Source organism: Eupeodes corollae, chromosome 1, assembly GCF_945859685.1.
Source record: "Eupeodes corollae chromosome 1, idEupCoro1.1, whole genome shotgun sequence".
Lineage (NCBI taxonomy): Eukaryota > Metazoa > Arthropoda > Insecta > Diptera > Syrphidae > Eupeodes > Eupeodes corollae.
Genome location: NC_079147.1, coordinates 112,504,044 through 112,576,132, shown reverse-complemented (window position 1 = coordinate 112,576,132; position 72,089 = coordinate 112,504,044). Strand labels below are relative to the sequence as shown.

The 72,089-nt window shown below is 33.5% G+C and overlaps 4 protein-coding genes across 7 annotated transcripts; all 4 read right to left on the bottom strand.

Annotated features, from left to right (window-relative positions):
* Positions 1-64: 64 nt before the first annotated feature.
* On the bottom strand, positions 65-6,983 carry LOC129941444 (retinol dehydrogenase 14). 2 transcript variants are annotated; one of them, XM_056050071.1, is made up of 3 exons: positions 6,831-6,983; positions 1,033-1,174; positions 65-959 (listed from the first exon to the last, which is right to left on the bottom strand). In XM_056050071.1, the coding sequence occupies exons 2-3, from the start codon at positions 1,169-1,171 to the stop codon at positions 229-231; spliced, it is 870 nt and encodes a 289-aa protein (XP_055906046.1). In that variant the 5' UTR covers positions 1,172-1,174; positions 6,831-6,983; the 3' UTR covers positions 65-228. The 2 variants fall into 2 exon arrangements, with proteins under 2 accessions (XP_055906046.1, XP_055906047.1); XM_056050072.1 differs by lacking the exon at positions 6,831-6,983 and adding an exon at positions 6,532-6,710.
* A 7,551-nt stretch (positions 6,984-14,534) lies between these two features.
* Positions 14,535-17,699, bottom strand: LOC129940199 (uncharacterized). Its single transcript, XM_056048461.1, has 5 exons — positions 17,238-17,699; positions 17,037-17,177; positions 16,849-16,979; positions 16,602-16,794; positions 14,535-16,542 (listed from the first exon to the last, which is right to left on the bottom strand). Exons 1-5 carry the CDS (start codon positions 17,408-17,410, stop codon positions 14,601-14,603), a joined length of 2,580 nt encoding a protein of 859 aa, XP_055904436.1. The 5' UTR covers positions 17,411-17,699; the 3' UTR covers positions 14,535-14,600.
* Positions 17,700-21,614: 3,915 nt separating this feature from the next.
* LOC129942435 (glutamate receptor ionotropic, kainate 2-like) lies at positions 21,615-35,054 on the bottom strand. 2 transcript variants are annotated; one of them, XM_056051360.1, is made up of 15 exons: positions 34,761-35,053; positions 29,908-30,071; positions 29,621-29,843; positions 29,371-29,561; positions 29,101-29,296; positions 28,892-29,049; positions 28,612-28,833; positions 28,336-28,542; positions 23,795-23,879; positions 23,452-23,728; positions 23,196-23,397; positions 22,908-23,130; positions 22,725-22,840; positions 22,073-22,222; positions 21,615-21,988 (listed from the first exon to the last, which is right to left on the bottom strand). In XM_056051360.1, the coding sequence occupies exons 1-15, from the start codon at positions 34,864-34,866 to the stop codon at positions 21,749-21,751; spliced, it is 2,760 nt and encodes a 919-aa protein (XP_055907335.1). In that variant the 5' UTR covers positions 34,867-35,053; the 3' UTR covers positions 21,615-21,748. The 2 variants fall into 2 exon arrangements, with proteins under 2 accessions (XP_055907335.1, XP_055907336.1); XM_056051361.1 differs by lacking the exon at positions 21,615-21,988 and adding an exon at positions 22,505-22,659 and having other exon boundaries at positions 22,094-22,222; positions 34,761-35,054.
* Positions 35,055-38,061: 3,007 nt separating this feature from the next.
* Positions 38,062-61,844, bottom strand: LOC129939880 (glutamate receptor ionotropic, kainate 2). 2 transcript variants are annotated; one of them, XM_056048061.1, is made up of 15 exons: positions 61,612-61,844; positions 48,362-48,525; positions 48,056-48,278; positions 47,762-47,952; positions 47,425-47,620; positions 47,186-47,343; positions 45,712-45,933; positions 45,421-45,627; positions 40,384-40,468; positions 40,040-40,316; positions 39,773-39,974; positions 39,416-39,638; positions 39,240-39,355; positions 39,001-39,150; positions 38,062-38,421 (listed from the first exon to the last, which is right to left on the bottom strand). In XM_056048061.1, exons 1-15 carry the CDS (start codon positions 61,706-61,708, stop codon positions 38,161-38,163), a joined length of 2,772 nt encoding a protein of 923 aa, XP_055904036.1. In that variant the 5' UTR covers positions 61,709-61,844; the 3' UTR covers positions 38,062-38,160. The 2 variants fall into 2 exon arrangements, with proteins under 2 accessions (XP_055904036.1, XP_055904035.1); XM_056048060.1 differs by lacking the exon at positions 39,001-39,150 and adding an exon at positions 38,572-38,721.
* Between the last annotated feature and the right edge of the window lie 10,245 nt (positions 61,845-72,089).

The window sequence follows — 72,089 nt, the reverse complement described above, 5'->3', positions numbered from 1 at the left end:
TTTTGGGAAAAGTTTTTAAAGATGCTAGAAAAATAAAATGCTTACAATTTAAAAAAAACAAGACTTAACCTTTTCAACTATACATAATAGATTTTTATTTAAAAAATATAAAACACATGCTTATTCAACTTTCCCTTAAAGCATTTAACATCAATTTCAAATATTACATACTAATCGTAGATAATTAACCTTCTTAACGCACTAACACGGAATGGGAATTCAATGTCCTTAGATCTTAGGATCGCTAGCAGTGAGTTTTACAATTTTAGCTGATTCCTCCCAGATTTTCTTTGCTTTGTCCATATCCATTGCAGCTGCATTTAGTTCGTATTGCTTACAATCCATAAAGTATTTTCCCGATACATTGGCAACTTCATCCGATGATGCAAGGTAAATTGTAGTCAAAGCGCCCTGTTCGGGTGTCTTGAAAAACAATTTAGTTATTCCCATCATTGGATAATTCAATGGGAAGGGCACGTTTCTCCAAATTCCAGAATCAATCATGCCGGGATGCAAGAAATTAACAGTCACATTGGTGCCTTCCAGACGTTTGGCCAATTCCCTGGCAAAGTATATGTTAGCATATTTGGAAACATAGTACAAGTACGCAGCTGGGAATGTTCCAATTGGATTTAATTTGTCCACATTCACCGAAGCTAGTTTGTATAACTCCGAAGCTACAATGACAATTCGACTTGGAGAACTTCTCTTTAGGAGATCAATAAGCAAATGTGTCAACAGGAATGGACCGTAGTGATTTGTAGCCATTGTTAGTTCGATGCCGTCTTCACTTGTTGCACCTCGGAATGCCAGAGCCATACCGGCATTATGAATTAGAACATCGATTTTCTTCTCAGTCTTCAAAATATCGGCTGCAAATTCACGAACTGACTTTTGAGAGCCAAGATCCAGCTTCTTAAGGATCAAGTTTTTGTTTCCTGTTTCCTTTTCAATTTCCTCTAAAGAAGAAGAATAAAATATTTTGTATAAGTAATCATAAATAACAAAGGGTTAATTGTTTATAACAAATACCTTTGGCTGCTTTAGCAGTTTCCTGATTTCTGCATGCCATGATTACTCTTGCACCTTTTTTCGCCAATTCCCGTGCAGTTTCCTTACCGATGCCACTATTGGCTCCAGTAATTAGGACAGTTTTACCTTGCATCTCCATATTCTATAAAACAAAAATGGGAAGTTATATTTATTATTATTTTTATACTTTTTTCTTTTTCTAATAAAGTATACAAAGTGTTATTGTTTAAAACAATTTTAATTATTGAAAAGAAAAATACATCTACATATATGTATGCACGTACAAATAGTTCATTGATTTGTATATTAAATAGTTTATGGAATTATTTTGTAAGTATTTTAATTAGCATCATTAATTCGATCGACCCGACGCACAAAGAGGTGCAAATAATTGATGCGATAAATGTAAATAAAAAAAGCAGTAAGTATTAAAAAAGCTACGCAAATAATTGATTCTAGAAATTATTAAAATTAAATACGGTTGCTCATTAAAATATAACTTCCTGCTAAATTGTTAAGCGCGTGTATTTCGTCTTGTGAAAAAAGGGGTTAACAGGGTTAACATCTAGCTTACAAGATTGAGAAACTAATTTGTATGCCAATCGCACAAGATCAATAAAACAATGCTCTTTTTTAGAATTAAAAATTAAAGCAGTGAAGATTTTGTATACAAAAATGATAGCTATTATTTGCATAATTTTGAATTATAACTGATGTTCAAATGGTAGACATATGCATTTAAGAGGACACAAGCGTCCACAGGTTTTTTTTTTCCAAAAACGCAATTCTGTATGGTATTACAACTGGAGAAGTTGTTGAGGAAAGGGGGGGAGAGATGTTTCCAGTAAGGCATTTCTCCTTACATCCAGACGGCAGCGGAAGAGGTCTTTATCTACCACCCGCATCAAGACATCGGGAGAGAAGTATGACAAGACCAAAGATTTGTGCTTGGAGCTCTTGGACAAAGCATATGACCAGTACCAGCTACGATATTGAAATTGTCTTGGGCAAACAGCCTGCACGATTTTGCAGTGGGGCAAAACACCAGTAAGCATTTTTCACACCCCAACATACACGAAGGAACTTGGAGTCCTCCAGATTAATCTACTGTCAACTAGATTGACCAAAGTCCGATCGAAGCAATCAAAGAAACCGACTTTGGTATACTGGGTTTTAAGCAGCCCCCAAAAAGAAACCCCTGGTTGGATAAGGAATGTCAGCAGACAAATGTAGCCAAAAACAGCTTCCCAAAACAGCGCTTCATAGAAAGGCAAGAGCTGTTAACGAGCTCTATGAGCAGAAGAAGAGACATGCGGTCGAAGATTTTGAGGGGTTCAAAAGCAGTTATTGGAGTTCGAAAGTTTTATGAGCAGGTGCATGAAATTCACAAATACATTTAGCTCGAACTGAAACTGAAACTGCAAAGATGAAAGTAGAAACATTTTAATGGAACCACTGTCAATGCTGAGGATATGAAAAGACCACTACAGCAGACTGTTTAACGTTGACGATGAACTGAGTTCCGATGTCAGGCAAGATGATCCATTCAATATAAACCACAAAAGCTAACAATCCGTTCTTCCCGACTTAAATGAAGTTAAGATTTCCATATCGAAGCTGAAGTCTACCAAAGCCGCTAGAGCAGATGGCTTGAAAGCCGAGCTCTTTAAAGCAGCTGGAGATAACTTGGTTAGAAGCATACACCAAATTAAATGTAAGGAATACTGTAGTACCATTTTACACAAATAACAAAAACAATATCCGCAGTATGAATACTACCGGTAAATGTTAAAGTAGAATCTTACTACGGATGGGTTTTTGACATTTATACGAGTCTCGAAAGGATCTCATGTGATGTACGATTGATATTGCATTTGTATCTCGATGGCTGTCTTCGTTGAGTAGTTCTGCATTTGGAATCATGTGTTTTTCATTGGGGAAAAAATCAATCTGTTACTGTTGATATTATTTAGTATTGTTAATGAACATCGACTAACTGGGCTTATTTTGCAAGAGAAAACAATAGAAAAGATAATTAAGTTTTCCTATGTTTCCATCAAAGGTTTATCTCAGTTTGGATTAAATAAATCTTTTTGGTGTTTCCACCACACAAGAAGATTTAAAAATGATTAATAATGGTGTTTTGATGTTTCTTATGAAGTGCAAGTGAGATAGTTTGATTTGTGTTAAACAATGAAGAGCTGAATAGCTCAGCACCATATAATGTGCAATTTAATCTATTCAAATCAAGCTAATTTCAATTCGATTCAGGTATATATATAAACAATTGAGGCGATTTTCAAGCTCGCTTCAACACCACATGTTAATGTAGTATTCTACGAACAAACCCCTTTCTTGAAGTTTTTATTTTATGTCAAAGCTGCAATTGTTAAATACAATTTGTATATAGAATCTCAATTTCCAGATGTTTTCTCACAATTTCTTCTTCAAAATTGTATATTTTATTAGTTTAAGTTAGTTTTTTTTTTAACTTATAAGTTTTGAGTTTCACAAAACCTTCTTCTTTTTGTGTTTTTTTTTAATTCTAAAAGATTTTCTTTCAGTTGTACCAATTTTTAAATGCAAAAATCTGGCTACTGCCGATGGGTTTTCTTGGTAATTTTCTATTATACTATTTATAGAATGATAAAAAACAAGGGTATTGATTGTCCGATTCCGAAAAAGGAGGCCCTCTAAGTTGCACCAGCTAAAGAGGAATCAGTCAACTTGAAATCGCTTACAATATCTTCCCTGCCGTAATATGTGAACGTCTAAAACCCATTGTCAACAACCTGATAGGTCCTTATCAGTGTGGTTTTAGACCAGGAAAGTGCATAGTCGATCAAATATTCCTATTAAGCCAGATCCTGGAAAAACCTAAGACACCAACCATGTCTTCATCGATATCAAGCCCGCATTATGACAGCATCTACAGGTACGATCTGTATAGAGCATCCCTGCCAGAATAAAGATGAAATCGAGCTCCAAGCTTATTTTTCAGAGGTTGATTCTTTTTTTCGACTCAATTTACTGATTTATGGATGTTTTCATCTTAATTGACATTGATAATAGGATTTTATATGTTCCGCCTTAGAAGCATAAATCTATGTTTTAATATTTTTTTCTTTTTAAGAATTTTGTAGAATTTTTCGGAACAGAATGAGAATGTTTTAAAGTAGGTATACTTTTTTTATTTGAAACCGAAATCAGGAGAAATTACAACGTACATTTTTAAACAAAACTTAATATTTTTCCAAGAAGCAGCTACATACATAGCATATAGTTCAACTTCCATAACTCAAAATTCCTTAAGTCAAATTTCTCTGTAAATGAAATTTCAATTTTTAACTTTGCGTTTTTCACTTTATTTTTGAAAACCTAGCACTTCATAGCTCGAAGTTATGTAACTCGAATTTCTGTCTTTTTAAAATTTTTAAAATTGCGTTTGATGGTAAAATATCTGTTTAACTTCAACTTTTCCTTTGAAGCGAAAAAATCCCTTTCGTTTACAATTTTTGAAATCATTATAATTAGGCTTACACACTTATTTCAACACATAGTTTTGCACTTAATAGGAAAATCCGTTTTTTAAATTTGTTATTTTATTTTATTATTTTGTAAGTTTGTTTTTGGAAGAGGCATGACTAGTTTTTCTTAAAAAGTTGTGCGTAACCTTCTTTTAAAGGTAAACATTTCCAAGTAATTAAAATGTTGATATTTCGAGAAGAAAATTTTTGAACAAAAGCATAATGTTATTGGTGAAATAGAGTGTGGTGCTAAAAACAAAAAATTTGGCAAAAAGAGCTTATGCATCCTTACAGCCAATGGCCCAAGGGGTAGTACAGATTCTAAAATGTTTTTCAGGAAAAGAATCATGTGCAAAGTTTTGGCATTTCTAGAAGAAGAGATTTTTTGTTTGGCAGAGGTAAGAGTCAATGGAATTAACGACGAATTTGATGTTTCTGACAATGAGTTCAGATAAATGCAAGAGAAATGTTTACAAGCACATAATACACAAGACGTGCGATGTAGCCTTCAAGCATACATAAACTTGGATTGCGATAAAATTGTTTGTCACATCCAGCCTGATGCAGGAATTTTGATTTTGGTATCAGAAGCAACTGAAGTGGAAACAGTTAGTGACAGTAAAGTAGATAGTGATGGAGGATTAACTGTGCAACCTAGACAAGCTAACGTTAAAGAGCTTTTAAAACAACACGTGATTCTCCTCTTATTTAAGATAACACTCCGGGTGGTTTTTTTTTTGCTGCAATTACCCACATTGAATTTTTAACAAATCTATATGCAATGTTTCTTCCTAAGGGTTTAATATATATCGGGAAATAAGAAACTAAAAAAAAGATTGTCCCTATCCATGTGACTTGAAGTGTTATCTATGAACATATAATACAATTAAACAAAACATATTTTGTTTTATTTCCTTAAATCGAGGTTTCTGTAACTCGAATTTATTTTCTTTTATTTTAAAAGTTCGACTTATGGAAGCCCCACTGTTTTAACATCATAGTTACTGTGAAGTGATGTCTTAATGTCCTAATAAAATAAAACGAAAATTTGCTTCGTTAAACTTATTCAAAAGGAAAAAAACTTAAAATTCATTAAAATTTTAAACTACATAATTTGAATCTGCATAATTATGTATACTGAAACCTGAAAGTTTAGTATTAATTCAATGAATATGACCTTCAAATTTTGAATAGTGACATTGATGTAGGTTTTCAAAAACGTAAATTTTATTCACTAGAAACTCGGTGAAGGATTTTTCCACACCATAAAGATACATTATGTATACATTTAATATATGTGCACTTCAACTAGCTCTGGATTTTTCATTTCTATTTTTATATTTGTTCGAGTTAATTGAAGACTCGAAAAAAACGCAATTAAAAAATGTTCCTTCATTCTGATTTTTAATGTGCGAAATTTGTACACTTCAAGCAACTTAAAAGCTACCATATTACTGACTTTCATTTAATGAGCCTTAAGAATTTGACTACATTTCTACACTTGAAATTATAATTTGCAAAAATTATTACTTAGGTTTCTTAGTAAAGTTAGTGAATTAAAATTCTCATCATAACTTCTGCCTTCACTATTCAATAGCAACACACCAAACAAAATTTATTTATGACAGTTAAACTTTATAGAATGAGGAAGTCTTAATTATATTCCAACTTATATAAGTAAAAAATAAAATTCATTTAGAATTCAAGCTCAAAGCTATTTTCAAACCACATTTTAGAAGCAGACCGGTCTGAAATTGTATTTCTTTTATATTTACATAATTATTGTTTTTTTTTTATTTTGAAGATATAACCACAAATATTAGCAATCGATTACGTAAAAAACCCTCATAAATTCAAAATTTTAAAATTTCAAGATCATATCTATCTTTAAATAAGAATTTTAGGTTAAGGTAAATTATTCATAACGAATAATCTTTCTTATTTAAAACAAAATAAGAATGTTCTTGCTTACTTGAATGCACTTTTGTATATTATTTACAGTTACACCACTTTCACTATTCGGAAACAGGTACTAGCCGAAATTTCTAAAATCCCGTTTGATGAAACTACACGTCACTATAAATTTGTGTTAATAGCACAATAACCTGCACTCAGTTACATATTTAATGCTATTACTACTCACACAAAATGTTCATACTTTACAATAATATGAAAAATAATGGAAACAAAAATACATACTCCTAATGAGTTGAATAAATTGCGGAACTTGCAATATAACGAAATAGTAGATTGCTTATTCGTTCCACTCACCTGTTTGATGTTAATATACAACTGACTCAACGTAATCAATTTTCTTTAAAGCTTAAAATTCTTCTTGGATAACCTTCGTCGCGAGAGATTTACTTCGAACTAAAAAAGTATCTACAACACTGTCTTATGTTGAGTTGGATTTCCTCAGGGCTATTGGGTTTCTTGAAGAGTCAACAAGTAAACAGTGAGTTGATATCTCTACTTCTTCGTGAAAACAAGCTTGCCAGAGTTATAATAAATTGTTAATTTTGTTCAGTTCCTAATAGTTGTTAATTTTTTTTTTTTGCGAAACTTTTATTGAATATTGTCTTCGCTTTTGTATTCAATTTTAAATTAGAGATTAATTTTGAAGAATTGTTGGAACTCAACTTATTTGTCTTAATTTAATTCAAAATCAGCACTTTAGTTATTTATTTTTTGTCTCTTTTTATCAGAAGAAGATGGCAGCCCTAGAAATGATAAAATTGTGTGTATCTTCAAAAGGGAAACCGATTAGCTTTAGGGAAATCACAGTCAGTGGAAAATTAATAAAGACTCTGAGAGTAGCTTCACATAAAAACAGACACATAATGTACACGTTCATATGTATATGAGAAAAATTGTATTACAAAATAATTGCTGTTATCAAAATGCTGTCTGAGTAGGTATAACTATATACTTAATGTAAAATCAAGTTCGATGTTGAAGTCTTTTGTTTTGTTTATTCAGCGAATTTTGTTTTTAAACAAATGCGTGTATAGAGCAAGTCACAAATTATTTAGTCGTCATATACTCATATAATAATAATTAGAGCTTAAAAAATTTTATTTCATGACCGAAGTGACGACAATAAATGATATTTTAAAAATATGAACATACGAATATATTATGTCTTTATATTTGATATAAGCTGCTATTTTGTAGGATCTCGTTAAACTTATGGGATGATAGTTTTGATTAGAGTGGAACCTATTTAAAATTTAACATTTATTTCCCTTTGATAGCAACAAAAAAAAATAAGGAAGCTTAAGCGAGCTTTTTGATTTGGTGTTCTACTAGATTTATTCATTTTTTTACTGAGTTTGAGAGGTAGTAAGTTATTTAAAAAGATTCACGCCACTAAAAATGATTTTGAGAAATATAGGAATATTAGTTTACTTTCGTGCGCTGTCTTAAATAAGTGTAGCCATTTTAAATAGTAAATAATTTTATGAAAAAAATGCATTGAATAAATTATAGTGAAAAAGTATAGTCCATAGCAATAAACCGATTTTGTAAAATTAAATATCTTGTTTATTTGTGGACGGAATCAATTTAAAAAAAATCATCAGTACACACAAACATCTAACAAATATAATCATTAAATAGTTTTGTTTTTCAAAAAAAAGACTTAATGCCGTTTTTCCAATTTTCAAAAAACATTAAAAAGACTATTATGCGACCCATACTAGCAACTTTCCATCCATACGCGTCTGTCGGCTTTTTTAAAACTCAAACAAAATGTCAATAACAAAATTTTGTGCGAGATAGCAACAAATTAAAGTCAATATTTTTCTTTGTTCTCATGATATTTAAGTCAACAATTGTTTATCAGTTTTTTTCTGCAGCTTCGTTTCTAGCTAGCTGTCTCCAGTTCCGCACGCCAAGTTGATTGATTGATTGCGCCATCTGAGATTGGGGTTGGATTCGAAAATCTTCAGAGCGTTGATGTCGTCCATTGGCTGTACATGACCTAGCCATTTAAGCCGTTGGAATTGTATTCTTTAAGCCAGGTCATTGTCACTGTGAAGCCCTTACAGTTAGTCGTTCTTTTCTATCCTCCACTCTCCATCTATGCAGACGCGACCAAAAATCACAAAAAAAAACAAATTTTCTGTTGAAGCATCCGACAGATAAATAGATAGATATATATATATATAGATAGATAGATAGATAGATAGATAGATAGATAGATAGATAGATAGATAATTTCTGAATAAATGTTATAATTTCTGAATAAATGTTAAAGACATGACTTGGACTGTCATCTGCCTGAGAGCATTATTATATACACATGAATTTAATCGAAATTAAAACAAAATTTGAGAGGATTTTCAATATGTAGTTACAAATATTTTTAAAGGACTTTTATATTAGTCCAATCAAAACAAAAATTTATTAAGTAAACGGATTCTTATGCCTGTTATTGGTTTGAATCAAAAATGATCATCAATGAATCGGGCTCTGTATTTGGCGCATCCTGTTCGCACAATTCAGATAGTGATAGAGATAATCTCTTCAACTTGCAAAAAGCTTTTTTTCAAAGTGAACACGCCTTATCTCCGTCAGCATTGAACAAGCGCCTACGCCTACTGTAATACATCCTCTCTCTCATGCTGTTTGCAGATTGTGCTAATATCGATAACCTCGTTACGATGGGGCCTAAAGTTTAGTCTGATCAGGGGTCGAATCGACTAAGGTGATATTTGTATATCATTTTTTTGAAAGTCAAATTGACTATTATTTTCATTCCGTCTGTGTAAGATGATTCAACTCAATTCAATTCCTGTAAAAAATTTCAGATTCTAATTGTCAAAATTCATTGTTGATTCTTTTAAAATATTTAAATAAAATTTTCAAATTGGCTGATTTTGAATAAAATTCTTACTCTTCTTGCTTTTTTCGAATGTATTTTTTTTTAAAGAAACAAAGTCAACTAAGCAAATTTTCCAGTCGTTTGTGTAAGCTACCGGTAGCTCTATTCGGAATAAACATATCGATACATATTGTATCGATTTAGCCTTATTTAGTTTGCTTTTGCGATGTTTTTCTAATTTTAAATTAAAAGTGAACTCCGTTCCTAAATAAATATAAGACTTAACTACGTCTTAAATTTTGTCGCCATATTTTCATTGCGCGTCTCTTGCCGTTCTGTCAAATCCATTCTCAAAAATCAGCACTTCTGATTTTCCGGATTAACTCCTAGATTCCACACTTGGCAATATTCTTCCAGTTTATTGATCATCAGTCGGTGACTCCGCAAGAATGACAATGTCATCGGCATACATGATCACTTTGATCGGTTGTTAGCAAACTCCACTCCACAATTAAGATACTCAACCAAATCATCTAGAAAAAGTGCAAATAACAAGGGGCTTAGATTACAGCCTTGTCTCACTCCTTGGTTCACTTCAAACCTCTCTGATTTTTCTTTTCCATTATAAAAGCATGCTATTATGTTTTGGTACAGTTTTTCAATAATGTTGACAAAATTAGTTGACACTACTAGGTAAAATAGCTTGTATAGTAAAGCGTTTCTAATGATAGAATCAAAAGCTACTTTGAAATCGACAAAAAAGGTGTATAGTTTTTATTTTGGTCGAGTTTCCACTGCGCAAGTGAACGAAGCACAAAGATATTATCCACTGTGGAATATCCTCTACGAAAACCACTTTGAAATTCGCTAAGCTTGTTTGAGGTTTGACAATAAAGTTTTTATATTTTGTATTCCATGATTTTACTTCTTTTATTTCGTGTATGATATTATTAGACTGATCATTTGACTGAGGAGAACAAACTTCTTTTACTTCAACTTTTTGATCAACCTGTTCTTTGGATTCAAGACGGAAAATCAATTTTTTTCATTCGATTTCATTTTCATTCTTTCCATTTCTTTTTCTAATACACCTAGCTTCAGCTGGAGAAAAAGAATTTACTGCACTTCTTCTATATCTGACTTGGTAGCTAGATGTTGTTGCTTAGAGTCAAACAAATCTTCAAGATCTTTTCGTGACATGTTCATTAAGGGTCCAGAAGTGTTTTTTCCCTTTTTTATGTCGTTTATTCCCATGTTTTCAGGTGAAATTGCAGAAATTGGGCGTTTGTTATTGTTTTTATTCATGAAATATTTGTTGTTGCAATATGTATGTATATGGGTATATAGTGTGATATTTGAAGCTTTTTGTTTGTGATCTTTTTCTACTTTCTTTTAACTTGAACACAAAGTTCGCACCGGTTTTTCTTTTAGTGTCGTTTACTTTCCGAATTTTATGTTCGATTTTTTAGTTTAACAAAATTATGTTTCTATGCAGACCAAACAAAATTTCAAACACTTTACTTTGCGACAGGGTTTAAGGTCAAGCTTCACCGTGATTATAGATGTTCGAGAGAGGACTTTACTACTCAATTGCCTTCCAAAGAAGAAGCGATTGGCACACGTTATTCTTCGTTTGATTGTCTGGTCATTAACTACCTCAAAGTTATATCTTTTCATAGTGACATTTGTTTAAAGACGTCGTCGTTGTATGGTGTCGTTTTTTTGATGACAGCATAAACTTGGTCTTGTCCCCATTGATCACTAAACATATCTTCTCCGCTTCTGTCGCAATGCTCGGAAACGCTTCATTCACATGACGATTTGATCTTATAACTATGCCAATATAATCGGCGTTTCAAAGTAATTTGATGGACCTCTTTGATATTGTTCATCTAGTGTTGACGGTTGAATTTGCATCCATTCTTTCAAGAACGATGTTGAAAATTAACATCGTTAAAACATTTTTTGACATCAAATGCATCGGTGAATTCGTTTCCGACCCTAAAAAGCAGCGTGCATTCTCCATTGTCATTCTGCATAAACAGATAAGTTTGGCAGGGATGCCAAAACTACATAATGCTCTGTAAAGCTATTTCCTGTAGGTGTCCTGTCATACGAGGTTTTAAAATCCATAAAAACATAGTGCGTACCGATTTGAAGTTGCTGTTTTTTTTTTAACAAGATCTGCCGTAATATGAATATTTGATCAATAGTGGACTTTCCTGGTCACACTGATATGGTACTATCAGTTTGTTGATAAACCGCTTCAGATGTTCACGAAAGGACCTTATATGCGATTTTAAGGAAAATGATGCCTCTGCCTCCTTTCTTGTATATTTGGCAAACTATGCTGAGATTCCACTAATCGGTTATGCTTTCTTCCGACCATATTTTGTAGATGAGTTAGTACATGCAAGTTATCGCCTGCTGCTTTGAATAATTCGACAGCGATCCGTCAGCTTCTGCAGCTTTGTTGGATTTCAGTTTCGATAAAGCTGTCTTCACTTGGTCGAGTTCGATATGATTGCATATGATCACATAAGTTTAATTTCTGAATCTGTTTTTGTTAACTGGTTTTGTCGAATACCAATTCTAGTTTTGTAACTTTTTATTTGTTTAGAAAAAACACCGATTGGATTTTTTAAGAACCTTATCTTACGTTACCAACAAAAATTTAAATAGAACGAAATAATTTTGAAGTCAATTCCTTAATCTACTTTGGAAATAATTGAATCGAACATCGGTTTTTAGATTCCAATTTTGTATAAAAAAAGAAAAGATTTTTGAAAATATAATCAAGTTGAAAACATTTTTAGGGCTTTTATTTCTTGTAAAAAAAACCGTTCAATTAATTTTTCTCAAAACCAAAAACGTTATTTTTCTGTTTTTTTTTTTGTATATTTAATAAAAGGCGTTAGCGTTATCGGTTCAAGAGATATTTGAGGTCGAACAAATCTTTTTAAAATTACTATCTTAAGAGAAAACACAAACATAACTTTTTTAAATGGGGTTTCTTCATCTAACGGTTCTTTTTCTTAGTATAGAGGGTAATCCATTATTGGTTTCAAAAGTAAATGACAATAAAACACAAATACAGTATTTTTCTTTTGTTATATGTTTCCATTTTATTATAAAGTTTGAACGTTGAAATTATGTGTGAAATACTACATCATTTAAATGACCACCACACGAATTGTTGAGCATCGATTCTTTTGAGGTAATTTTGAATGTACAAAAGTTAAAGGTTAATTTGCATAAACACTGTTAAATCGCATGATCTTGGTGGCCAGTTGATATTACCACGACGAGACATTACGCGGCCAGAAAATGTCTCTTCCAATAAAGCTATATTTGCTCGAGTTATGTGGCATGTTGCATTTTCTTGTTGAAACCACATATACTTCAAGTTGTATTCTTCAATAACAGGCAAACAAAAGTCGGTTATCATATGACAATGAGTCTTTGAACGGTAACAGTCGTTCCATCGTCGTTTTCGAAGAAGTAAGGCCCAACCCCACCTCCCTACCAAAGAGATGTAATGACCTCTCTTTAATTACTTGAGGATTCTTAAAATCCCTAAAACGACAATATGTGGATGTAAGTGTAGATCGAAGTGCAAAATGCGCCATAATGTGCCATAAGACAGTCCTAATTTCTGAGAACGTCGAGGAATCGACACATTCACACATTCCGTAAAACTGTTGCCAATTTCTTCCGTAGTTGGACAGTAAACCAAAATCACCTTTTAAAGCACGAAATGTGGCTGTGACAGAATCACCATTTATGTTGTAGTTTTTAACAATTTTTATTGGTTGTGCGATAGTTAAGCTACCCATTTTCGTAAGTCTTAGACTTATAACTTAAAAAAAAATTGGTTTAACAACTTAGTTTGACAGATGTCGGATTCGAGCCCTATACTTTTGAAGCCGCAAAATGTTTATATGGTAAACGAAAAAAGGGGTACCGAACATACACGCATACTTAAAAACTTAAAAAGTTTTGCTTTTAAGGATAATAAAATAGTATTTGACTTTATTTTAAATTTTAACAAAAGAAACATTTTTTTTATTAATTTTAATTCTTTGAATCTTTATAAGTATGAAGATGAAATGTTAACAGTCGAACTGTTTGTTCCGAACACCAATTATTTTAATAAATATGATTTAAAATCATGAAAATAATATTTTTATTTTTAAAATCATTAAATGAAAATAAAAATAAAAATGAACCAGCAGTAGCTCTTTGTAGCTCATATTATATGGAATCTCGATTTATTCGAGAAAATATGCGTCAAGACAAAGTGCAATGGTCATCTTCTGATGAGCCCAACCATTGCACCGGGGCGAAACGCATATTTGAACACTATGCTGGTTCATTTTTATTTTTATTTTCATTTAATGATTTTAAAAATAAAAATATTATTTTCATGATTTTAAATCATATTTATTAAAATAATTGGTGTTCGGAACAAACAGTTCGACTGTTAACATTTCATCTTCTTAAATCCCTTAGCAAGGAAATAAAAACAGCTACAATTTATCTTCTATGAAGACTTGTAGCAACCATATAATTCGCAGTAGCTCTTTGTAGCTCATATTATATGGAATCTCGATTTATTCGAGAAAATATGCGTCAAGACAAAGTGCAATGGTCATCTTCTGATGAGCCCAACCATTGCACCGGGGCGAAACGCATATTTGAACACTATGCTGGTTCATTTTTATTTTTATTTTCATTTAATGATTTTAAAAATAAAAATATTATTTTCATGATTTTAAATCATATTTATTATTTATAAGTATGGATAAGGGAAAAAAACAAATGGTCACTTTTACATTGCATGGATATTAAAATTTCAACAGGTCCTTCCATGGCAACAGGTGTTTAAAGCATCATCGTTTAAACTTGTCTTATTTTGATGTGGATTTCATGTTAAAATTGTGAATCGATTTTAGGATTTAAAACCAAGTTCCAAAGAAATTCTAGGAAGAAAAAAAACACGTATTCTAAATTTTAAAAATTATTATAATTCATTAAAAACATTGTCTGTTAAATTAGTTAATTTGTGTATTTATTTTTTAACATTTTTTTTTATTTTCTACACTTTGTCCTAGAATGAAATCAACAAATCAAAAATAAACCTTATAAAAAAGTAAAACTGAAGAACTTCGATTTCTCACTTCTTTTTTGTGTTCAATTCATTACAGTTCATTCATTTAATTAATTAGTGTACTGAAGAAATCACTTAAATGAGTTTTTACGGCACCCAAAATTTTCGAAACTCTACTCTTGACATTTTCAGCTGCTGCACGTCCATCAGCTCCCAGAATAGACTCTTCCAAGATTGTCTCGCTCATATGTTCGTTATTGTACGTCAACGGTTCAATATGTTCACCTTGACCGATCAGATTGTCCTGCAATGTTTTGTACATGTACTTTCCACCACCGATTGACCTTTTTGTCCTTTCAGTTTGTTCCCAGTTAGGTAGAGAGGATTTTTCTGCATTCAAATACGAGTAAGTCCTATATTCACCATTTTCAGTTGGCTCGTAGAAAAACTGTCTGGCATTTTCGTTTCTCAAAATTGGATACGGAGTCATGGGGAATTCAGGTTTGAAGGGCAATTTTGAGTTTGTTGGCTTTTCGAATGAATTCTTGTTGTAAGTTTGGATGTTCTCTTTTTGTATTTGCTCAAAGGATTGATTTTCTAACTGATTTCGACTGATGTATTTGGTTGCACCCTCAATAGCTGATACATCAGAAACTTCTGGTCTAGCAACGGCTTGGTATTCGAAAGGTTTAGGTTGGTACCTTCGATGATCGATGGCTTCGTAGAATTCCGATGGCAGTTCCTTATTTGAAAGTTTGGTCATTCGTTCATCTACGATTTCTTCACGGCTTTCCTTTGTGCTGATTTCTTCTCCATTTACATCGGTTATATAATCGAAATGGACATCACCTTGGGGCATCGCCATTTGTGCAACAGTGGTTTTGAAAATACTGGCCTCATCGCGTTCTTGTTGTGGTTTTGAAACTACATGCTGGCGGCGCAAAGAAAGCTTTCCAGTGTTTTTGGCTAACATGGTAGTTAAGAAGTCAGCTGCACGACGGGAACGTTTGAGACCCCAATCTACTTTAGTGAGAAGCGGGTTTGGGATAAGTGGATTTAAGACAAGGGTCTTAAGCCAGTTGTGGGCATTTTCTCTCTTCTTAAGATTTCTTTCTTGGGCTACAACTTGAGGGCTAACCTTTGGTGGTGCAGGATTTGCTCCTGGAGTTTCTTGCAAGATAAATCTCCTGTGGCGTTTGACCAAATTTCCATTACTCAAAGCGGATTCTTTTTTCAAGGTGTTTGAAGTGTCGCGACGACGACGATTCTTCATTTGGTCAGTGAAAGAGGTCTCTAGGATGAGTTTCTTCAAAAGCCTATCGGAGGAAGTTTGCCTTCTATGACGTCCTTCCCATTGAGTGTCATGGTTTGTGAGTAGCTCGGTGAATTGACAATCTTCATGGTTTGCGAGAGGAAGTACCCAGAAACCAACAGACATTGGTGGCATGTTCATGGCAAGTGGCTTGTTGGGGTGCTTTATTCTAACGAATGGATCAAGGGTCGAGTTGAGGGTCAAGATTTCGTTATTCAAATACATAACTCCCTTTTTCGACGTTAAAACAAACTGCCACACTTCGGAACCTGTGAATTTAGCCGAAGGCTTCGCAGAAATCTTGACTACATAGTCCTCGGTGTTAACACCCATAAGAGCTAATCCTCCTGATATGCCATTAGCACAGTGGGAGTAGACTTTCGATGAGTATGTGTATCTCTTTACAGGTTTAGCAGCAAACACTCGATTACCCATGATTTTCTTGAACAGAGCACTCACAAAGAAGCTATAACTTGGGGTACTGACGTCTTCTTCGGTAAGGGGCTTAAAAACTGCGGAGAATCCAGAACTTGCCGCATCACCTAATGTTTGAGCCCATCGGATTGCCTCGGAGACTTCAATGTTGCTGTAGCCGTTGGAGATTTGATGATTGATGGGTCCCTTGGGTGGCAAACTTAGCCAGACTGGGACTTTTTTCTCCATCATGGCTTTGAGTGAAAGATCCTTGTCGTAGATATAGCCATTTACATTTTCTTCAACGTGATATCCAGCTGGTCTATAGTTAAGATACAATTTATGAAAAAGAAGTGCTTAAAATACTCTTCAAGAACTTACTGATTCCATCCGAAGGCTGCATTTACATCGCTTGACATATCAATATAGCGTTTAGTTTCCTCAGCACTGCTTCCAGCGGTAATATCGGCACCAATCACTTTCCATTCCTTGATATATGGTCGGAATGTATCAACCATTGTGTCAAGCGTTTGCAGATCAGCAACATAATCCGAAGCCCTCGAAGCACCAAAGTCTAAACAATGGACAAGCTACAACCACTGCATTTATAATGTTATTCTTTACTTACCTAAACCCAATTGCCAAACGCAGTTATCAATTCCAATAATGTTTGAGATGTTCAGAACCCTCAATGCATCGATAGGGTCCCAGGACTGAGGAGTATATTGAACAGGAATAACCATTGTCCAGTTCATAGCCCTTTATAAAGGAAAGCTATTGATCTTGTGAACAGTACCTTAGAGAGAAAAAACTTACCGAGTCCATCTGTTGAATCCACTCCAGATAGTTTGAGTTGGGTTCTTAAGAGTGCTCTTAATGTCAGTTGGGAAGAAATAATCACCAGTAAGCTTGACATACGATGGACCCAGAAGAGCTGCCATATCTGTTAAAGTTTTCCTAGAAGCAAAGTTGTGTTAATTTTGGCATCTTTTAAAAAGCCTTTTAAATAAGTTTTACTTATTCTCTCCATCCAAAGTTCCGTACAACAGCTCAGGTGCAATGGAGAAACTAACAAATTGTTCACTGACATCATGAACTGGCTTATTGACATTAACGTTGACTAGGATATCAGCTGACGCCACTGTCCAAGAAACGAGGCACACAAACGCCACAACAAACTGATTCCTCATTGTTGTTTTTAATAAATAATTAAATAAATATAAATAAATTAAAAGAAGAGTTATTGCACTTGCTGCAAACTCTAAAGAACTGATGATGGGTACTCAGGTTGCAACCACTTAATATATGATCTGAAAAATGCAACAATCGACAGTCTTGTCAGTAAAAAAGCCATGAATTCCATATCTTTTTTAAATGCGGAAGATCACTCGAATACTCGAATAAGGTAAAGTAATGAAAGTTAATGAATTTACCTAAGTAAGCACTTTTTATTCTGTTTTCAATGGCAAGACAAATGTTTTAATAACAAAATAAAAAACTATTGCTTATATGAGTTATGTTATTGGCATCTTATAAACAAATATACTATTTGTACTTTAAGTGACACTCAAATGAGTATCAAGTTCAAGGTTTCAGGTATGTAGGTACATATATTTAAATGGACATCAGGTTAGATATGTCCAAGCGACTATGCATTTTTCCATATTCCAAATATTTTACGAGTATGATAGGACAGTAAAATGTTTGTAAAATGTAATGGGTCCGATTTGTCGAATTGAAAAATTTGACATTTCTCGGCGTTTCAAGGTCCATAGAGTCAAAGTAAAAGATGTTTAGAAGATGTATGTGCGTGCGTGTGCACGTACGTTCGTACGTCCGTACGTTCGCGACGTTTTTTCATTGTCCATAGCTTAAGACCAGACTTCAAATAAAGTTTTTTATAAAAAGATAATAAAAGGACAGAAAGGGCTCTCAAGAAAATTGCTTCAGAATTTTTTTAACCATAGCAGTTTAAAAAGAATTTTGAAAATTTTGGTTGACCCTAAATATCTCACGAACCAATGAGGCTAGAGACTTAAATTAAATTTTGTATTTTATATTGTAACTTGATACCGAACCTGTATATTTTTTTTAAAAAATCCAAAAAAACTGAACGAATAAAAAATGATTTTATCTCCAAAACAATTTTGTACAACGAAAAATAAGGTTTTTAACATCTTTAAACAATTTTGAGAAAAATCAAATTGACAGTTTTTTGTATAAAAAATATAAACCTATAAAACATTATACAAAGTTGGTAAATATTGAATTTGGACTCAAAAATCTTTTCAAAAACTTGAGATTATGGCTTTAAAGTAATCTTATCTTATAAGAAATATTGTTTTCAACTTTCGGATAAATTTTGAGATAAATTGATTTTATAGTTTTCTTACAAATATCTTTTCAAAATTTTAACCTATTGGCTTTAATTTTCTTTTATATTTCAAAAAATATTGTTGTCAACATTCAGTAAAATTTTGAAAAGAATCGAATTGAAAGTTTTTTTACGAAAAACCGAAAAAATATTAACAAAAGTTGGTAAAAATTTGATTTTCGACTCAAATATCTTTTCAAAAATTTGAGATAATAGCTTCTAACTAATTTTTAATTATAAGAAATATTGTTTTCAACATTCGATAAAATTTTGAAAAAATCGAATGGACAGTTTTTTTTACAAAAAATAAAACTCTAAGAAAACAATACTAAAACTTGGTTAAAATTTACTTTCGACTCAAATAGCTTTTCAAAAATTAAAAATATTAGCTTCAACCTTATTTTATTTCACAGAAAATATTGTTTTCGATATTCAGTAATTTTCATATAAAAATCCAACAGTCCGTTTTTTCATAAAAAATAAAATCTACAAAAAATTTGGTAAAAATTGATACGAGTACATATACACAAACTTTTAAGCAAGACAAATCGACAGACTGGATGAGAAGTTATCAGTGTGGGCCGCATCCTAGCCTCTTTTTTTAATTTATTTTCCAAACAACTTCGTTTCTTGGATGAGAACCGGGATGATGAGTGTCTTATAGATGGTGATTTTGATGCCTTCTAAGTCAAAAAAAGAGGCGATTTGCAAGAGTTATTCTTCGTTTGATTTCTGGCTGGTGTCGTTGTCTGTGTTAATAGCGGTGCCTAGGTAGACAAAGCCCTTAACTACCTTAAAGTTAAAGCTGACCATGGTGACGTTTTGTCCAACACGTCGTCAATGTCCTTTTTTGATGACAGCATATACTTAGTCTGGCCCTCATTGACCACTATACCCATCAAACCCATCTTCTTCGCTTCGGTCGCAATGCTCAAAAACGCTCCACAGACATCACGCTTTGATCTGCCAACTATGCCAATATCATTTTCCTATCCAAATAATTGGATGGACCTTTTGAAGATTGTGCCTCTAGTGTTGACGGTTGAGTTTTGCACAATTTTTTGCCGATGTTGAAGAAGTGGCATGACAGTGCATATCGCCTTGTCTAAAACCTTTTTTGGCATCAAATGCATCGTTAAGATCTTTTCCGACCTTAATAGAGCAGCATGCATTCTCCATCGTCATTGTGCACAAACGGATAAGTTTGACAGGGATGCCAAAACTAGACATTGCTCTGTAGAGCTCTCCCCTATAGATGTTTTCATACGCGGCGTTAAAATCGATAAAGAGATGGTGGGTATCGATTTGAAGTTCCTGGGTTTTTTCCAAGATCTGCCGTAATGGGAATATTTGGTCGATAGTGGACTTTCCTGGTCTGAAGTCACACTGATAAGGGCCTATCAGGTTGTTGACGTACGGCTTCAGACGTTAATTGATCAGGAGATTTCCATGTCCCCTTGTGGATATTGAGATGTGTGAACTGCGTACTAGCTACCAGAACGTCTCGCGCCACAGAAAAATCATGCACGCATATTAGGCTTATGTCGGTGAATTTAACCTTGATGCGGAGTGTCATGATGAGCTTGTTCACAATGTTGAAACTGTTTGCCTGAGTCTAGTTCCAACAACAAATCCACACCCAAATAGACGCTGTCTGTGTTCTCGGAAGCAGTCGCAGTAGAATATATCGCAGTTTTTTAGTTTGCGTTTGCAAACTTGGATGGCGGTAATATCTGCCTTGCAGCATTTTAGGGCTTCCGCTAGTTGTTCGATCCGAAGCTCGTTGTTCTTATTTCGTGGGTTGTCAACAGTGAATCCGTCCGTATCCGAGGCTTGTTGGTGCTTCGCAACTAAGGTATTTTTACGTGACCATAAAGTCACCCAACGACACAACCCCAACCTGGATGGCCAGATCCTTAGTATAACTCCAGGGACGGGAAGCCGGATAAACCACTCCTTACAGGCCTGCGCTCCGAATATGTCGAAGAAGCCCTATAAGGTGTTCACTTAGTAGTTCAACCTTACTGGAACGCCACCATTGATTCCATCTCGAGAATTCATCCGCTGCCGTCTGGTTATGGAGAGGTGCCTAAGTGGAAACAGGATCGGGAAAACTAGGGTTCAAATCATCGGGCATGCTTTCTTACGACCATATCTTACAGATAAGTTTTTGCATGTTCCTAAAAAAATTATCTGCAGCTGCTTTAAAGAGCTCGTCATTTAAGCCATGTGCTCCACCTGCTTTGTTAGACTCCAGCTTAGATATGGCAATCTTCACTTCGTCCAAGTCAGGAAGATGGGATTGTTGGCTATCGTCGCGTCGTCTATATTGAATGGATCTTTCTGCCGGACAGCAGGATTCGGTTCGCCGTCGCCGTTATAAAGTCTGCAAAAGTGGTCTTCCCATATCCTCAGCATTGACTGCGGTTCTACTATGATATTTCCACTTTCGTCGTTGCAGCCTTCAGTTCGAGGTTTATATATACTTGTGAATTTCATTTAACATGCTCATAAAACTTTGGAAGTTAATTTCTGCTTTAAGCTTCTCAACATCATGCTCCTTCTTTTTCCTTTTTAGAATTCGGTGTTCCTCTATCCTCTTCTTCTTATAGACCTGGTAAGACGCTTTCGTCCTTCTATTTAGCTTCGTTTGTTTGACTGCTTGAAACTCAGAACGTCAGATTCGGCTTTTCTGATTGCATCTTGGAACTGTTGACACTGGTTCTAGATTCATTGTTTTGGCAGAAGCAAATTTTTATGATTATTTTCAAAATCCAAAATAATTCGGTCAGAATTTTTAAAACTTGAGAAACTCAATTTCGGAAGAAATCAGTGGGAAAATATTAGAATCGTGGATCAATTCTACAGCGTAGATTTTGTTTTAAATATACATTAACAAACTCATAAAGTCAAAACAAGTACACTCTAGAAACCAAAAATCAAGGTATCATTTGAATAAGCTAGTGTTTTACTACTATTTTGGATAAACGAATATTTATTCTAAAGAAAATACAAAATGTGGATAATATCAAAATTTAATAATATAACAAAGAATTATATAGAGTTTCAAATTGTTTTTTTTTTTCATTCAACTCATTCATGCAATTGTTTTAGAATATTTTAACAATAAATATATTCGTTCTATGTGTCACTTTTATTTGTGACTCTTTTCATATTCACTGTGATAATTATGTACTCTACTGTCGTCCCAGTTTTCCATTGGTATAGAATCAATACTCTCCGAGGATCTCTTGGACTTAAAACCAGAACTACCATAGGAACACTCACTTGAGCTTGAACTCCTTGATATTTTTGGATATTTAACTGCCTTAGTATTTCCTGAACATTGCATCACAAATTTAAATTCATCACGAAATACGATTTTGAATGGTACCTAATGAAAATATTTGAGAAATTTGTAATCTTTAGAAATGAAGGCTTTTATATAAAACTTTTTAAATAAATATTGTACATATACCTTATTCTCTTGGGCTGTGAAGTAAATACTCAAAATCCATTCGCACACTCCTATAAGACTTGCAAGGATGCATCCAACAAACAGAACGAAAAATACACCACCCAGATTTGGCATTCCCAACTCACTGGCCTGACTGTTACCATCATCTTGCTATAAAAGTATTTCATTAAAATACAACATCAGAATTCAAAATAATTAAAAAGGGAACAAAATATAAATGTAGGTTGTTTTTACAGGGATGTTGTGGTAAACTGGCGGTGGCAAGGCAACCCAAGCTGGGAAATGAAATAAATATCAAAGCATTTCAGAAAATTCTTTCAATATAGAGCTTTACGGAATAAAACTATGGTTTCATTTGCGCTTGTAAAAATAAATGAAGTTAACACTAATTGAGAAACTTGCAGGAGATGAAGTAAAAGGTGTTGGTACTACCTTTTGTTGTTAGCATATTATTTTCCCTTGAACTTTTAAGTACCATATCTTGAAAATACACAAATAAAACGAAGATTATAAGATGAACAATTTAAACAAGACAAGACACCATTTTTAATTTGTTGAACCCTAAAAAAGTATATTTCGTTGTTGGCCTGCAGACATTTTTGAATTCTTTCTATTCAACATTTAAAAAAATATTAAAATTCATTCATTTTACCGAACATGCTCCTCCTCCACGCTTTTCTTTCCACCATTTAGTTTTCATCTTTGCCAGAACACCCTGTTCTTGAAGTTCTAAAATGGCCAGGCTAAGGACATCTCTATAAGGACTATCTAGAAGGAGAAAAACATTTTAATTGAATGATAATATTCAAATGGGAAAAACAATTCTATGGTTTACTTTTTCGCATAGCAATCCCATAGCCTTTTTCATCCAACAGCGATCCGACTTGTCCCAGAGTGCACTTCCGTTCAACAACATACTCAATTGAAGTAGATTCCATAAAAAAAGCATAATTTTCTTTTTCAACACGTTCGACACCTTCATTATTCGTCGTTGTCATATATTGTGGATTGTCTTTCATGAATTCATAGATTTTTTGATAAGTTGGATAATTCGCTTCCTATAAGTTCGAGAAGATAAAATTAAATTCATAAGAATTTCTTTGGTTGAAATTTGTGTGTGTACTTGAAAGAAGGTAAAAGTACTTCCACCACGCTTGGCACCATATTTGACATTTCCCTTTCCAGCTGCAAGATCCTCAACATTTTCAATAGGGGAACTGACAGATTCGACGGTTAGAAAAGCAGCTAAATTAGCAGTATAAGAAGATACAAGGATAATTGTGAAGAACCACCAGACTGATCCAACTACTCTCGTCGATAATCCTCTATAAGAAAAATATTCAAATTAACTATTTCAAAACACTGATACGAAATCTTACTTTGGGGCTATTTCTGATCCTTGTTGAAATAGAGCGCCAACTGTAAACCAAAGTGAGTTGGCGAAACTAAATTGATTTGTTAGTACGGTTGGGTCTTCGATACAAGGATACGGATTATCCCATTCGGCTGCAGATAAACGCCCCAGAACAAACAGGCTCACCGAAACCCCGAAGTAAGCCAATCCCAGTAATAACCAGACTTCTCCTGAGAACGGTAACATGAACGAAAACAGTTTCGGCGGCTCCGTGACGGGCTTTTTGTATAAAATTGCAATTCCTGGTAAGGACATAAATAAAACCATTTTATCATCTTCTAGCTATTATAAGCAATTCTTCCTCTCACCTAGATTCATAAAGGGAATGGTAAAATCAACACCACTTTCCCTATCCGATGTCATTGTTAAATCAGTTATGCCAAGGTCAGCTCTCTAAAAAAGAAGAATTGTCAAATATCAAAAGTAAATCGTGTCCCAAAACAAAATGTTAATATTAAGGTGTTTGAAATCAACAACTTGACTGCAAGCTTAAGGTAAGTTACTTTTGCGGTCAATTTCTGTTAAGTAACCTGTATTCCTTGTAAGTAGTTGGGTTTTTAGTCAAGACTTTCTTAGATGACAAATTCTATATTTTAGTTTGCTTCTTGTTTCTTTTTCAATGCAATGTGACAGTTTATGTTTTGGCACATGGGCCGAAAACTATAACTTGTCCTTTTATTTATTTCGAACTTAAAAGTTCCTAAGTCGTTTTTCCGGATTAAAAATTGAAATTTAAAAAAAAGTATTTGTAAGAAGTATTTTTACTAAATTTTTTATCATCCTTCAAAAGAATTAGACATTTTAAGACTTATTATGTTAATATGATTAAGATCGTTTGAATCGTTAAAGAAGAAGTTATAGCGTTTTTCACCTAGAGCGGGCATTCCTCCTCTTCCTTATCTATACAGCTTCTACAAAAGTCATTTGAGAACCGCGTGGTGTGCTTAACTATTTGACAGTTCCCGGTCTTATACCGATTATCAGGCTTATATGCGATCTGCTAACAGATAGCAAGCACCTTGAACGCTTTGAGTCTAATGTAGACCAAATGTTTTTCATGACCCTAAATGTGGTGATGTTATTCCATTTGATGTTTGACTTCTTAATAGCGTCTTGCATTAGCAATAGTTTACTTGTAGCGATTGTTATGTGAGCATAGTATAGAATGGATTGTACACTACCGTTTTCGGCGAGTTCCTCTGCCCTACAATTTCCTGGAATGTCTCTATGGCCTGGGACCCATCAAAGGTAATTGCTTACTATTGTGCTATCTTCATTAGAGGTGACAGAGCCGATAGATTTAATAGCGGCCTGACTATCTCAGAAAATACGGATATCAAATGTTGATATCACTTTTTCTTTAAGTCAGGACAATATTTCTTTTATTGCCAAAAGTTCCGCTTGGAATACGCTTCAATTATTGGGGAGAGGAATGAGAGATTTAGTTCCAGTTGTTCAAAGTGCACGACTCCACCAACCCCTTCATTTGTTTTTGATTCATCTGCGTAAAAGTGATTGACTTGTCTTCCAAAAATGCCCTATCCTATTGCTTTTCTGAGACCACTTTAGCAAAGTCATCCGCATAGGCAATCACTGTGAATACCTCCACATCCAGACAAGTTTGGATTTCATTAACCATCAGGTTCCAGAGGAGAGGGGATAGAACACCATCTTGCAGTGTCTCTATACTAAAGCATCTTATAGCCAAGTTCTGAATTAATTATTCTTCTAGCCAGCATTAAATGAATTAACTTCCCAAGCGAAGCATTAACGTTCAGAGTTGTTAGTGAAAAAATATGATTGCAGTTGTGTTCAAGTTGTAAAAAGCGCTTTCAGTGTCATGGACATTTTTGTATATGAAACTTTTATTACCGAGGATAATTTCGCAAGAATTGAGAATAAAATGTTAGATTTTACGTTTAAGTGGATTCCAGCAACGAGGAATCCCTCACGAGGAAGAGCAAGTTGAGGATGTTTCCTGGACTTAAGAAAAAATTAAATGCAAGCTGCGTCTTTAAAACATGCAATGATATTTCGATTCTTGAATTAAAAAATTACAACATCCCTCTTACGATACTACCGATTCATTTGAACTGAGCTGGGAAGACGACTTCGAAAAATTATCATATATATTCAATAGTATAAATGCCTCAAACGTGATGTTAATTGGAGATTTGAATACGAGAGTTGCTATGCATGCAGGAGTGATGAATGTTTTAAGAGGTTGACGCAGACAATCAAAAGATCCTTGTTCCAACCTAAGAGAAAACAAACTATTAGAGTTTTTGTAATTCGTTTAGTCTGCGCATACTAAATGGTACAAATGTCGGCGACTTGTCAGAAAACATTTGTGGGTGCCCAAGAGACATCAGTTGTTCATAATCGACAATAATAGAAGATTGCGAACCGTTGGTGAAAAATGTTGAGATAAGTGAAGTATCATATTCAGACCAACTTCCTGTTGTGACAATACAAATTCAAACTAAGCATGATGAAGAAACAACCTTTATGCGGCTCCTGCTCAAACTCAAATTGATAGAGGCTAAGGCCCGGAGTATCGACTTGCGACTCCAATCACTTGAAATTGAGGACTTTTTCCTCTTAGAATAGATTGTAAAAGCCTCATACCCACAAAAAGGACTCAGCCAAAAGAAAGGAAATGGAAGAAAAGAACCCTGGTTTGACGAAGAATTTTTAAAAGCTCGTAAAACATCATTTGTGTGGTTGAGGATTTTCCGTAATTCTTCCCAAGGATTGTTTAAGGGTTTTTATTTAGAGGGAAATAAGAAGTTTAAAAAGCTTTGTAAGACTAAAAGAAAGTTATACGCAGAAAAGCAATCAGTCCGATTAACATATTGCAAAAACTCCGCTGATTTTTTGAAACTGGCTAGAGAGCTGAATGGAAAACGCTTTACTATCCACACAAAACTGTTTAAAAAACCACAAAACCATTTTAAGGACCTATTAAATCCTTAAATAACGCCGACCAACTGGCAATTCGCAGCACCTGGATTTGTAGTCGACTCTCTGGACTGTGCATTTACATTCAGCAAGTTGGAAGAAACGCTGGAGAGGCTTAAAGATGGAAAAGTAGCCGGTTCGAATGGTATTCCAGTGGAATTATTTAAGTATGGGACTGTCATGCTTAAAGATCACCTTTTAAAACTTTTGAATACAGTTTTGGAGGAAGAACTGTCTCCCGGTGAATTTCGAGATGCTTTTATATTTCCAATCAACAAAAAAAGGATCGTTATTTGACGCAGCTAACAACAGAGGGATTTCCTTTTTAAAGATATACAAGATATTTACAACGATGATGCATAAGCCTCTTGTTAGTTGGATTGAGAACGGGAACTTGCTTAGGGAGTTCCAGGCTGGATTTAGACCAGAATATTCAGCAATAGATAACATTTGTACATTCAAGAGCTTGGCAGAGGATTTCTTGAAACAAAAGAAAAAGCTTTATGTATTTTGTATCGATTTTAAAGCAACTTTTGATACAATCGATCGAGGTGCACTATTCTATAAGCTGTATAGTCTTGGGATATCGTTGCAGTTTGGTCGCGTTCTTGAGATCCTATATAGAGGAACAAGGGCGGCTCTATGCCTCTACGGACAGGTGAAGAACTCTCAGACTGATTTAAAACCTCATCGGGAGTGAGACAAGGTTGTACATTAAGCCCAACTTTGTTTGCACTATTAATAGACGACCTTTAAGACTACCTACCGGGAGGACTTGATTTCGCAGATATTCGGAAAAAGCACTTCTGTTCGCAGACGATATATTCATGTTTGCGCATCAACCGGGAACTCTGCAGCTTATGATGAAAAGGCTTTACTAGTTTTGTGAGCTATGGAATCTAATAGTAAATATCGATAAATCAAAGGTTATCAAAGGTTAAAAGTGGTAATGGACGTAATGCATGAAATAAAAAATGGAAATTTAGCCGCGAAAATATTGAATGTTTGCGAGATTACAAATAACTTGGCATTACTGTTACAAATAATTTAAATATGGAAAAACAATCACATGGAAACAATGCTTCATGAATAAGTGAATAGCACATATTAGCAAGTTTAAAGTATTTGAAGCAGTAGCTGAGAGAATACTTTTATATGGATCGCAGGTATGGGGATGAAAAAGGACAATTCAGTTGAAAAACTCCTAATGCACTTTATAAAAAGAATATTTCATTTGCTGAAAAATACGCCAAACCACGTTATAATGCTGGGAATGCTCCTTTGTTCATAAAAAGCATTGAAGTTACAGGCAGTCTTCATGCTTAACGTTTTTAAAATGAATGATTCAAGGGAAAAAGTGGCCATAAAAGCAATACAAGATCAAAACAGTTGGTATCGAAAGTAGCAAGATCTTGCGGAGGAATGTCAAATTAATTTTAATTTATCCATCGAGGATTTAACAACTGCCAAAAACATCTTCTATGATGTCATTTCAAGCGTATAATTCCTTGTACAGAAGAACTTACATCTGATTAAATCAAAACCTTGCGAAAAACAACTCTTTTAAGAATTCCAATAATGTCCGTGTGATTTCAATGATGGTCAGACTACGTACTGAACTAATAGATTTAAATTTCATTCTACACAGTCCTGATTTACCCCTAGAGCATAATATGTGCAACCTTTCAGAAAGAGAGGATACTGTCCGCTTCTTGGGAAAATGCAGTAAACGTAGGCGAAAGAAGTCATGTATCAATACTTGTCCTTTAATGGATATCGAATCAATCTTTCTAAGGTTTTAAGAATGAATGATGATAGACCTATAGATCGAAGGTTTTTAAGATTGACTTGCGACATTTTCTTGCTTTGGGTATATAAGTAGACTTACACCTTCTATAATTTCTAAAATCATTCCATTCCATTTTCCTGTCACTGGATCGAGTGAGCCATATTTACTGTCTTCCTGTATTTTAAATACAAAGTTAAAACCAAGTTTACTTCCAAGTTCTGCAATTAGATCAATTCCAAATCCTTCAAATCGATCATTTCCTTCTAATTTGGCAGGTGTTTCTTTAAGCATACCATATGGATCAGTCTAAGAAAAATACAAACAAAATGGTAAATATGTATTGAGGTTCCAATAGTTATCTATTAAAAAACTTACTAAAGCTGTAATAACAACAAAAGTCTTATTCACCAAGGAACGATTATCAACTTCGAAGGAATTTTGGATTGGCTTGCGATTTATCGAAAATCCTTGAGATGAAGACCATGTGCCTATTTTGGAAAGTCCCGAAGAAGTCAACTCAATTGTGTCAAGCTGAAAATCGGTGCGTAGCCCTTGATTGTCGAATTTCAATTCGCCAGTTATGCCTGATATTGAGAGCTATGCCAATAACTTTTATATGAGATATTTCAAACTAAAAATGATTCTAAATAATTACCGACTTCATGTAGTTTATCAAAGTGAAACCCTTTTCCCAGCTCTCGTTGTCATTGCAATTTAATTGAACTGGTCGAAAATTGACATACTTAGTTGTTTCAGCCAGTAACTGGACTCCATCATAGGCCAATGCCATGTTCACACTCATCGGGCAGGAAACTGTGCCAACACCATTTTAATGGGAATAATATTATTTAATTGTTTGCTCACCATTTTGAAAAGAAGCCTCCTCGTTCCCATCCAAGGATTTCAGTATTTCCATTACGCGCTGGTTCTCTGGTGAAACTAACCGAAAACCCGTTATATTAACATCACCATATTGGTATGGCTCGAGGTCGATAGTTTGCAAGTCTAGGTTTCCTATTACATAGCGATATTCGTCGTTCATAATTCCAACTTGAAGAAGCTGAAACATTTGGTTTGAAATTTAAGATTTATCTCATTTATTTCGTACATGTTTTTAAATCAACAGTAAAGTACCTGACTTAAAAGTTCCGGAAGAGTTTCGATGGATCCTACAACCACTATTGAAAAGTCATCAGACTTTTTCACCCTTCGCAGCACATTGCGGTAGTCACCGTTGATGTCGAGTTCATACCGACGAAGTGTAACAACTGGACCATTCGTTCCGTACAGCTTAAGTAATTCATTTACAATTGAAAGATATTCACCTGAATGAAAAAACTACCTTTGAGTTCAATAGTTTTAAAAACGTCTTTTTTTTGCATACCAGTTTCATAGAGAATAGTAAACCCTCGCCACCCGAGCGTTATGACCAAATCTCGTAAAGCCACAGCCAATTGCGTCGGGTGGGGGTGTAGATTGATGGTTGGCAATTGCACGGAAAAATCCCAACGAGTATCCATAAATGGTAGTTCCTTGGCATCACAAATGCTTATAGCATGTGCGGCGGGTAAGGTGGTAGATGGTCCAAAGACTGCGATTACACTTGACTGTGGATAGATGTGGAATGCTTGTTAAATTCGATTTCGATACCTTTTCTAGTTAATCACATACTCGGAGCATTTTACAAAGCTTCTTTGATGTTTCAAAAGCATTTCCAGGAGTTATAGCAGTTGTAACGGCGGATAATTGGCTGATTTCATTGCTTTCATTGGCGTCATCAATTGCTTTTTGAAATATCTTTTCCATGCCGGAATTTGTGGATTCATAAAGCAGTCCTGAATTAGTGGATGATTTATGTTTAGAGAAAAGAAGTTAAGAACTGTCAAACACCAAGAAAGGCAACTTCAAATAATACAAAATAAGCATTGTTTGTGTGAAACGTGCAATGTACGGAAAATATAGGGTCTTACAGTATTTTTTAAGAGAAAGTATTAAATGTTTATATTATTGTTAAGAGGAAGGTTTTTTAGTACTTTATTCACCTAGCTTCTTAAATAAAACTTATTGCTCATTTTAGTATTTATTTCTTATTTGCTTTTTTTTAAATAATGTTCTAGTCAGTTGAAATAAGAAGAAATCAATAATGACATCGGAAAAGATGTCTTTGTTCCCTCTACAAAGTAGATATTCAATTTTCAAGATGGCATTTTTTTGTCGATGTTGAGTGGTGTGCGAGACAGTATGTGAACAATGGATATGAATGATATCAGCCAAATAGTGAAACCAAATTCGCAAGTACATAAACCTCGAACCGAAGACTGCAAAGACGAAAGTGGAAATATCATTGTAGAACCGCAGTCAATGCTGAGGATAGATAGGGAAAGACCCCTTTTGCAGACTGTATAACGGTGACGACAAACCGAATTCCGCTGACATGTAGGATGATCTATTCCATAAAGATGATGATAGCCAACAATTCCATCTTCCTAACTTACACGAAGTGAAGATTGCCATACCCAAGCTGGAGTCTCACAAAATCGCTGAAGGATTCCGAGTTCTTTAAAGCTGCTGGATAATTTGGAAGAAAACATTCCCCATGAATGGAACCCCAGTATGGTTTGCTGAAAAAAAGAGACCCTTTACACTGCACCAACATCTGTCTACTTAAAATCTCTAATCAAATCTTCTCTGCCGTAAAGCCCACCGTCAACAACGTCTTTATCAGTTTGGTTTTGGACCGGAAAAGTTGAAATTCGATCAAGTATTCATATTACGGCAGATTCTGGAAAAATTCAAGAACATTAAATCGACACATAATCAGAAGAATTCAGTGTGATGTCAATTGGGCTTTTGCAAGTATTAAGGCAGAGGAGGCGGCAAAAATGGGTATAGCCGTAAAGGAGGACTATGACAAATGCGGATGAAAGCACCTTGGGTCGTTTCGAAAGAATAGTTCTTCGTTTGATCTACGGTCCCGTATGCATAGATGGAAAAGTTTCTTGGGTGAGGCCCTAGTTCACATAGAACTTTAGCACCCTAAGTAAATAAGTCAAATAGCAGAACGGTTGTACGGTTGCAAGTGTATTTATGTGAACTTGGACATTAAAATAAAAAACAAGTTAGGTGGCGCAACAGTTCGTGGAGGACTGAAACTTCGACATAAACCGTAGGAAATTTCCAATTTGGGAACACGGATGTTTCTTTATGAATGAAAAATAATAAATGATAAATTATACTAAACTTATAGAGTTAATTTAAGCTTCAGGCAAAATAATAAATTCGAATAGGTTTTCAGTACATCCGATACCTTTTTCGAGAGATAAACTCTATTATATACTTTGGTTTAAGAAAAGATGTCCAAGTTTGTGATGACGATATTGATTTGGAGGTATACACGGATTCTAGGTAAGTGCAGCAGATGAGTATCAAGTAGGAAAAGCAATATTTTGTATAAAACGAATTGCACTGGACTTGACAATATTCATTATCCTCATAATTTATTTAAATGCTCCTATCTCTTCTTCTTCCCCACATCACTAACATCTTTAACACAATTATAGTGACCTCTACGTCTACATATTCCACTTCTTGGAAGATGTCCAAAATTATCTCTATCTCAAAACAAGAAAAGAAAAAGGATTCCGGTATGGACATAGTTGCGTTTCAGCTTCGTTTTATGTGTTAGATGACATAAGACAGGCCTTAGAGAAATATGTACTGCTGGGATAACCTTACTTATCGTATATAACAATTAAAAACCTTATTTCTTCATATTTGAACAAGCGCTTCCAAATCGTATCTTGTAATGGCAAACTGTCTTCGTTCCTTCCTGTTCATACTGGTGTTCCTCAAGGATCAATACTTGAGCCTTTACTGTTTTCGTTGTTTATTAATGATCTGCCTTCTGTAAATACCGCATATCAACGATTATGTTACACAAATCAAAAACTTAGGATTAAACTATAACGATAGACTGTCTGTTGTTAGATCAGTTCTACCCACTCATACTAAAATAAAGATGTTAAGTCACTCGGTTTGCATATGGGTGCGAGCTGTTTGCAGACCTTAAATGTCATTCGGTTCAGAAGTTAAAGGTATCATTTAAAGCAACTGATCGATTTGTTTTTAACCTGCGTGGATTTGATCATGTTTAGTTCCAGACATGTCAACTTCCTATCTGTAACCACGAAGATTTTTTAAAGAATCGGTGTTGTATTTTAGTTTCCAATTTGATTGTTAAAATGACCCTAAGTTATCTATCTAATAGCTTAATTATTATTGTTTCTCAAGTCGCTTTATCTTAATGCGCCCGTCTACCCAAAAGTGTTTAATATCGCGCAGGCAAATGCTGTCAGACTGTGAAATAATCATCCCAGTAAAATGAGCAATGGCGGATCCATGGGGGGAGGGGGTTGGTCGTAGGGGTCATGACCCCCCCTTGAAGATAATTTGTTTTGTTTTTTTAGAATGAATTCCCTTTCATTCAAAACTAATCGTATTGCTGTAATGGACATGACCTCCATTATATTTTGAATTATTAATTTTTTGTATATGAAGACAACATTTATGTTTTACTTCCTTAAACTTTGTTGCTAAAAGTACTACTTTTAACTAAAGACCGGACCAAGAACATAATATGAATCGGATATTCAGCCTTACTACAAAAACACAGCACAAATTCATCAACTTTTAACCAGTGGACGATCCACGGGATGTCATATGAGCCATACAGCTTACAAAGTCAAGTTGTATAAGTAAAGATTTCATCTAAAGTTTTGTTAGTAATTTAACGACATTCACCAAAAATCGGTTTGCAGTCAAAAACAACTCAAATTTTTGTTTTCACTCAACGTAGAATTTAAAAAAAAACTTCAGTCATATGCTTTAAATTATTTTCATAAAATTTGCTTCTAAGAAAAAGAGCAAATATTAAGGTTCTTAAGAACATGAAAAAAACAAGTTTAATTTTAAAATCTTTAAATATAGGAACTATTTTAAAACAGACTTTTTGGAAGACATTAGCATGTTCTAGCAACCCAGTCGTGCATTTTATTTATTTCAAAATTAATTTTCTGTTGAATACAAAAGATCTTAAAAAGTTAATTAAAATTAATTGAAGTGAATTTGCTTTGGATGCTCTAGAATTAAGATTTAAACACGAATTTCAATAATATAAATGTCACAAAAACAGCAAAATGGCTAATGGAAAAAGATAATAAAAGTCTCATAGTTATTGATATAAAAGCTTTGAATCTCTTGAGATTTTAAGTGAAAAGAGATTCTTAAACGTGTAGCTTGTGAGTGCCAGACAAACGTTTCATCCCAACCAATTTATTTGTTTACCCTAATTTGTTTAAATTTAATTTTTTAGATGCACCTATATCTTCAAATTCAAAAACCAAGCATTTTGCTCTCTACAATTTTTAAGTTTTGTTGACTATTTTAAGGTCAAAATACGAATAAGTAAATTGAGTCCTAAAAAACTACGTCATAAAAAGCCCGACAGTTCTTCATATCAGATCGTCTTTCTTGAATTTTTGTAGCGTTCTTCGCAGTAATAGAAATATAAACAAGAAAAATATATTTTATTTTTTGAAGAAAAATCTAAGTTTCAAAATAATTTCTTACATTTCTGTGAAATGAACCAAAAACAATCTGAACTATTGTATTTTAGCTCTTAAATATGGCATATTTAGAAAACTGTTGGAATCTTGGAATGCTTTCATATGTAGGGAGTCATCCAAATTAAATAGTTGGACCATACCTTGCTGGACAAGAGTGTTCTAAAATAATTTGATAACTAAAGTTGCCACTCTAGCAATTGCAATCTGTCTGGATCCGCCCTTGCATGAGGTCTAAAATCGAAAACAGAAAGTTCCAAGATTTTTGGTTTTGAATATTTCTCGGACTTGAACTGAAATACACTTTTAATATAATTATTGATATTTCTTTTTGAGACAATTTAAAATTAATTTTGTAGTCTTCTTTAATTTTTCAAGCTATGCAAATACATTTCATACTTGTTTATAATTAATAAATTTAATGTAATAAATCCTATTTATAAGTTTAAATTAATGAACGGCTGCTTGATAAATAAATAAATAGGAAAAATATATTAAAATGATATTTTGAACAAGTTTATTCGTTTCTATTAACATATGCATAGTAGATGTATCTTCGAATACCTTTAAACTACATTATTTTAAGAAGTTATTAAGGATTATAATTATAGACATTTTATTTACCTAAAAGAAAACTGTTTCAAAAATAATTTGACGATTTATCATTGCTGTCGGCTTAAATGTGTATTTTAGTAAGCGGACAAAATAAAAGTATAGGTATTTGCTATGACACAGATTAAAAAAACTTATAGCTTTTTCGCATTATATTCAATTCTGTATTGATTATGAAACTAATGGTTCTCTATTTCGTGGTTGACATTCATGTACTTTGTGATTGATCGATATCGAAAGATTAGCTATAACACAATGTTTATGTTCATAAGTCTTAAGTAAAGTACAAACCAACGTTAATTGTCTGTCCATCCACTTGAAGAAGCATACTCGTAGTTATTGATATTATGCCAAGGAGTATTAAAGAAAGTGAATGACAATCTTTTCTACACTCCATCACTATCACTGTTAATTTTTATTTTTTTAAATTTAATAATTGTTTCTAAATTAATTTGAACTTTTTCACTTTAGTTGTGCAAAGAAAAGAAAACCGAGAATGCATTCCATTAAGCACCACCACAACCTTGCAACTTGCAGTTCTAAAAAAACTAAAATCCAAAAATACCAACGTTTTTGACTTCTTCATCAGAAATAAAACTGCACAAATTTTCTTTTTCTGTATTTATTTAAAACTGAAATTCTCGAACTTGTCCTACCTATCCTATGCGTAAATAGTAAAATGTAGTGCAATGACCTAGTGGGAGGCAATGTGGGAGGACATTGATGTAATTTACTCATCTTTTCTTTATCTTCGCGATTTTCTTGGCATGAACATAGAAAAATTGTCTATTTACCTAAAAAAAACTTAAGATTCGTGAATTTTCTTAAGATTATGAGTTTCTATTTGTCGCAAGTATTTGCTGTTGGCAATTTACAATTTTATTAAAAAGGATTTGTTATGCAATAATATTTTTAAATTTCAATTTTGTGTACATATAGGTATTTGAAATATTCATATACATATTTTTATAAATATTTAGGTTTCAAGATCTCTAAATCCTAAATTTATCCTTTCAAGAGAAATACTCCAGAAAAAAGTTTGAAGTGAAGCAAACAATTTTATGGGATGTGAAAGAAGGTTTGATAAAAGTCAAGTACAAGAAAAAAGGAATATTGGGATATCGGACAAAGTATAGTTCAATTTTTGGAATCTACTCTGAGTAGGGAGATTTGGAAAATGGTGCTACTCTTTCGAATATCATGGGTACAGGGCTAATTTAAAACATTATCAAGATAATTTTATAATATGTTATAATCATTCAGACTTGTATTCAAGAATAACAAACACAATCAAAAATATGGGTTTATTACATTTGTTTGATAAGTGAATTTTTTGTATTAGTTTTGATAAAGCTGCACTTTTCCCTTTTACCACTTCTTAAATATTTTGAATCATTTTATGATTTTTGATTTTCAAACGGTATTGGTGCATTCAAGAGGACACAAGTGTCCGCAAGTTTTTCCCAAAAAACATCTATCAACTCCTAGTACCTAGTACTTCAACTAGAGATTTGGTTCTACTTAGTGGAAAGTGTGTCGTAGTAAACGGAAGAGGAGTTGGAGGTGTTAGATAGGGAAAACTATGACATTAAAACTGTCTCAGGAGATTTTAACGCTGGCACAATCGGGAGATACAGAGCAAAAGATTGCTATGTTTTTTCCCGATCGAGTCTCTATAAACCTCTTAAAAAGTCATATGATGCTTGCTTGAAAACCAAAGGAAACATTGTCTAGCAGCCATCAAAGATGAAAATGCAAGGTTTCAGCCACCCGGTAAAACCCCTAGTTTAAAGACGAATGCTTAGAAACAGTCATACAAAACGGCACTGCACAGAAGGACCAGAGCTGCTCGAGCTCTACAAGTAGAAGAGGAGAGATCAACACCGGATTCTTGAAGGCTAGCATGAGAAGCGCGCGTTCGAAGAGATATAGGGAAGTCATAACATTAATTAGGTTCGTAAATTTTGCCTAAAGATACAAAAAACATTTCAAGGGTACCAGCCATGAATTGAAGCCTGTAAAGACGATCACGGAAATATTGAAGAAGAACCTCTGTCTATCTTGAGAATATAAAAAGACCACTTCTCCAAATGGCACGATATCGAAACTGATGTCCAACAAAGCTGCTGGAGGCGATGACTTGGGAAGGAGCATGCACCAACTCAGCTGCAAAATATGGTCGGAAGTAAGCATGAACGATGAGTGGAATTTCATCACAGTTATCCCAATATATACCTAAAAGATATTCATCATCCCGGTTCTCATTTATGGCGCTGAGGCCTGGACCCTGTCAAAGAAAGATAAGAGCGTATTAGAGCAGGACAGAAAAACTCTTCGGGTGATTTTTGGTCCCGTACGCATAGATGGAGAATGGAGGAGAAGATAAAACGACGAACTGTACGGGCTGTACAGCGACAGAGACCTAGTTTGCAGAATTAAAGTCCAACGAATGGAAATCAACGCTCCAGGCCGGAAGGTCTTTGAATCCAATCCCGAAGGATGGCCGCGGCGCAGTAGAGGAAGACCGCGACTGAGGTGGCGCACCCAGGTGGGTGAAGACCTCAATCAACTTGGCGTGCGAAACTGGAGACAGCTAGCTAGAAGCCGAGCTGGCTGGACACGCATGTTGGTTAAGGCTCAGGTCCGCCCCGGACTGTAGCGCCACCTTAAGTAAGTAAATAAGTGTCCCAATATACAAGATAGGAAACCCTTTTGAAGGGTGCCAAATGAAGAGGCATCAGTCTTGTGAATATTACAAATAAGATCCTTTCTGTCATATTATGGGAACGTCTGAAGCCGTTCGTCAACTACTTTACAGGTCCTTAGCAGTGTAGCTCCAAACCAGGAAAATACACAGCAGAATTTGGAAAAAACCCAGGAACCTCAAAACCAACCCTTCTCTTTATCGATTTTAAAGAAGCGTATGACAGAATATATAGGGAAGACCTTAACAGAGCAACGTCTACTACAAGCGTACTTGTCAAATTTATCCGTTTTTGCAAAATGACGATGGGGAATGCACGCTGCTCTATAAAATTTGAAAAATATCTCCATTGAAGCCAACACTGCTTAAGACAAGGTGATGCACTGTCATGCGACTTCTTCAACATTGTTCTCGAAAAAAGGTCCTCAAATGCAATCCCAATGTAGAGAAAGACCGTGACTCAGGTGGCACACACAAGTGGGAAGCGACCTCAACCTACTTGGCATGCGAAACTGGAGATAGCAAGCTAGAAACCGAGCTAGCTCGAGATGCATGTTGGTTGAGGCCCAGGTCAGTCCCTCACTGTTGCGCCTTCCTAAGTAAGGAGGTAACATGGTCGATCTGTTTTATTTTCTATTAATACCGTGAATGGCTTACGCATATAATTCAGGATTTTTTGAGCCCTCATGTTATTGCAAATCATTTAAATAAAAAATCGTCTTAACAATGCAACAGTGTGGTTTGGCGTCAGATCTCAGCAACGATTTATTAGTTATTAGTCAAAAATGGGTGCTCGATTGTGTTGACAGTATCGCTGGCGTTCATTAAGCTCCCCAAGAATAAAAACAAGAAGATGAGTAATTTAATAATGCAAAGGAAACAAAAATGTAACTTTTATTTAAGCAATAAAACATTATATTTATGTATATTTTGATATTATGTCAACATTTTAATTATTAATTAATCTTATTTAAAAGTAACATATCATTACTTCTGATGGTGGCCTTTATTATGGTCACTGTTGTTATAACTTTTGTTATGATCAGAGCGATTATTATGCATCTTACTGTCATCTAAATTTGCTGATGGTATCGAGTCAATTGTTACTGTTGATCTCTTTGATTTCGAACCAGAACTAGAACTTGAGCTCGAACTGCCAGAAGTTTTTGGATACTTAACCGCCTTGGTATTTCCCGAACATTGCATTACAAAACGCAGTTCATCTAAAAATTCAGCTTTAAATGGAACCTGTTTAAAAATACAATGTTAAATTTCGCCTAAGATAAATAAAATTGAAAAAGTACAAAACAAATTAAAAACAAAAAGAAAATGAAATAAAATGAAAATGTTATGGTGAAGGTTGTAAATTTATTTGACATCTTTTATGTGAGTAGGTACCTTATTATCTCGGGATACTAAATATATACCCAAAAGCCATTCGCAAATTCCAATGACACTCGCAAGGATACAACCAACAAACAGGACGAAGTAAACACCACCTAAATTAGCCAATCCCAAAGCTTTGGCTTCACCGCTACCATCTGTTTGCTAATGATGGAGGTGTTTTATTTTATTTTTTATTTTTGTGGGAAAAGGAAAAATCAAAATGGTATAAAACAAAATTTCAATTTTTACAAGCATAAGGTACCCAAGCTGGAGAGATTCTTATAAATAAAAAAAAAACAAAGAAAACAAAAGCTTTAACATATCAGCAAATGGAGAAAGAAATAACTTCTTCTAATTTTCGGATGGTTTCATGTAGGTACTAGGTAGGTATTTGTGCAAGAATGGATATTGGATCTTCTGTGAATACCATTCCAAGAATACCTTATGTTCGTCGCATCGTTCCTTGATTCCAAGAATCATTTCTAGAATGGCCACAAATACAGCGAAAAATGATCCAACAATTAAAACAAGATACACGCCACCTAGGTTTGAAATTTCTAATGAGGTTGCACCCCCTTCACTTTGAGTATCCTTAAATTATTTTGTTGTTGTTTTTTTTTTTAAGCCAAAATTAAGAAAAGAAAAATTCCCTGTCAAAGACATAACCGACAAAATCTTACCGAGCAAGCTCCACCGCCACGTTTTTCCTTCCACCATTTTGTCTTCAACTTTGACAAAACACCTTGCTCCTGGAGTTCCAAGACAGCTTGACTTAAAATATCTCTATATGGGCTATCTGAATAGGGTTTTGGACGTATAGACTGTATTTGAAATTTGCAATAAATATTATGCATACTTTTGCGCATGGCAATTCCATAGCCCTTTTCATCAAGTAGGGCCCCAACTTGGGTAAGTGTACACTTCCGCTCGATAATATACTCGATGGTAGTTGACTCCATTAAGAAAGCATAGTTTTCATTTTCCACACGTTCGACTCCTTCGTTGTTCGTGGATGTCATGTATTCTGGGTTATCCCTCATAAATTCGTACATTTTTTGGTAAGTTGGATATTTTGCATCCTACAGAGAATAACAATTAAAAAATGTACCCAACACAAAATTTTAAAACCTTAATGACACTTAAACTATAGATCTAAGGGTAAACTACCCAGTGGTCAATTTTATTTCAAACTAAAATTATTTAAAAAACTCACTTGGAAAAAGGTAAATGTACTTCCACCACGCTTGGCACCATATTTAACATTTCCCTTTCCTGCTGCAAGATCCTCTGCATTCTCAATTGGTGTGCTCAAAGACTCAACTGTAAGAAAAGCTGCCAAATTAGCCGTGTACGATGAAACCAGAATCAATGTGAAAAACCACCAAAATGATGCAACAGCTCGTGTTGACGGAGCTCTAAATATAATAAGAACACAATTATACATAGAACGAGGTTCAAAATTTCGTTTAGATCAGCTTACTTGGGAGCGAGTTCAGTTCCCTGTTGTAATAAAGCTCCGATCGTAAACCATAATGAGTTTGCAAAACTAAATTGTGTCTCAAGTTCGGTTGGTTCTTCGATGCAAGGATACGGATTATCCCATTCAGTTGGAGATATTCTACCCAATATAAAAAGACTCATGGAAACCCCAAAGTATGCCATGCCCAACAATAACCAGACTTCTCCCGAAAATGGGGACATAAACGAGAAAAGTTTCGGAGGTTCCTTTACTGGTTTCTTATATAAAATTGCAATGCCTATCGACAAAATTTGGAACTATGGTTATCCTGGCAAAAATTAAAACTACAATTTTCAATTCCATACCAAGGTTCATAAAGGGAATGGTAAAATCAACACCACTCTCTCGATCAGACGTCATTGTTAAATCCGTAATTCCCAAGTCTGCTCGCTGAAAAAAAGAACATTATTTTGGTACATGATATTACAAATACAAAATAGTAACTTTATGGAAAAAATACATAAACCAAGTTAAAATAAATATTGATTTATGTAGTTTGAGCATACATTTCTTCATTTTATCGGTAAGAATAAATTCAAGATATTCACATTTATTGTGTTTTTAGCGTCCCCATTTTTTGAAAACTATAACAATTAAACATAAAAAAAGGAAAACAAGAAGATTCAGCAATTTATAAGTTTTTTTCAAAAACACTTTACAGGGACATCAAGGAAGATTAAAACAAGAAACAACCTTGGAAAAAGGCTAGATTCAGACAAGATTTCTCAACAACAGGCCACCTACAGACAATGAATTTCAACAACCAATTGGAATTGAGTTCTAAAGTGTATTTTGATAGTTGATGTTTTTGGAGCACGCCTTAGATAATTTTAAATCAAAAATCTGTAACCTTGCGAATAAAGTTTTAAAAAATCTGCCAGTTTTTTGATGAGCCTACATTCATTTTGGCATTATGGTTTTGATATTCTCACTTTTTAACTTCACAATGGAAATTATTGTAATTGATACGATTTGTCAAATTGAAAATTTTGACATATCTCGACGTTTCAAGTTCCATAGAGTCGAAATAAAAGATTTTTAGAGGGATATCTGTGCGTTCGCGATGTTTTTTCCGTCGTCCATAGCAAAAGAACCAGTAGAGATATCGACTTCAAATAAATTTTGTTACAAAGATAATAAGGCAGAAAGATGCATATTTTTGAAAAAAAGTCCAACTTACTTTTTTTCTATAAATCAAAAAATCTGAAGAAAAAAATAATTGTCACCACAAATATTTTACGAAGAACAAAAGATTTTATCTCCAAAATAATTGTATGTAACGAGAAATAACGTTTTTGACATCTGCTATAATTTTGTACAGTTTCAACAACAGACTTTTGGCTGAATCTACTACAACAAACTTTTGGCTGAAACTACTAGATTCAGAAAAAAGTTTGTTGTTTCGTTGATAAATGCAAAAAATGTTAATAAAAGTCTTATCTTCTATATAAACGGATTTGTCTAGATTTTTATCTGATTATGTTGTCCATAAGAATATTGATTATTTTAGGTTAGATGTTGTTTCTCGCCTTAGTTTAAATAGCTCTTATGTCTTTTTGTACTCGTGGTCCCCTGATCTGGGGGACTATTAAATCGAAGTTCTATGTCAAATTGAGATTTTAATCAGAGTTTTAACGCTTAGGAACTTGGTATGACGAAATTAGTTGGAGCTCAATCGAGTTCTAATTCATCAATAAACCTGGTTTTAAGGACTAGAACTTTGTCAAGAAATTCGACGTAAGACTATCAAAAACATATACAAAAATAATGTAGCACAAATACAAACAGAGAGTACAGGTCAATCAACTTTATTTAGTGCAGTTTTGGAAGACATCGATCAAAACACGAACTGGATGACAAAATATGGTAAAAGAATACATGAACAACTCCTAAACAACCTTTAATTTGTGGACGATATTGTCCTTATTTCTACATGAGCTGTAAACATAAGACATAGATAACCAAATAAAAATTTTCAATATAAGATTCAGCCAAAGAACAAGCATTGATACATGACTTCTGTCTTTGTCTCAACAAGTCTGCAAAGGCAAATCGGTCGAAACTGCGTTACACGCTTTAGTTCCTGGGCATCGAAGGTGCTTTTAACAACGTAGACACATCTTACATCTCGGAACATAGAGGGTTTGCTTGGGGAGTTAGCAGAATAATTAACTCAAAACTGGGCACTTTTTCTGCTAGAATATTTCTTAGTAGAGGGACAACTCATGGTGGTGTTCAATCCCCTCTCCTCTGGAACCTGGTATGAAATGAAATCTTAAGTGGTCTGGATGCGGAAGGTTTCAAAGTGATTGCTTAAGCGGATGATGTTGCTATAGCGGTTACAGGATAGCATCTTAACACTTATACTTTGGGTTGATCGCTGTCAACTTACACAAATAAAAAATTCTGGGCGGTAGAGACATTCCAGGAAATTGTAAGGCAGATAAACTAGCCAAAAAAGGTACAGTTCAACTCATTCTACCATGCTGGCATACCAACCGCTACATGTAAACTATTGCTAATGCAAGACGATATGAAGAAAGCAAAGATCAGGTGGAACAACATCAAGAGCAACTGGCCCAACTCCATCAGGTACAGCTACTTTTACCTCACCATACTTAAGACCCAGCCGAATAATTGACGTTGTAGATAGAACGAAAGATTTAAATGGCGTTGGGTGAGACATGGTATGGGCCGGTTTGACTGAGGCTTATGCCAACAACTAATACAAATCTTATCTAATTTACATAATTTTAAATTTAGCCAAATACTTTTTATATTTAATTTTATTTTATTTTAAGTAAATTAAAAATGAAAAAAAAATCAATTACTTGTTAAGCTAAAACTGTTTACAATTTCAAAGATTAGGCAGTAAAGCTTAGATAATAATAACTATAATCTAAATAATATGATAACTTCAAATTCATAGAAAAAAAATGTATCCCTCCTTAAATTTGAAACTGACAAATTTATACACCAATGTTATAGTTCTGATATGCATGTCGTAGGTATGTATACGTACTTCAAAGCAAGGAAAACAAATTCTCTTCTGAACTTGAACTTTCAAGGATTTGTCGGTAAAATAAAAAATAAATAGGACACATGATTGATGGAGATTGATTATAACGGCTGAAAAGTTCGTTCGTTCCAAAGAACACCCACATAAAAATCTTTTATCCTATATGCATACATATATATTTATATACCAGAGTGAAATGGATAAGAAGTTTGAAAAATTATTGATGAGCAATAAATTGTTTATAGGAAGAACCTGTCAAAATGTTTTGATGAGAAAAATTACCAATTATAAGAATATCAATGAGGCTTATGTTCGAATTTAGTTAGCAAATGAACTGGATTTTATGCAATTTCATTCAATGATAGGAAAATAGAAATAAGTTGGTTTATGATTGGGTGGCTTTTTGGGAAGGCCTTGGAATTTTATATGAAAATGAAAAATTGAAATTAATGAAATAGAAAATTAAGAAGAAAATTGCGAGAAAAGTTTATTTAAGTTGAAGTTCAAATGGTCAAGCCGAAACATAAAATGAATTGTTCGATTATTTTATATAATTTTGTGTTAATTATAAAATATACCTCTGGCCTAATAAGAGGGCACTGGATCATTTCATTCTTTGATTTTTGTTCGCAATAGGGCCCTGAACGAAGTTTAAGAACCATTTTCACTTAACAAATGGTAGCACTCTGCTCAGTTGTTTTATTGTGACCTCAATCAACTTACTTCGACCACTTTGAGAATGGAAAAATAAACATTACCTGTGTTTTGTTGGAAAATCTATCAATAGTATAGTAGGATTTTACACGAATAACAAAAACAATATCCGCAGTATAAATACTACCGATAAAATTTAAAGTAGAATCTTACTACGGATGGGTTTTTGACATTTATACTAGTCTCGAATAAATTTTATCTGATTTCATTCTCAAATGTTGGTGCGATTGATATTGCATTTGTATCTCGATGGCTGTGTTCGTTGAGTAGGTGTTTATTTGGAATAATGTGTTTTCCATTGGGGAATAAAATCAATCTGTAATTGTTGATATTATTAAGTTTTGTTAACTGGGCTTATTTTGCAAGAGAAAACAATACAAAAGAGATAATAAAGTTTTGCTATGTTTCCACCAATGGTTTATCTTAGTTTAGATTAAATAAATCTGTGTTTCCACAGCACAAGAAGATTTAAAAATGATTAAGTTTGACAGCACTTTCTAAAATGCTAATGGTGTTTTGATGTTTCATATGAAGAGGAAGTGAAATAGTTTTATTCGTGTTAAACAATTAAGAAGTGAATAGTTCAAAACCATATAAGAATATTGTACCTACTCCATTTGCAATTTTAAAGTTGAATACAGTAAATCTATATTTTTTGTACACAAAGATGCAAATAAACAGATCAACACCATATGTTAATGTAGTAGTCTACGAACAAACTGCCTTTCAGAAGCTTTTATTTTATGTCAAATTTTTTAGTTAAAACTTTGAAATCCCAATTTCCAGATGTTTTGTTACCATTTCTTCTTGAAAATTGTCGATTTTATTAGTTGTAGTTAGTTTTTTTGTGAAGTTAATTTTAAATTTTATTTTAAAAAAACTTTCTTCTATTTGTGTTTTTTTTTTCTAATTATTATTTTGACAGGTCTTCTTTCAGTTGTACCAATTTTTAAATACAAAAATCTGGCTACTGCCGATGAGTTTTATTGGGAATTTTCTACTATACTATTTATGGAATGCCAAAAACACACGGGTATTTATTGGAAGTATTTGACTCCCTGAGCTGAAAGAAAAACATACAACTTTACTTGACGAAGTAATGATCTACTCTAAAAGCTGACGTACGTAAAATAATGTGAATCTGAAGACAGTTTCGGGTGCAAATTTTTAATTTCTCGAAGAAAAGGAGTCGATTTCACTGTTTGTATTCTAAGACTAAGAAAAGTCTTTTAAACTTGTAAACATAGAGTATTTTTGACTCATACAAGATGTGGATAGTATTTGGTTCCATATGAAACAGAAGGTGCAGTCTATCCATATTATTAAATGAGACAGCTGAGATTCCGAACTATACGGATAGCGATGAATGCCTGGTAATAATTTTGATCTTCAATGTGTTTTGAAACATTACAATTGCGGATATTTGTCGTTGTTCAATTTGTAATGAATTAAAAGAATTTTGTTCAATGGGTTGTAAATTAAGAAATTGTTAAAAATTACTATAGTTTCGATAGCCTTTCGGTTAAAAGTCTTTTTGCACCTTTTAATTATTTCTGAAATTATTTTTAAACACAAGTAAATTGGGAAAAGTATCCTTTTTAACACTTACACCTTCTATGATTTCCAAAATCATTCCATTCCATTTTCCTGTGACTGCATCAAGCGATCCATATTTGTTGTCTTCTTGTAATCTAAACGTGAAATTGAAACCAAGTTTATTTCCCAATTCCGCTATGAGATCAATGCCAAATCCTTCATATTGATCATTTCCTTCCAACTTAATAGCTGTTTCCTTAAGCATTCCATATGGATCAGACTGGAAATACATTCAAAAATAAATCAAACATTTATCCTTAAGATCTCAGAACAGAACTTTTTTAAATCCTTTTCTTATACCTACCAAAGCTGTGATTACAACAAAACTCTTGTTCACCAAAGAACGTTGGTCAACATCTAAGGTATTAGGAAGTGGTTTGCGATTCATAACAAACCCATCACTTGTCGACCATGTGCCTATGTTCGAAAGACCCAGAGGATTCAATTCAATTGTTTCCAACTCGAAATCTGTTCGAAGTCCTTCGTTATCAAATTTGATTTCACCAGTTATTCCTGATATTGAAAGCTGCCATAATAAAAATTAAGGTATAAAATTACTTTTTTTTTCTACTCAGGGTCCAAAAAAATATACCAATAATTTTAAACGCATCGAACATTAGATAATTAGATGTTAAAATTAAGTGACAGTTTTCGAACTAATACAGCAATTTTAATTGGAAAGATTGCAGCGTCTATCTATTTTACTAGAAAAGTACTTATGAAAAAAAAAAAGTTTTAAACCAAATTCGAACGGGTAATTTGAAAAAAGCACTTTTCATGGCAAGATTTACTCTTGGAGGATTTGTCACATCCTCGGAAGAGGCAGTACTCATGAACGCTACGGGTACTACAGAATTTAATGAGCTTATTATAAGCTACCGTTGGTAGTCAACTTCCGAATGACAAGAATGTGAATCTAAAAAAAAAGTTTCTGACAAAAGAACATTTACAATAATTACATTTACCTATGTTAAGATTTTTGCTACCGTTTGTTTATTCTTCAAGGTATTTCTTATCCTAAAAGTTGATCAACGTTTTCAAGACCTCAAAAAGAGAGGGATTGAATGACTCGACTTTTTAAGAGTCAGGTTTGAAAATGAGACCTGAATAGCAGGAAAGATGGAATAGCCTAAAGTGGTTTTATCAGCGTTGAAGAACCCTGTACTCGTGGTTTAAAAGATTTAGTTTGTAATCATATACATATAGGCGACCAGTTCAAGTTCCTGAAGAAGTCATTGAAACCGTTTCAGGTGGCTTCAACATTTTACCAAACGTTTCTAGTAGGTGTTTTAACTTTAAATGTTTTGTTTTTTTGCATGAGAAATTTCCAGATAATAACACAAAGGTCTGATTTGTCTGGTGGTGATAATACGTTGACCGCTTATTTATAAGGATTAGAGGGAAGAACTGTCTAGATTGTTCTAAGATTGACCGACAACGTTAGGAATCGTATAATTGAATCGTCAACTGATTGAGTTAGGTAGCTTAATTCAGCGAAATTTTGACATGCCTTCCTTAGGGTGTTTTCTGACCAAAATAGCGCAGCCACGTGAACAAAGCACAAGCAATTAGTAGAAAATTAAAGAACTAATACTTCTTCGCCAGTTGAATGCTTTTTCTCTAATTTGACGCCCAAAGTTTTAACTCAATTAATACCAATTATTGGTGGTGGAATGGGTAATGGCATGTTACTCTAGCAAGTCGAATAAGATTTCAAACTCTCCCTAATTACATAAAAACCACACACGAATCAAACTTTTAGTAATTAAATACCTTACCGACTTCATATAGTTAATTAAAGTATAGCCCTTGTCCCAGCTGCTATCGTCATTGCAATTAAGTTGAACAGGCCTAAAGTTGACGTGCTTGAATGTTTCCGCTAACAATTGCACGCCATCATAAACCAATGCCATATTCACGCTCATAGGACAGGACACTATATTCGTACACCAGGAACACAAATTACAATGCTTTTTCATGTTAAAAAAATCGAATGTTTTTATAAGCAAGTACTCACCATTTTGAAAAGGATTCTCTACACTTTCATCAAAAGATTTTAAAATATCAACCACACGTTGATTTTCCGGTGAAACTAATCGAAATCCCGTAATATTAGCATCACCATGTTGAAACGCTTCCAGGTCGATAGTTTGCAAGTCAAGGTTTCCAATAACATAACGATATGCATCATTCATGAGGCCCACTTGTTGCAACTGTGAAACATTTTAATTGGAAATATTGTCAAGGCCTCTTGTTTCTCATGGGTATATTGGGTATAGGTTATCTAGGAGTAGTTGTAGGAAGCCCAGGCGTAGGTATAGTGTTTAGTTTGTAAAGCCGAACATGCTACTCACCTGCTTGAAGAGCTCTGGCAGGGTATCAATGGATCCAACAATAACGATGGAAAAATCATCGGACTTTTTCACCCTTCGTAGAACATTGCGATAGTTGCCTTGGATGTCAAGCTCATAACGACGCAACGTAACAACTGGACCATCTGTCCCATAGAGCTGAAGTAATTCATTTACAATTGACAGATATTCACCTGAATGGAAAAACAAATTGTATCTTTGAGGTTGATTGTTTTCAAACACATATATTTCTTGATATATAAAAATGTGTATACGATACGGATACGAGTAGGCTACCAGTTTCATAGAGAATCGTAAATCCTCGCCATCCGAGCGTTGTAACTATATCTCGTAGAACGACAGCTAACTGGGTCGGGTGTGGGTGTAGATTGATGGTAGGCAATTGTGTGGAAAAATCCCAACGGGTATCCATAAATGGCATTTCCTTGGCATCGCAAATGCTCATGGCATGTGCGGCGGGCACGGTTGTGGATGGGCCGAAAACCGCGATTACACTTGACTGTGGAATGCTTGATAAATTGGATTTTAACTCCCTTTTTTTTTGGTGGGGATATGAAAAAAGCACTTTGTCTAAATACGTACTCGGAGCATTTTGCAAAGCCTCTTTGAGGTTTCAAAGGCGTTTCCCGGGGTAATAGCTGCGGTAACGGCGGATAGTTTAATGTCTTCGTTGCCTTCATTGGCGTCATCAACTGCCTTTTGGAATATTTTTTCCATGTCAGGATTTGTTGATTCATAAATCAAACCTATCGGATACAAACAAAATTTAATGAGATGAAGAAAATAACAAAAAAAAGCATAAAAAGACGCTTTATCATCTTATTACTTTTTCTCTATATAATACACTGAAATTGAATTTTTTTAAAAATAGTTAATTTTGTGCTCCACATCTTTAGCTCATCAGACACAGAATTACTCTGTTGCAAATTACACTACATAAATTGACCAAGGACATATTTTTTCATTTATTCAAAGATAGTTGACAGAATTTTGTTTTGTGTAGGTAATGCCAAAATGTACAGTGTACACTCATCGTGTTCTTTGAGAACTTTGAATTTGAATTCAGTTATCTGTCAGTAGAAAGATATTTTATATCACTTTTCAAATAATATTTGGTTGCTACGCTGAGCTTACACAGAGATTTATTTAATATAATTTTAAATTTATTAAAGAAATACATAATGTATGTACATACATATGTTTATTTTGCGAACAAATTTGACAAAGGCTTGCAAAAGAATGTAATATTTTGGGAATGCATTCTTTAATGACTTAAATTTAAAGATTGCATTCATTGAATTCATCTAAATATCAAGTGATTGCAATCACTTGAGACTTCTTACATTCATTGCATTCTTTTGAAGTTTTTGCATTCTTTTGAATGTTTTATCATTTTCGAATAAGTTCGTTTTTGTTTTTAATAAATAAGGACTCAGTAAAATTATAATAATAGGTTGGTTTTGAAACTCTTCTTTATAGAGGAGAGAGAGAAACAGGTAAGCAAATTGAAAATGCGTACCATAAAAAAAGCAAGATTGTATGAAGTCTCAAAGTATTGTTGGGAAGGAAAGACATCTTTGTTGGAATAATCGGAAAAAACAGCCTGCACGACAACAATTCCAACAACGGATTCAGGCTCATAGATTTTGCTGCGGGCGAAACGTCGTGGTAGCCAGTACGCGATTTTTACACCTCAACATCCAAAAAGGAACTTGGACTTCTCCAGATCAATCTACCGTCAACCAGATTGACCATATTGCAATCGACGCCAGACACACTTCCAGCATCATAGATGTCCGAACTTTCCGAGGAGTTAACATCGACTCGGACCACTAGCTCGTTGTATACAAGGTAGCACTTCGGGCAAAAGAGGGAGATGCTGGTAGAAGGTACAACGTCAAACGGCTACAATCGAAAGAGATCGACAAATCCTTTTCCGACCGAGTTACAAGTAACCTCTCTCGAAGTTCTCTACCGCCACCACAATGTATCGAAAACCAGTAGCAACATTGCCAACTTGCAATCAGAGAAGCCGCCTCTGATGTGCTGGGTTTTAAATGGCAAATGCAGCCAAATAACGTAAAGCGGCGCTGTATAAAAGGACGAGAGCTGCTCATGAGCTCTATGAGCAGAAGAGGCGATTTGAACACCGACTTCTCAGAAGAAAAAATAGAGGGCATGAGACGGGTGCGGTCGAAAATATTGAGAGGTATAAAAGCAGGAATGAAGTTCGAGAGTTTTATGAACAGGTGAAACGAAATTCACAGGTCCATAAACCTAGAACCGAAGGCTGCAAAGACGAAAGTGGAAACATAATAGTGGAACCGCAGTCAATGCTGAGGATATGGAAGGATCACTTCTGCAGACTGTATAACGGCGACTACGAACCGAATTCCTGTCAGGCAAGATGACTGCCAACATAGACGGCGAAAGCCAACAATCCCGTCCTCCCGACTAAGACGAAGTAAAGATTACCATATCTAAGCTGAAGTCTTACAAAGCCGCTGGAAGAACGCCTAAAGGTCCTTATCAGTGTGATTTTAGAGCAGGAAAGTCTATTGTCGATCAATTATTCACATTAGGCAGATCCAGGAAAAAAAAATACAAAAACATCAAATCGACACCCACCATCTTTTCATCCATTTTAATTCCGTATATGACAGAACATACAGGGGCTAGCTGAATGTATAGAGCCATGTCTAGTTTTGGCATCCTCGTCCGTTTGTCATGGATGACTACGTAGAATTCGAGCTGCTTAAGGTTGGAAACAACTTAACAGAACCTTTCGATGTCAAAAAAGCTTTAGATAATATGATAATATATCTTTCAAAAGTACGTCCAATTACTGGATGATGTTTATGAGATTAAGTGAGATTGCGCAACTGCAAACATGTAACTAGTGAACGAGGTTGATGGAGAAGTTTGTTGGGTGAGGCCCTAGTTCACAAAGAACTGTACCCTCACCTTAAGTAAGTTGGAGGAAGATGAGATACCAGGTGCAAGGTTTCTTCTTTTAAAGAAAATTAAGATTTCCTCTATCGATAAAAGGTCTTGTTAAATTAATTTCAAGAATTGCTAAAGTTATTCCAAATTTTAAATTTTGTGAATACTTTCAAGATTATTGTGTATGTTTTTGTTGTGTTTGACAGACATACCGTTTTTTGATGAATATCGTTAAAATATTATTCACAAATTCGTAGACGAAATCTTTTCTTATAAACTGTAAAAGCCTTAGGGCTCATATAAACGTCCCTGGATCCTGTATTGGTTAAAAGTTGATGAATTTGTTAGAATTGAGCTGAACTCCCGCTTCATATTGTGTTCACGGTCCAGTACTCAGTTGAAAAGTAGCACTTTTTCTGTATAAATAATAAATAAGTAATTTAAATCTAAGGGGGGTCATATCCTTAAAGCAATATGATTTTGATTAGTTTTGAGTTGAATATATAGGTGAAAGTGTTAGTACGAGTAACAGAAAGTCTTACACTGAAGGGCTTCCTTTTTTACCGGCAAGTTTATAAGAAGGACTGTTGCACCGCCTTATTTATTTAATTTTATGCATAGAAGAAGGACCTAATGAAAACAATATGGAAATTATAGCTAGATAATATAATGGTTTAAAACGTCGATTTTATAATGCTGTTATAAAAGCTTAGCCTACAAATGTTTGTTGAGTTGGTTTCCACAATTGAGAGGTAAAACCACAAAGAGTGGTTACCTGGCTGAATTTCAATTATTTATATTCCAAAAATGCATCTAATTGACTATAAAGCATTTATATCAGCTATTAAAAAAATTAGATGCTATTGAGTATGTTCATTGACCAATTCCATTTAATTTTCAGTCAACTGTTTTTGGTAAACAGAAATTATAAAATCAGTTGGCCATTGAAGCACATTAAATTTAGTATAAAATTCAACTAAATAAAGTATTTAACTTTTCAGTTAGAAGTGGTTTTCTATGAAGCGTTACTCAACTGTAATTTGTATAAAGTACAAAAAACAAAGTTGTTTGGTATTTATTTAGAAGACTCATTAATTCAGTTATGTTCATACAATCATCATTAAAATATCAGTGCAGGAGGAGGATGGTCTATATTGAAATGTATAGTTTTCCATAACTCTTAACGCATAAATAACTCTGTATTTAACCAATGGCATAGATTTTAGACTAAAAACTCAAAGAAGAACAAATATTTCGTTATTTGTAAATTATATCATTCCTACTTTTCCCAGAACTCAGCCCAAAAATTCAACCGAAAAATTTGTTATCAGCCCGAGTTTATATTAACAATTAAAATCGTTGTAAGCATTTTCAGAAAGCACGCAATGAGAAAGGTTCTATGGGAGAACTTAGGGTAAACGCACCACTACCGACCGCAACCCATCATATTTTCAAAATTTGAAGTTAGACTATTAAGTCGCCTTATTATAATACACCCATGTTATTAGCTTTGGTCGACTTTATAATACAAGCTTCAAATTACTGGAACATATTATTGACATAAAGTCAATTTTTATCAGAATCCGTCACAGGGCCGAATTTAGGGGAGGGCAACGGGGCGGAAGTCACCGGGACTCCCTCAAACGGGGGCCACCAAAATAGAGACTTCGGAAAATGTTTGTTTCAAACTCCAACTAGAAAACACTAGTAAACATCTTTTCTTTTATTTTTTTTTAGTCTTTGACCTTTACCTACAGCCTATATTTATCTTAAATAATAGACATCATTCATCTATATTTGTTCACTCCAATCAGGCAATCAGTGAAATATCAAAACCATACGATAATGCTGAAAACATGAGTTGCAAATACAAGGGGATGCAGGCGTTCGTAGCTTGTTGTGGTCATTCTCCAAATTTAATAGGAAAGGCAGCTGCTAACTCTTGTCCATCGGCGGCTGTTCAATTCTTTGATTTCGTGCAGAATTCGGACACGTTTTTCACAGCCAGTATAGAGCGGCACCGAGCGGAAGCTACAAAAGCCTTAGTCAACGGCAATGAGTGCACTGGAATTATTGAAATCATTCATGGAATCCAATCGAAATTATTTTGATAAATACGAGGGAGCAGCCAAAAAAATATCCTATACTGATGAATATGTACAATCCAGCACCCGCACCACGAGAAATGTGAGGTTGAATCCTTTCGATTACGTGAAATTCCAAGACGCAAATCTGTCACCCGAGGAAAAATACTTAGTATCCGCCTTAATCCCGGTGATTGACCAGGTATCCATTTCTCTTACTGAAAGATTGCATGCCTATGAAGCCTTCGAGATTTTTATTTCTGAATCACATCGATAAGATGGATGCCGAAAATTTGCACGCTGCAGCAGAAGCAGCAAACCTGGGAATCCTTCACAATACTCACTGCTGTAGCTGTGATTCACTTAATCTGTAAATGTCCTGCCCTGTTCTAGAATGTTAAGCTCCGGAAGGGCATGCCTTAAAGATCTTGATGAACTTTGCGAGATAAAAATCAAAGACTTAATTTCCTAAATGCGACGACTCTATGACTTTAGTGTCTAGTATCGCTAATTTTGTTAATATAAATCCGTCCTAATATTATATTTTTATTTTTCACTACATAGGTCCAACAGGTACCAAAACGGCACAAATTGAGTCGCGTAGAAAGGACTGCTACCTACCAAACTACCTATGGTCAACAGTTAAATTTTGTATACAAATAAAATAACTTTGAATATCATAAGAACACTGGTATTAACTTCTTTTCTTATTTTTCTTATTACAAACCGGATACTAGGGACTGGTCGTTTACATGATTCACCTACCCTTTTTACTCATCGCGAAGTCCTCCAAAATGTTGTTAGAGTTTATACTATAAAGCAAAACTAATACTTGCAAGTTAAAGACAAATATAAAGTTTATAAATTATTTTATTATTCTAATACGCTTAGACTCAGTTGGCCATGTTATATTATTTTATGCAACTATGATGAGTAAAATAAATTTTAAATTCAAATAAATTCCGGCTTCCATGAACAACTTTCACGAAGCAATACTATTTCTATAGTTACAAAATAAAGTTTACAAAACAATTCTATTTACAAAGTGAAAAATATAACACAGAACAGACCTAAAATAAAATTTATTTCTTGGCTTATTATTCAGGAAGAAAGAGATGAGTTTATTTATTCTCCCTTTTTTAAGTTCACATTGCTTCTTCCAGCAATTAAATTAACACTAAACAAATGTACACCCAGACATCCTTTTCAAATTGAAAGCTGGAAATAGAAGAGCCAAAATGTACAAGCCCACGGCCGAACACTTACATAGCAAACAACACCAACAGCCCGGAAAAAAGGATTCCGTAGAAAAATATTTAAAAAAAAGCAGTACAAAATTTGAATAAATTATAAAATGAATAGAAAAGTAAATCAAAATTAAACTTTGCTTTGCCTACATCTGGCGATTCATTCTCTATTTAAGAAGGCGTCGGGATGTTTTAGTCCTCTTTTTATACATTCAAATGTGTGTACATCAGACGTCCTCCAAATCTAGAAGTTATATTTTTTTACTGAGTTAATTATTGTGTTGATCTTATACATGTTCTATTTTTGTTTTAACAATATTGCAACATCATCATTTAATAAACTTCACTAAACTTTCCCATTTGGAGCTTAAAGAACACATTTTTAGAATATCACTACAGCCTTTATGTAACTGAAATTGCTACAATTCAAGCTGTAGTTGTTGACAGAATTGTTTTCCAACATATACAGTGTTTAAAAACTGCGATATTTACTTTGATTTGGATGCGGCTCTGTCATTAGAGCCAGACGTAGGCCACAAGTCATGAGCTATCTGTGCATTAACTAAAGCCTAATGACCATCCTCATTTATGTTCAATTCGAGAACAGAAGAGAAGGGTGACAACATCAAATATATGTTCTTCGAGCTCGTTGACAAAGCATATGAACAGTGCTTTAGCTACGGCATTAAAATTTTCGATCTACCGTCAGCCTGATTGACAATATTGCGATTGATGCTAGACACGTTTTCAGCATCATGGATGTTCGAACTCTCCGAGGAAGTAACATCGACTAGGACCACTATCTCGATGTAGCCAAGGGATCACTTCGGGCTTCCAGAAAAATGGAGGTAAAAAACAGGCACGCAAAACAGCATTGCTTAGAAGGACGAGAACTGCTCACCAGCTCTGTAAGCCAAAGTGGAGAGAGGAACTCCGACTTGTTAGAAGCAAAAAGAGAGAGCATGAGAAGCGTGCGGTCAAAGATGTTGAGAGGTTTAAAAGCAGAAATGAATTTCGAAGGTTTATGAACATGTGAAACGAAATTCACAAGTGCAAAGACGAAAGTAAAACCGTCATAGTGGGACTGCAATCAATACTAAGAATATGAATGAATGAATATTCGGCGATTACGAACAGAATTCCGCTGTCAGGGGATAAACCATTCAATAAAGACGACGAAATGCAATAATCCCGTTTTCCTTACTTAGACGAAATAAATCTAAAGCCCATCGTCAACCACCTGACAAGACCTTATCAGTGTAGTTTTAGACCAGTAGTCAATCAAATATTCACATTACGGCAGATATTAAAAAAAAAAACAAGAACATTAAATCGAAACCTACCATGTCTTCATCGATTTCAAGGCCGCGAATGACCGCATATGCAGGGGACGAGTTGTATAGAGCCATGTCTAGTTATAGTCCGTTTGTGCAGGAGGACCATGAAAAACCGCGCTGCTTAATTAAGGTTGGAAGCAACTTAATCGAAATGGTGGATGTCAAACAAAGCTTAAAAATCATCTTTGGTAGAAAAGAGAGAAAAAAATATAAATCCACGTTTGCTTCATTCTAGAAGCATAGACTGACTTATTTAGAACTGAAAAAACAAATCCTGATCAGATACACACAAACACTTTTGAGTGACATACATTTTGTTTGTTTTTACAACTTAGGAACCTCGAAAATTTATCAAGAACTGCGTTTAAGAAGCCAATACGCACTGACTGCCGACTGGCTGGATTCCTTAAGCTTCTTTAAAATTGTCCTATATTTAAATTCCAGGTAAGCTAATGCAATTTTTAGTGAAATAGAGATATTATAAGCATTTTATTTTGTTGAAACAATTAACGTAAGTTTTGCTTTTTACTTACCCTGTTGTTACATTGTATGGAAGTGAAATAATGAAAACCCGTTTAACTTTAAAATTTAGACGAAACGAACAAATTACCTCATGACTTATACGCCTCAAAATGAACTCAGGAACTCATACATTTCTTTATATTTTTCTTCGGTGGTGAGAAGTGTGGGACAGTCTTTATTAACCACCCATAGGAAGTTGTTGTAATCGTTTCAATTTGTCAAACTAAAAATGTTGACAGTTTTCGACGTTTTAAGGCCCATAGAATTTTAATCAAAGATTTTTAGATAGATGTTTGTGTGTGAGTGTGTAAATACGTTGGTGCTATTGGGATACCACTTTTCGTCGTCCATATCTCAAAAACCAATTGAGATGTTAATTTTCAAATAAGTTTTGTTATGGGTACGGATAATAATACAGAAAGCTACGCAAAGGACTTTCAAAATAATTCAGTTTGTTTTTTTTTTCATAAATGTGAATATTTTGGTTGACGCAAAATACAAGTTTTTTTATTTTTGAAAAAAACCTAATTACTGTTTTTGTTTTCCTTTAAATCGAAAAAAACTTAAAAAGAAATGTTTATCACCTCGAATATTCTAAAAACAAAAAATGATTTTAACTGAAAAATAATTTTATGCAACGAAGAATAACGTTTTTGAAATCTATTAAATTGTTTAGAAAAATCGAATTGACATCTTTTTGCAAAAAAATAACCTAAACAAAACATTACCAAAATATGAAAATTAAGGATATTTTCTCCAAAATAATTTCATCTTATAAAAACTATTGTTTTTAAAATTATATTTATACAAATCCAACAGTCAGTTTTTTATTAAACTACACAAAATTGGTAAATATTCACGTTCGGTTCTATAACGTGAACAAATGAAGGTATTGACTTCATATGGGTTTTGAAAAATCCAATCAGTGTTTTTATATTAGAAAAATATGCCACCAAAAATAGTAAAAATTGGTGTTTGACTAAAAATGTCGCCAACAAATACAAACCAAACTTTTTCATCATATGCGAAATATTGTTGCCAACTTTTAGTTATTTTTTTAGAAAAATTTAACTGGCAGCCTTTAAAAAAAAACACGAAAACCTAAATCAACAACTAAAAAGTGATAAGATATGGTTTTCGACTCAAGCATTATGAGAACAAAAAAAGATTTTGACAACATTTTATTTTTATTATTTTGTTTAACTTTTAGACTAATCGATAGACGATAGACATGGATGGGAAGTTTTCAATGTGGGTCCAAGGGCGGATCCAGACTTTTAATCAGGGGGGTCACACACTTAGATGACTTTTTACTCACCGCTTAAAAATGTTCTTTAATGTTTTTAAAGGAGGCTAACAAAATTTAAATAACATAATGTTTTCACATTTACACATTTCAATTGCTAAATTGGCAACTTTAGTTATCAAATTATTTTAAAACAGTGTTGCCCAGCCAGGTATGGTCTAACTATTTAATTTGGATGACTCCCTGCATATGGAAGCATTCCTAGATTCCAACAGTTTTCTAAATATGCCATATTTAAGAGCTAAATCACATTAGTTTAGAGGGTTTTTGGTGCATTTCACTCAGAAATGTAAAAAGTTGGTTTGAATCGTAGCTTTTTTTCCAAAAATAAAATATACTTCTCTTGTTTTGATTTCTATAAATGCGAAGAACCCTAAAAAATGCAAAAATCCAGAAAATGATAGAGGATCTGATATGAAGAAATGTCGAGCTCTTTTCGACGTAGTTTTTTTGAAACTCAATTTGCGGGAGTCTAATATTACTATTGCTATCAGTCTGCTTACTCATATGTGTATCGATCTTAAAGTAATCACTTCAAAAGTAGATTTATTTAATTGTTAAAGATCTTTTGTATTCAACACTAAATTAATTTTAAAAGACATTCACTAGAATTTGCTAATTTCTTCCAAAAAGTCTGTTTGAAAATATTTCCTATATTTTAAGATTTAAAAATGTACCCGCAAAATAAGTTTCTCTCAAAAATTTAAATGCCATTTTACTTTTCAAAAAATCTAGATTAACTTATTTTTTTTTTGGAAAATCATTTTGTCTTAAAAATATTTTTGGTACGTACTAAATAAAGTGCTCATAAATATACATTTTACATTAAAATTTCCTTAAAAAATTTTGACCCCATTCTGTGATATCGAGTTTTGCAAACAAAATTAATATTTAAAAAAAAAATGTTTAATCATCAAAAATCATCATAAATTCCATCATTAACAAGAACTTGCACAGAAAGAAAAGAATATTGAAATCTGTTCATTAGTTCTTGAGAAAACTTAAAAAACAAATTAAATTTTGTATGATGGGGTACCCTTCTGGGGCAATACCGAAATATGTTTTTCTTGTAGAAAGAAGCCAAATTAAGAACACAAAATTTAGAGAAAGTTTTAAAAAGGTCACATATTTTAACTAAAAAACTTATATGGTGACTGGTGTTATTTTTCGTATGAATAAAAGGAAAAATGCCTTACGCTTATCGGCTGAAAACCTCAATTCCAATCAACACAATTGTTTGGACTGTAGGAGTGTAGGGGCCAGTTACGACAGACAGACGGGCGGAATCGAGATGCCCACTTGTTTCGACTTCTCTACCGTCGTAATGTCATGTTGGATTAAAAGCTCTAGTTTTAGGTATTAGTTTTGAAATATTAAAATTAACCCTAGGCTAGTTTTAGGAATTTGAAGGCAACTTTATATAAAACTGATGATCTCTTATTCAAGGTTTCTTCATAGGAAAATTTGCTCTTTTTGTTAGAAACAAATTTATGAAAATAATTTTCAGCATGACTAAAGTTTTTGAAATTCTACATTAAGTGAAAAAAAATTTGTTTTTTTACAGCAAACCAGTAGTTAAGTTGTATAAGTAAAGATTTGTTAGTAATTTAACGACATTCAACAAAAAGTGGTTTTCTGTCAAAAAACATTTAAAATGTTTGTAACTTAAGTAATGCTTTAAATTATTTTCATAAAATTTGTTTCCAAGAAAGAGAGCAAATATTCAGGTTTTAAAGGAGAAACCTTGAATAAGAGATCTTCAATTTTATATTAAGTTGCCTTTAAATTCCTGAAACTAGCCATCAATTCCATCTTATTGTTTTGTATGCACATAAATAGTGAACATTGCAGAGATTTTTACTACCGACACATATTAACTATGTACATATATGGCAACTATTACATTCATACAAAATTTCGAATCAAACATGACATTAAATTGGTAGAAAAGTCAAAAAAAGTCGGTCCCCATTCCATCCGTCTGTCTATCTGTATTGGCTCCTAAAGCCTAAACCACTGTCCCGATTAAAACTAAGCCGATTAGATTAAGGCATTTTTTTAATTTTCTAATACTAAAAATAATAGCAGACGATTTTTTTCAGAAATGAACCTAGAGATTTTTTTTGAACTTTCTCCAATTTTTTTTCTTATTTCGGCTTCTTTCTACAATAAAAACATATTTTGGTATTGCTGCGTACCCCTCATAAAGCCGTTATTTTGTTTTCAAATTTTCTCAAGAACTTAATCAACAGATTTCAATAATCTTGTCTTTCAATTCAAGCTCTTGTCGATGGTCAAATTTTTGAAATTGATGATGATTTTTAATGATCGAAAATGGCATTATTTTTTTTTACTGCACTTAAATTTTTAGAGAAAAATTTATTTTGGAGACATTGCAGCCGGGCAACATATTTCTTTCAAAATTGATTTTATGTTGTATTTAGGAGCGTAACAAATTAAATAAATCTACATTTTGAAGTTAATTTGCTTAAGATGTTCTAGAACTGAGCTTTAAACACGAATTTCAAAAATATAAATATCCCGAAAACAACAAAAGTGACACTTTTGTTAAACTAATTTCTAATTGAAAAACACAATGCACGTTTCATATCTATTAATATAAAAGCTTTGAATCTCTTGAGAACTGAATTGAGATTCTGAAACGTGTATAGTTTGTGACTGCCACACCCAGCTTATTTGTTTATCTTAGGTTGTTTTTATTTTAAATTCAGAAAAATTATGTACTTAAATGCACTTATTTCCTAAAATTCAAGAACCAAACATTTTGCTCTCTACAATTTTAAAAGTTTTGTTGATTTTTTTAAGATCAAAATATTTTCAAGCATCAGCTTCAATTTACGAGATAGCAATAATAGACTCCAGAAAATTGAGTTCCAAAAAACTACGTCAAAAAAAAAAACAGAACATTTTTGATGTCAGATTCTTTCTCATTTTCTGAGTTTTTGAATTTTTGTAGCTTTTTTCGCATTAATATAAATGGCAACAAAAAAGAATATATTCATTTTGGAAGAAAGCAAGGTAGGTAGATAGAAATGACGATCTCAAGGCAGCCTAGTATGAGATCCAATTAGCGCTGTAGTGCGCCGTTTTGATACCAAAAACTCGTTTGACCTGTGATAGAAAGGGAAAGATTTATAGAGAAGCTTTAAAGCGATTATGTTAGAGCCATTTTGTCGCATTGAGAAAAAAAATGTAGGTCTCTAATCTTTGTCTCAGATAGCTCATCAAGTTCGTGGAAGAATGCTTTTCCAAAGTATTTCATTCTAGTGTTTGCCAAAGCGGGACATTTGCAGAGGAAATGACAAAAGGTGTTGTAGGAGATACCCAACTTCACCGCATGAACTCCTATAGGAGTTCCAATGTCCGGCACAAACCTTGGCCTTGGAAGAAAGCAAACTTTCAAAACAATTTCGTACATTTCTCCATCAAAGCAATTAAAACCCCCTAAGATATTGTGTTTTGCTCTTAAATATGGCATATTCAGAAAATTGTTAGAATCTTGCAATGATTACACAATAATAAAATCTACTAAATAAAATAGTTAGACTATACCTTGCCGGACAATAGCGTTCTAAAACAATTTAATAAGTAAAGTTGTTACTTAAGCTCTTGAAATGTGTACATTTAAGGTTAAGATGTACATAATGTCATTTAAATTTTGTTAACCTCCTTTAAATATGTTAAGCGCGTGACCCCCCTCAGATTAAAAGTCTGGATCCGCCCTTGTGTCCACCCTCGATCAAAATTAGTCAAAAGTTGATCAATTTGTGCTGTGTTTTTGGAATAGGGCTGAATATCCGATTCATTATTATGTTCTTCGTCCAGTCTTTAGTTAAAAGTTATACTTTTAGCAACAAAGTTTAAGGAAGTAAAATACAAATGTTGTTTTCATATATGTATACAAAAAATAAATAATTAAAATATAAAATATATCCATTAACGCAATACGATTAGTTTTGAATTGAAGTGAATTTCTACGGAAAAACAAACAAACTATCTGCCAGGGGGGCGTGGTCATGACCCCTACGCCGACCGCCCCCTCCCTGCATCCACCATTGTGTGGGTCGCATCCCAGACTTTTAATTTGTCTTCTTTTATAACATTTCTTTATTTGACACTTTATTAATTAAACCAATATAAGCCCCTTAATTGTCTCGCGAGACGAGACCACAAAATTCACGTATGTATATATGCATACATACATGTGCACATATGTATATAAAAAAATGCTACCACCATTGATCCCTTATTTCACCGCTACGTTTCAGACTCATGACAAACGTCCAAATAAATTTTGTATAGAAATTGATTTTTTATAAAATGAACTGCATTTATACACAAAAAAATGTTTGGATTCTAGAAAACTACAAACCAACGTTTGTTTTTTGTTGCCCATCGACATCATGATGACAAAAAATAACGACTAAAGCAATCAAAATATTTGTACAATATACACTTTTCCAAGCCATCGAAGTCAAATTTATTTCAATTTGAGTGAATATATGTGTTTTTGAATTTTTTTTATTTTTCGATTAAATTTGCGTTTATAGCGATCGAGTGCATTCCGACAACACTGCACTTATTGCAATTTGGCGAAAATCTAAAATCCGAAAATAGGGCTCTTTCATTAAATCATGTTGTTCTCTGGCAATTGCGACTTTTAAGTTTTATGTTTACTTTTCTCGCACTTCTTTGAATTTATTTCGAATATAGAAATAGAAATTGTTTTGAAAAATAACAACAACAAAGGTTTTTTTGCTTGATTCGCTGAATAGTATTCCTGTGCATCATCAGTGCAATCTAAGTTTTTGATATTTATGAAAGTATATTATGCATTTTTGATTCTCTTCTTTAAACAACTTATCTCTCATTTATAGCGACTTCATCAGTTTTTGTTTATTTTTACTTAATTCAAATAAACGAAGTGCGTTTGTTTGGGCAGGAAGTAAAATCTTATTATTCATTTTAATGAAGACGACAGAAGGACTTATTTACATTGCGCAGGAGGAGTATAAAGCTCTTGAAAACAATTTTATTGTTCTAGATAAAGTTCTAATTTATGAATTTATGAATCGTTGAACCGTAGTGAGATAAAAAATTTTCTTATAGACATGTTATAAATAAATCTTTTTATGTTTATTAAAAGTAAACAAATAAGAGGCAGAAACTTAAACAGGTCGGTATGAAATTTGTATGAAAATATACATAAGTGGGACACAGAAATACTTTTTTATAAGGTAAAAGAATATAAAATGCACTATAGCCATTTTTTAAAAGTATTTATACAACCATTTCTAAAATGTGAATGATACTTGCTTAGATTCAAGAAAATCTATACCAATAATTTAAAATATAACTTTTTTAATAAAAAAAGATTCCCGTTTATAGATTTTTCTAAATCTCTAACAACAAAATTTGTAGGTTTTCGTGTTTTTTTTTCAAAGAAATGTCATTTGAATTTTTCCAAAAGATGAACTGAAAATTACGTAAACATCTTGCATACGATGAAAAAGTTTGATTTCAAAATCAATTGTATTTCTTATAATAAACAAACACAGATTGGATTTTTCTATGAACATCTTACCTTAACAACAAAATTTAGGACAGAATGAAATCATTTTGAAGTCAATACCTTCATGTATTCACGAGATATCAAGAGTCAAACATTAATTTTTACCAAATTTTGCGTAGGTACTATTTTTTTGTAGATTTCAATTAAAATACAAAAATTGTAGGATTTTTATAAAAATTTCATTTTATGTCGAAAAAAATATTTTCTGAAATGAATGATGAAATAAGTTTAAAGCCAATATTTTAAATTTTTGAAAAGATATTTGATTTGAAAATCAATTTTACTAAGTTTTAGTAATGTTTTTTTTAAGGTTGTTATTTTTTTGTTAAACAATTCGATTTTTTAAAAATTTTACCAGATTTCAAAAATTTTATTCTTCGTTGCATGAAATTATTTCAGAGATAAAATAGTTTTTTGTTCGTAAAATATTCGAGGTGCAATTATTTTATTTCTGTTTTGTTTGTACATATTTATAAAAGAGAACGGTAGTTGAGTTTTTTTTTCAAAATTGTACTTATTTTGTATCATGTATATCGAACTAATTTGGTCGACATGATTTTCTTACTGGCATGAAAATTGCACTTTTCTAATTCTAAAAATTAATGTATCACGTCAGGTATTTGAGATATTACGTTTTAATATTCTAGAAAACACGAATATAAGCCTTTTTGACGTTATCTTATGTAAAATGAAAGAGGATATCACGGAGCAGGTTTTGGGCCTAAGTAAAGTGCGATAATGTAAGTCAATAATTTGTTATCTATACATATAAAATCCAAATATCACTGATCTCACGTTTCGGTAGGAAATATGAATAGCGAGTGCAATTTATTCGTGCATTTAAATAGCCCAGGTCTCTGCAGTTCAGGAGGAATGATGGCAGATTTTGATATGGAATAGCATCATCTGGGATTGCTGCAACATTACTACAGAATGAAAAAAACGATCACGCAACTTTCAAATTGCCGTTAGATTTGCAAAGCCAAGAGCGTTCATCTCGAAACAAAGCTCACTAGCTAAAGTGTTTAAAGAAATGACGTTTATTGTGTGGGACGAATCGACTTATCGGTAAAAAAAGGTAGACCTGGAGGTCTGAATCATACACTTAGAGATTTTAGAGCTTATGAACGTCCGATGGGAGGTGTTGTTCGTTGGTGATTTTCGGAGTGATGAAATAAATGTTTGCCTTAAATCTTAGTTTCTGTGGGCTTCTGTTAAACTTTAAATAATGATGGTGAAGTACTAATAAAACCAACATTTGCAACTAGGGTCACTGGACAAGACGAACTAATAGCTAATGTTTACCCGCAAGTCGCCCAAATTTCAGAAAAAAACGGATGATTGGTTACGCGAACGAGCGATTCTGTTACAAGCATAAAAAATAACATTCTTTCAATATTTCAGGCCCATCAACAAACTTATCTTTCAATTGATAATCTGACTGATCAAGATAATGCTATTGATATTCCAATTAAATTTTTCAATTCTTTGAATATATCAGGACCTTTACCGCATAAAGTGGACTTGAAAATTGGGGCTCCAATAATACTTATGAGGAATATAGCAACTATGCAGAGGAACGTGATTGAAGCTAAAATTTCTTCAAGACTCAGCCCAAGGTCAAGTCGTTTTCATGCCAAGGATACAGATGATTACTAACGAATACCCGTTCGAATTTAATCGAATACAATTTCGTATAAAACTTTGCTTTGCTATGTCTATCGATAAGGCACAGGGACAGGCACTGAAGGTTTGTAGGCCTTGACATCACAATATCCTCATTTTTTTATATAAAATAGTTGAATACCTCCCGGGTGAAGCTGGGTAAACCAGCTAGTTTTATATAATATTCAAAAAGTTGTTAGGTTTCACCTGCCCTGAAATAATGTTGAAAATTTGAGCAAATAGTTAAAATTAGAGTTTGGATACGTTATCAGTACTAAAATATAAGTCCAAACATTCTTTCCAAAACTATTAAAGTATATAAGTATACATTCAATTTTTTTTCCAGAAAGTAAAGTACCAAAAAGCTATAAATTGCATCTAAACAGAAACATTTTTGTACTTTTCAAGATCATCATATAATTTATTATTAAGAATAACTTTGAGTTTTAAGTTAGGCTTAAAAACCATGTTTTTGGTTGTTCATAGCATTTTTAACGGGCGTATTTTAAAAACCTGTTATGGTAGAAAAATTGAATGGAGAGATTAGAATCAAGGACATCTTAGTCCTTTAAAAGGTATTGTTTTGTTTGTGCAACAGAAAATAAAATGCACGACTGGGTCGCACGAACTTGCTCCTGTATGCTAAGAGTCTGTTTAAAAAAGTACTTATATAAGATTTAAAAATATAATTTTAAAATATGTTTGTCTTCAAAGATATTAATGCCATCTGATTTGTCAAAAAAACCGCACGATCCAAAGATCGATATGAAAACCATAGTACTCTCACGAGCAGAAACTTTTAGGGCGACCAGATGCCGAGTCCTTGGGGTGGCATTGGTATCTAAAGCGGAGAAATTCAGCGGGAGCGAGAGAAAAATATTATTTCTATTTACATAAGCAGCCAGCAGAATAAGGGAGATAATTAATTTTCGACCAAAAAAGTCTACAAAATTTCCTTCATTCTATTTGAGTCTATCCTTGTATATGTTTTCACATAAAGAGCTTCCATATGAAGGTTCATGAATTTGTTTTTGTTTTATTTATATCAATGCACTTTATATAACAAACAAAATGGCTTAATATTGTATTTAATAAGGGGATGAAACAAACTTTTGCATGCAAACGTCAGCTGTTTAGGATCTTTTACCGATATTTGTTTTTATTTCCATTCATAAGTCTGCTTTTACTTGTGTACGATCTTGGATATGAAAAATGGATTGTATTATGTATAAAGCTACGATGCGATTCATATAGATTCAACTTGTTCCTTCGAAGCTTTTTTCCTTTAGATAGCTTTATAGTAATTTTATATTAGAAGAACTAGGATGGAAAATAAATAAGATAGAAAAGAGGCAGACCATGAATGTTTAAATTGTAAGGCGATCGCCTATTGGTTGTGTAGTTAGGTAGCAGGTAGATGTCTAAAACGAATAAAGAATAGCTCATTGGCGAGCTTAGCTTTATGCAGATAGAATAAGGACATGTTTATTATGATAACGAAGGAATTTTATTGGTAGCTAGAGGGTGGATACTACATTCCTTCATTACTACAAGTGTTCAGCGCAAACATGGAATTTTTACGTTCAGTTTATTTATTTTGTTAAAGTTTAAAAAAAATAACAAGCATACGAACAGGTACCAGAATTTGCTATTCATGTGTTGTTTACAGTCAGGCTTTTGTGCGTTTTGGATTTTAGTTAAGAAGTGACACGTGAGCAGCAGTTGTAGAAGTTGTACGTAATACCTTTCAAAATAGGTATAATATGTGTACCTACGTTGAAAAAGTGATTCTAATAGAAAATACATTTACTCTTTCTGGCCCGTTTCTTTAACTTGTACTAAGTATTTATTCTTTTATATAGACTAAGGCAAGTTAAATATGTGTGAAAGAACCTTATTCGTAAAGAATAATATTTTAAAATCACATATACAAAGTGACCAAGAATTACTTCTTGATAGACACTTTAAAATAGATTGTTGATTAAATATATCATATAAATGTGTACCAAATGCATTAATTTGGATGAAAGATAGGAATGTATTTACAATTTGTCTCATGCACAGTTAATAATTTAAAAAAAAAATATTTTAAGATTCAAAATTTTAATTGAAAAATAAGTTTGTCTTCAAAAATTTAAATGCCATTTTATTAATCAAAAAACAGTTGATTTTTTAAATTTTTATTTTGAAAATCGTTAGAGCGGTTTTTTTTTAAATTAATTTTTTATATATAAAATTTTCCAATTTTGTTCTAAAAATATTTTTGGAATGCAGTTGTTTAGTGATTTTACAATCACGTCTTATATTTGAATTTCGTAAAAAATTGTTGACCCGTTTTTGAGATATAGAATTTTGAAAAATAAAAATTCAATATTTTTTTAAAAATCCAAACAATTAAAAATTACATTTTTGTTAATCAAATATTGTTAAGGCATTATAGGAGCTTGTTCAGAAAAAAAATTATTAAAATAAGTTCATAAGTTGCTGAGAAAATTAAAAAACAAAATAACGGTTCTATGAGCGGTACCTTTCCTGAGCAATACAAAAATATGATTTTCTTATAGAAAAAAGCCAAGTCAAAAAATAAAATTTTAGAGAAAATTAAAAAAAAATCTATCGGTTTGTTTTTGAGAAAATTCGAATTTTCGTTTTTTGACCAAAAAAATTGTATGGGTGCCACTGTTAGTTTTGATCTTAAAAAAAAAAATGAAAAAAAAGCCTAACGCGAATTTGCTCAAAACCTTAACTTCCAAGTTTGAACTCAATCGACCCAATGGTTTAGGCTGTAGGAGCGTGGACAGACAGACAAAACCGACCGGACGGAATCGCGGGACCCACTTTTTTCGACTTCTCTACCATCGTAATATCATGTTTGATTAAAATCTCGAGTTCGAAATTTTGCACGAATGCAAAACTTGCCATATAGTTCCTATATGTCGCAAGTAAAAACGTAATTTTTTCGACTAGGGTTATATAAGAACAAATTTAAATGAAGACCTATTTGAAGTCAGCTCCAATTGAAGTTGATATATTCGTTCAATCTTATAATCTGTAAAAAAAACTTTATTTAAAGTCGATATCACAACATATTTTTGAGATAAGGAAGACGAAAAATGGTATCCCTACGTAAATACGTACATTCAGAAATCTCTCCAAAAATCTCTTGGGACCTTGAAACGTCGCGAAATGTGATAATGTTCAAATTGACACAGTGGACCGATTATAAAACGTTTCTATGGGAAGTTTAAAAGAAACCCTTATAAATTAAGATGCAATTTTAATTGATTCAAAAACGATACGTCTTCATCAAATATGTCAACTCTGAACTTAAGTTTACTGCAAGATTAAATGGTTTCGATTCTTTAATGTTATTTGACTTCAAAACTGTACCAGTGACGGAAATATTAAATTTGAGTTTTAAATTTTCTTCATAATATGTATTTAGGAAAAAAAATTCAATTTGGATTTCTTATTCAAAACCATATTTTATCACTTCATATCGAAGAAATCAATCAATATCTTTTGTTCTCGTAATATGTATGTTTATGACGTCTCAAGATTCACGGTTCCGACTCCCTTTGTTTAGCCATTTGGGTGTAATGTATATAATCATAAACTACCATTATTCTCCCTTAAAATGTCTTAGTTTTTAAATTCAAGATTAAATTCAAATTAAAATTCAATTCAATCTTAAATGAATTTTAAAGTTTTAACAGAATGTGTATAAAGTTTATAGTTATTAAATATATGATCATGGGATTAAAAATATATTTAAAGGGTTTATGTTTTTAAAATACGAGTATTTTTGAAGTGAAATCAATGGATATTTATTAAATTTTAGAAAGGCATTCAGACGGCAGAGGAGAAATTCCAAAGATGGAATTAACGGTACCATCTACAGTTTCAGTTAGGTTAAACTACATAGTGAACACCTTATAGGGGTACTAACACGTATTTGGAGCCCAGGCATGTAAGAAACGGTCTAGCCCTTGGAATTCAATCAAGGATCTGGTGCTTTAGGTTGAAGGTCGTGCGTCGGTGTGACTTCCTGGCCACGTAAAGAAAAACCAGTTGTGAAGCACCAACAAGTATCGCATACGGACGGATTTACTGTTGACAACCCACACAAACGATTTAAGAACAACGAACTTCGGATATGCATGTGGAATGTTAGGTCCCTCAAGGAGCCAGTTATAGCTATCATTGGTTTTTATCATTGGAAACAAACATTGAATTTTTTTCGAAAGGTCGTTTATAGCTATCATTAAAAATTTCTGTCATTGAAAAAAATTTCCTGATTCAAATCCACCCACAAAAGTTTACTGACAGAAATCAGATTGACCATATTGCGATAAACGTTAGACACGCATCCCTAAATTTGGATATCCAAACTTTCCGAGGAGTTGCCATCGACTCGGACCACTATGTCGTTGTAGCCAAGGTAGCACCTCGGTTTTCCATACCCAAGGCAGAACAGGTGGATGCTGGTAGAAGATACAACGTCAAACGGTTACAATCGCAAGAGACCGAGATACAAGTAACATCTTTAGAAGTTCTTTTCTGCCAACACAATGTATCGAGAATAAGTGGCAACATTGTCAAGATGCAATCACAGAAGCCGCTTCTGACGTGATGAAACGGAATCCACAAGTACAGAAACCTAAAACCAAAGGCTACAAAGAGAGCGGAAAGATCATCGTTGAATCGCAGTCAATGCTTAGGATATAGAAGAACTTTTCCCGCAGACTTTATAAGTGCGACAACGAACCGAATTCCACTATTGACCATATTCTTAGAAGACCCTATGAACTGCCCCAACTATAGAGGAATTATTGTATTTAACATCGCTCTCAAAATCTTTACTGTTTAACAGGTTAAGTTGTATATAGGTTTTGTAGATTGTAGCCAGATCAGACGGAGAGACAAATTCCTTACAACGTCTCAAAAAACCTAGACATCTTGAAGCATTTTTGGCGACATCGCGTATGTGATCGCTCCATAAAAGGTGGTTGCTGATGCACATTCCTAGGATATCCAGATTTTCCGTTTCGCACATGCAAGTGCCACTCATAGTGGCAAAGAGGGTTTATCTCGCTTTAAAGATACAAGACAGCATTGGGTTTTCGAAGCAATAAATTCCACACGGTTTTTTATTCCCCATTGTACAATGCTGTGTATTTCGGAATTGCAGTCCTACACCCGAAGATGAGTGTTGTGAGTCTGGAAACGAATAAGAAAAGCTAAGAGTGCTATCGTCAGCGAAACAATTAAATTGGATTAGAAGTAGCAGACAGGAGATCATTTATAAAAATGAAGAAAAGGGTCGGAGACAAAACGGAGCTTTGGGGCACACCAGAATTTATTTTATGGGTTTCAAACTTGAATCCATACAATACAACTTGTATTGAACGGTTGGAAAGAAAACTTCTAATCCAACGAAGAAGAGATTCGTCGATACCGAAAGCACACATTTTCGATAGGAGAGCAAGATACCAGACTTTATGAAATGCCTTTAAAATATCAACTGCAATAATCTTACTTTCTCCAAAACAATGTAAAGATTTGTTCCAATGTTCGGTGAGATGAACAATGAAATCACCAGTTGACCTATTGCTATGAAAGCCGTATTGCCGGTCATTAAGAAGCTTCCGTTCTTCAAGATATTTCTTAAGCTGATAATTAAATCAGCCTTGCCATGACCTTGGAAATAATGCAATCGGTCGGTAATTATAAGGCGAGGACGATTCGCCTTTTTTGGGATAAGGCTGGACAAATGCAGTTTTTCATACACTCGGAGCGAAACCTGAGGAGTAGGAGAGATAAAAAAAGCTTACGCAGGGGTTTTGACAGCGTTGAAGAACACCTCTTCAGAATAGGACTGTTTACATTTGCTTCCGTAAAAGCAAATTCGCTTGACTATATCTGAACTTTCTTAATTAATAAGTCAATTTTCCGATATCATAAGACTATCACTCCAACACCCTCCGATACTTATTACAATTCCTGTGTTTAAATGTACCGGACTCGAATGGATGTCGAAAAACCTACCAATTTCAAAAAATATTTCTTTTTCAACATATTTCTTAACCCAGCATAGAAAAATTATAGTGCGAACGGCAGTAGGGTGAACTTAATTCCAAACATAACCTCGCAATAGAAATCACTGTGGTCTACCTTAGCATGTAGATACACCTTAATTAATTCGAAGGTCAGCTTACTCTAATTTCTTTTTCGTTTATCGTTGTCAAAGCATTAACATCAAAAGTATGCGACCAAAAGGTTTTGCGTGACTGCAAAACCTTAGAGTAAACAAAGCTGTCACATCAATTCACACCTTTATAAAACACCATAGCGATAATTAGTGTAATATAATCATTGTCCGTTCTTAATTATTGTGAGTCCTCTGGCAGTGGCAATGATTTTACCTGCTTTTACTTATAGACACGTAAACATGCGTAAGTATAGTATATGTCTACATACCTCAATATAATATTGTGCTGTGCGTCTACACAATATATACATAAGTATATTACCCTATTAACTATATCTTTAATCCACCACATTTATCTCATATAATTCATGAAGTGACATAAATTTTGTGAATTTTACTTTTATAAAGAAGGCTTTAATAAAAACTGACTGCGTGATGCATAACCCAATTAGCAAGAAAAGTCTCTTTAAAAGTCTGCCTATTAGAAAGTCGCTGAACTATGACAATAAAATTTTAGCCAATTTAAGGATTTTGTTTTTTTAACCAAAGTCACCCTTCGTTTTTGTTTTACTTTTTCTTGGATCTTAAGAGAGTGGGCCAAAACATATTATTTTGTTAATGAATATAATAACGTTATACTGTCTCAGCTTTTTGAACATCTTGATCTTAACTAAATTGACAAAGAAGTTTCGTTTGTAAAAGTTAACGATGCTGCCACCTCTGATGCCGCGCCTCTTACTTTCCAAATTCAATTTGAAAGCGATGATGAAACAAAAAAGTTATTTAAACTTGAGATTTACCCTGCCTTTGGATAAAGTTGGGATACACCCATGATAAAGTATAGTGGTTAGGTTGCCAAGTAGTATGGATTGTCACTTAAGTTTCCAATATTCCTAAGAAGACAACTTTAAGTTTATATCGAAATGGTAGGTAAAATGTTTGACTTGTGTAGACTACTTCTGGGTTTTAAAACCTTAATACTTGAAAGCAGTTCCAGTTTTGAACTGAAGATTGAAAAACAAAAACAGAATTTTGAAAATGTATTTATACATTTGGTTTTAAAAAAGTGTTGAGTTGGCAATAATGGTGCACATATAATTTCGGCATAGATGATGGGTTGTGAAGAACGTAGTCTTTTTGGCTGAGCTCTGCATGAATATTATCCTGGCAAGTGGCAAATAATGTCACCGCTTATATTTTCTTTTTTCATGCAAAACGATGAAATACATCTTCAAACCTTTTCTTGTTTTTTGGATAATTTACATTTCTCGTGTTCTAGAATATGTAGAAATACTTTTCAAAGATGGATTTCAAAATTTAAATGGTGTTAAGTTGGGGATGTAAAATGTACATACTATACATGCATATATGTATTATGTAACAATTTCTTGAGATTTGAGAA

Coding starts and splice junctions, on each gene's coding strand:
- LOC129940199 (XM_056048461.1), bottom strand. CDS start 17,410: ATGAGGAATCAGTTTGTTGTGGCGTTTGTGTGCCTCGTTTCTTGGACA. Junction 17,178..17,237: donor ACTTTGGATGGAGAGAATAA/GTAAAACTTATT, acceptor CTTTGCTTCTAG/GAAAACTTTAACAGATATGG. Junction 16,543..16,601: donor GCAGCCTTCGGATGGAATCA/GTAAGTTCTTGA, acceptor TCTTAACTATAG/ACCAGCTGGATATCACGTTG.
- LOC129939880 (XM_056048061.1), bottom strand. CDS start 61,708: ATGGCTTGGAAAAGTGTATATTGTACAAATATTTTGATTGCTTTAGTC. Junction 48,526..61,611: donor GCAACAAAAAACAAACGTTG/GTTTGTAGTTTT, acceptor TGTATCCGATAG/GTTTGATTTATGAATCAACA. Junction 40,469..45,420: donor TTTTGGAAATCATAGAAGGT/GTAAGTGTTAAA, acceptor TCTTTTTTTCAG/CGAGCAGACTTGGGAATTAC.
- LOC129941444 (XM_056050071.1), bottom strand. CDS start 1,171: ATGGAGATGCAAGGTAAAACTGTCCTAATTACTGGAGCCAATAGTGGC. Junction 960..1,032: donor AACTGCTAAAGCAGCCAAAG/GTATTTGTTATA, acceptor CTTCTTCTTTAG/AGGAAATTGAAAAGGAAACA.
- LOC129942435 (XM_056051360.1), bottom strand. CDS start 34,866: ATGGAGTGTAGAAAAGATTGTCATTCACTTTCTTTAATACTCCTTGGC. Junction 28,834..28,891: donor TGATAAACTACATGAAGTCG/GTAATTATTTAG, acceptor TTATTGGCATAG/CTCTCAATATCAGGCATAAC. Junction 23,880..28,335: donor TTTTAGAAATTATAGAAGGT/GTAAGTCTACTT, acceptor CTTCTTTTTTAG/AGAGCTGACCTTGGCATAAC.